This window comes from Schistocerca cancellata, chromosome 3 (assembly GCF_023864275.1).
Source record: "Schistocerca cancellata isolate TAMUIC-IGC-003103 chromosome 3, iqSchCanc2.1, whole genome shotgun sequence".
Classification (NCBI taxonomy): Eukaryota; Metazoa; Arthropoda; class Insecta; order Orthoptera; family Acrididae; genus Schistocerca; species Schistocerca cancellata.
In genome coordinates, this window is record NC_064628.1 from 936,591,942 (window position 1) to 936,664,030 (window position 72,089).

A 72,089-nucleotide genomic window follows, 5' to 3' on the forward strand; every position below is an offset into this window, starting at 1 on the left:
CAGTGTCATTTTCATCCAGCTCAATGTTTATGGTGTTGTATCTCCTGGACTATATGCTGTACAGAGATATAATTTTGCAGGTAAATCCAGTGGTATATGTGCCTACTATCTGGAAAATGTGTTGTGAATACAGTTAGTAATAAAGAAGTAATGAATTAAAAACTCATAGATAATGCGGCATTTTCTCACGTATCTCAGTGTTTGTCTCCTGAACTAGGTGTCTTACAATGACATGTCTTTGTAGGTACATTCAGCGGAAGATATGGATACTGAATACAGTAAATGTTATGAATAGAATAAGTAGCAACGAAGTAATAAATTTAAGTGTCTTGCATGATGCGATAGATTTTCATCCATTCAGTGTTTGTGATGTTGTATCCCCTGAACTAAGTATCCTGCAATGATGTAATTTTTTTGGTATATTCAGTGGCATAAGTGAATACTGTCTGCAAAATGACAGAAATGCAGCCAGTAGTAAAGAAGTACTAAATCAAAATGTCACATAGCAGTATGTGAATATGAACTTCCTATCTCTAGTCTGTCATGGTGGTTCTCCTCCCCCCATCCCCACCCCCCACCTCACGAATGGTACATATGTCCATTTTAATAATTTCTATAGATGTATAGGTATGGATGCAACATAGCAAATTCTGTTGATGGTGGTTGATCATCTGCGTAATAATTTGACAAATAAATTCATACTCATTTAAAGCAAACTGGGGAAAGGATGGAGTAATTTTTATCAGGTTTACTTTTAAATAACACTATGTATTCAGACCATTAGAATGATAACTATTAACATTTTAGTGCCCAACCCACAAAGAAGGGTGTGAAAGTCCATAGTTTTGTGCTTACAATACTTAAGCTGAGTGGTGAGTCACCAAATGCTTATTTTACATTTTTTTTTACTCACAGTTTTGTGAAGTGCAACAAAAGCTAATCAACATAATTCTGTTTATATATCAAAATAAAATGTTAACAGTATTCTTCATAAGGAAAAGAAATGATTGAAAGCCCTCTGTACTCCGACTTCATATAAATCCTTTCATTTGATGAACTACATATTACCTTAGTCAGTCAGGATAAGGAAAGCAATTGCTGGATACTGAAATTTCCATAAAAATCTCAGTACTCAGGATTGTTGCAGTTTGTAGTGATTGCTATCTCCAGGACAAATGCATATCATGTATCAAATTACATTCGTTAATTTTGGTTTCTAAATATCATATTCTCGCTAATATGGCATATGATACTTGCATTGCATGCCCCCTCTAATGGTAAAAACAGTACAGGTAATTTGAGTTGTCTCTGTCAGGTCTTACTCTGGGAAGTGCTTCACCTTCCACAATATGCAGTATAAAAAAAGGAAAAAATGGTGTTAGTATTAGATAAACAGTTTAAATATTCTGTAAATTAGTAATAACATTATTGAACAATGTAATAAAGAAGTTGATGAATTGCCACCCACATGTATTCACCAACATCAATGTATTGATGTTAAATCACTAGGCAAGGTATGCATGCACTATCTGTCTGTTGCAGACAGGTTTATCACCATTTCACATGAAGGCTGGTGTTCCTAAAGTGTACAATGACAGATTACTTTAAACATTCTTGTCCAAACAGCTAAGTGTGCTGTAGCTTTCCTTCAGTTTTTGTCCAGCTAATTAGATTAGCATTCTAAATTTGCAAATTATAAAGGCTTCCTGGTCTGAAACTACATACTCAAATTCCCTGGCAGAGACGACATCCTTTCACACATTGTGTCTCATATTACAAGAGTATTATAAATTTACCATTTGATATTTAAGTACTTACACACTAAACAAAACAGATAAAAATCTTTTTTAATTTGTGTGCTAGTTCACAGCAAAAATGAACACTTGATTTTTAAAACTCAAACAAATAATGTTAGCCTAGAGGTTCCAGAATAAATAGATTTTAACTGAAGCTGCAAAGGTATCATCTGTTGTTTCCCACCTGAGTTAGCAACCAAGGAATACCAGAAAGTACACAAAATTATGACATTAAACACACAATGTCTTGATGGGAAAGGTCCTTCCTGGCTCAGCTGTCCCTTTCAACTCCACAGCCTTAAGCAATTGTACTGCAATGTGGTAGATTCAGGGTTTGGCCGTGGAAGGAATTAGACAATTTGTTAGAGCCTCTACAACATGTACACCACCAACTGCCCCCATTTTCGAAAATCTATCTTGCCATCACAACTTTTAACATGTCACACAAGACTACACTAATAATAATAACAACAATTGTAAAATACTGTAGTATAATAGTAATTTGTTTACATCAGTGAGTACATCACTTTACAGTAACTGCCAAGAAATTCCATTTCAGAGACTACAATATTTGAAAAGTGTCCATACAAAAATTTGAGGAGTTCATTAGTCACACAATTGATTTAAAGACTACAATACCAACAAACTCACAATTTTGTCCAACATCAAAATTTTTACAATATAAAAACAAAATGCCTTTTCACCATTGTCATTAACACACTTAACACTAAGATTATGAACATATGATATCAAAACATGATTATGCTAGCAAGTAAATGAGGGGGAATGCTCTGTCTTTCAGTCTTCTTATTTTTGGATTCATAACAAAGCTAGGGATGTTTCCCTTTTTGTCCTTACTTACTGAACTTTCTGTGGTTTCCCCACTCTACCATGGATTCTCATACCATCTTGGATTTGTTGGCAGCAGGTATGGTCACAGCCTTTGACGGAGCACTTTCACATGGCTGGAATGATCTTTGCAAACAGTCATGATGTAAGCCTATCCATGTGGGCAAGAAACTGAACAGTAGCTTGTAATTTTCTAGAACTTCTTGCTATTACTCTGTTCCCCAAAAGTTAGCCAAGAAATCTGGAAATTCAAATACGTAGAAATATTCATACTTCATTTTTTTATCCTTTTATTTTTATTTGTTTATTTTTTGCGACTATCTTGACCTCTCCCCTTCCCTCTCTTTCCCCATGGATCTGCATATGGTTAGTAAGGACAAACACAAAAGTGGGTCAGAGGAGGTGCTTGAATTTAATTATTTAAATTAAATAACCATCACTGTTGCATATACTACAGTACTGAAATTGAAAGAGTTGGTGACACACTGCAGAAATTATCCTATGAAGTACAATCTTAATTTTGACAATATCATATCTCATACCTTATGCTGGGAATGCATAGTATTTAAGAACAATCTCCACCAAAGTTTTTAGTCAATTATGAGCATAAATATCTCAGTTCTGTTATTTCATCACAGGGTGAGATGTTAACTGTGACCATAATCTACTGCGTATGAGTGGCAAATTACAACGAAAGAAATTACTGAAAGGTGGGAAATTAAGGTGATGTGATTTAGGTAAGTTAGAAGAACCAGAGGTTGTCGAAAGCTTCAAAGAGAACATTAGGCAATGATTAACTGGAACAGGGGGAAAGAATACAATAAAAGACTGATAGATAGTGTTGAGAGATGAAATAGTGAAGGCAGCAGTGGAACAATAGGTAAAAAGAGGAGGTCCAATAAAAATCCCAGGGTAGCACACAAGATATTGAATTTAACTGAAAAAGGAGAAAGTATAGAAAATGAAACAGAGGATGCAGGCATAAAGAGAATACAGCCATCTAAAAAAGATGACTGACAGAAAATGAAAAGTGGCAAAGCAGGAATGGCTACACAAGAAATGAAAATCTGTAGAACCGTGTATGACTATGTGAAAAATAAATGCCACACATTGGTAGAAAAAAAAATGAGAAGCAGCTTTATGAATATCAGGAACCCAGTTGGCAAGCCAATACTAAGCAAAATAAGGGAAGGCTGACAGGTTGAAGGTCTACAGAAGGGAAACAAACTTGAAAACAACATTATGGAATGGAGAGAGAAATCATATGGAGATCAGAAGAAAGATATGATATTGCTAGAAGAATCTGAAATGGCACTGAAAGAGAAAAGTCAGAACAAGGTTCCTGAGTAGACAACATTATCTCAAAATTATTGAGATCCCCGTGTGAAATACCATGATAAAAAATGTTCCAACTGGTATGCAAGATACACAAAACATGTGAAATACCTTTATACTTCTATATGAGTGTAATAATTCCATTTCCAAAACAGGTAGATGCTGACATGGGTGAATATTATTGAACCACTGGTTGAATAAGTGATGGTCACAAAATACACATACTGTTTGTACAGGAATGGGAAAACGTGTAGAAGCTGATCTCAGGAAAAATCAGTTTAGGTTTCACAGAAATGTAAGAATGTGCAAGGCATTATGGACCCTTCAAATTATGTTAGAAAATGGATGAAGAATCATGTACCTATTTTTATAGCATTTTTAGGTTCAAGGAAAACTTTTAATAATGCTGACAGAAATTCAAAAGACAGCAATGATAAAATACTGGTGGTCAAATATTGCTTACAACTTATACAAAAATCAGACTGTTATAAAATCAAAGAATATGTAGTAGTAGTTGTTGAGAAGCAACAGATACATTGTTGTAGCCTATCCGTCATGTTATTCGATTTGTACATTAACATAGCTGTAAGGGAACCAAGGAGAAACTTGGAAATGGAATTAAAGTTCAGGGAGAAGAAATAAAAACTCTTAAGTTTGCCGAAAACATTGTAATTCTGTCAGAGACAGCTAATGACTTGGAAGTTCAGTCAGATGGAATGGCTAGTATCTTGAAAAGTGGTTATAAGATGAATATCAAGAAAAGGATGTTGTTGTTGTTGTTGTCTTCAGTCCTGAGACTGGTTTGATGCAGCTCTCCATGCTACTCTATCCTGTGCAAGCTTCTTCATCTCCCAGTACCTACTGCAACCTACAGCCTTCTGAATCTGCTTAGTGTATTCATCTCTTGGTCTCCCCCTACGATTTTTACCCTCCACGCTGCCTTCCAATACTAAATTGGTGATCCCTTGATGCCTCAGAACATGTCCTACCAACCGATCCCTTCTTCTGGTCAAGTTGTGCCACAAACTTCTCTTCTCCCCAATCCTATTCAATACTTCCTCATTAGTTATGTGATCTACCCATCTAATCTTCAGCATTCTTCTGTAGCACCACATTTCAAAAGCTTCTATTCTCTTCTTGTCCAAACTATTTACCGTCCATGTTTCACTTCCATACATGGCTACACTCCATACAAATACTTTCAGAAATGACTTCCTGACACTTAAATCTATACTCGATGTTAACAAATTTCTCTTCTTCAGAAACGCTTTCCTTGCCATTGCCAGTCTACATTTTATATCCTCTCTACTTCGACCATCATCAGTTATTTTGCTCCCCAAATAGCAAAACTCCTTTACTACTTTAAGTGTCTCATTTCCTAATCTAATACCCTCAGCATCACCCGACTTAATTCGACTACATTCCATTATCCTCGTTTTGCTTTTGTTGATGTTCATCTTATATCCTCCCTTCAAGACATCATCTATTCCGTTCAACTGCTCTTCCAAGTCCTTTGCTGTCTCTGACAGAATTAAAATGTCATCGGCGAACCTCAAAGTTTTTATTTCTTCTCCATGGATTTTAATACCTACTCCGAATTTTTCTTTTGTTTCCTTTACTGCTTGCTCAAGAAAAGGATAATAGAATGTAATTGAATTAAATCACCCAGTACCAAGAGAATTAGAATAGAAAATGAGACACAGACCACAGTAGATGAGTTTTGGTATTTGGACAGCAAATTAACTGACATTGCCCAAACTAAAGGGAATATAAAATGAAGACTGGCAATCACAAGAAGAGTATTTCTTAAAAACAGAAATTTGTTAACATTAAACCTAAATTCAGATATTATGATCTCTTTTATGACTGTATTGTGTGGAGTGTAGCCTTGTGTGGAAATGGAAAGTGGGTGACAAAACAGTTCAAAAAAGAAGAAAATAGAAGCATTTGAAATGTAATCGTCTAGAAAAATGCTGACAGTTAGATGAGCCACTCAGTTGACTGACGAAAAGAGACTAAATCCAGCTGGAAGAAAGAAATTTATGGTACAACTTGTCTGAAAGAAAGAATTGGTTGATGGGATACAGCCTGAGGTGGCAGTGAATAATTTGGTAGTAGAGGGTGTGGTGTCACCGCCAGACACCACACTTGCTAGGTGGTAGCCTTTAAATCAGTCACGGTCCGTTAGTATAAGTTGGACCCACATGTCGCCACTATCAGTGATTGCAGACCGAGCGCCGCCACACAGCAGGTCTAGAGACACTTCCTAGCACTCGCCCCAGTTGTACAGCCGACTTTGCTAGCGATGGTTCACTGACAAATTACGCTCTCATTTGCCGAGACAATAGTTAGCATAGCCTTCAGCTACGTCATTTGCTATGACCTAGCAAGGCGCCATTATCAGTTACTATTGATGCTGTAACACATGTACCGTCAAGAGCGATGTTCACCAATTATGGATTAAAGTTAAGTATTCCAGAAGCTACGTATGTTTTTTACTAGTCTCATTCCGTGTCCTGTTCCAGACCTCACGCCAGCCTGTGTGAGCTTAAACGCGTGCCTTTCGGCTTCCTCCTAATGGATTGGCTATCTTGCCAATCCACAACAGAGGGAAGTTGTTGTTGTTGTGGTCCTCAGTCCTGAGACTGGTTTGATGCAGCTCTCCATGCTACTCTATCTTGTGCAAGCTTCTTCATCTCCCAGTACCTACGGCAACCTATACATCCTTTTGAATCTGCTTAGTGTATTCATCTCTTGGTCCCCTCTCTAATATTTTTACCCTTACGCAGCACCTAAACTGGTGATCCCTTGATGCCTCAGAACATGTCCTACCAACCGATCCCTTCTTCTAGTCAAATTGTGCCACCAACTCCTCTTCTCCCCAATCCTATTCAATACCTCCTCATTAGTTATGTGGTCTAACCATCTAATCTTCAGCATTCTTCTGTAGCACCACATTTTGAAAGCTTCTATTCTCTTTTTGTCTAAACTATTTATCGTCCACGTTTCACTTCCATACATGGCTACACTCCATACAAATACTTTCAGAAACGACTTTCTGACACTTAAATCTATACTCGATGTTAACAAATTTCTCTTCAGAAATGCTTTCCTTGCCATTGGCAGTCTAGATTTTATATCTTCTCTACTTTTTACCATCATCAGTTATTTTGCTCCTCAAATAGCAAAACTCCTTTACTACTTTAAGTGTCTCATTTCCTAATCTAATTCTCTCAGCATCACCCAACATAATTCGACTACATTCCATTATCCTCGTTTTGCTTTGGTTGATGTTCATCTTATATCCTCCTTTCAAGACACTGTCCACTCCATTCAACTGCTCTTCCAAGTCCTTTGCTGTCTCCGACAGAATTACAATGTCATCGGCAAACCTCAAAGTTTTTATTTCTTCTCCATGGATTTTAATACCTACTCCAAATTTTTCTTTTGTTTCCTTTACTGCTTGCTCAATATACAGATTGAATAACATCGGGGAGAGGCTACAACCCTGTCTCACTCCCTTCCCAACCACTGCTTCCCTTTCATGTCTCTCGACTCTTACAACTGCCATTTGGTTTCTGTACAAATTGTAAATAGCCTTTCACTTCCTGTATTTTACCCCTGCCACCTTCAGAATTTGAAAGAGAGTACTCCAGTCAACATTGTCAAACGCTTTCTCCAAGTCTACAAATGCCAAAAACGTAGGTTTGCCTTTCCTTAATCTATCTTCTAAGATAAGTCGTAGAGTCAGTATTGCCTCACATGTTCCAGTATTTCTACGGAATCCAAACTGATCTTCCCTGAGGTTGGCTTCTACCAGTTTTTCCATTTGTCTGTAAAGAATTCATGTTAGTATTTTGCAGCTGTGACTTATTAAACTGATAGTTCAGTAATTTTCACATATGTCAACACCTGCTTTCTTTGGGATTGCAATTATTATATTCTTCTTGAAGTCTGAGGGTATTTCGCCTGAACCATACATTTTTCTCACCAGATGGTAGAGTTTTGTCAGGACTGGCTCTCCCAAGGCTGTCAGTAGTTCTAATGGAATGTTCTCTACCCCTGGGGCCTTGTTTCGACTTAGATGTTTCAGTGCTCTGTCGAACTCTTCACGCTGTATCATATCTCCCAATTCATCATCATCTACATCCTCTTCCATTTCCATAACATTGTCCTCAAGTACATCACCCTTGTATACACCCTCTATATACTCCTTCCACCTTTCTGCTTTCCCTTCTTTGCTCCATACTGGGTTTCCATCTGAGCTCTTGATATTCATACAAGTGATTCTTTTTTCTCCAAAGGTCTCTTTTATTTTCCTGTAGACAGTGTCTATCTTACCCCTAGTGAGATAAGCCTCTACATGCTTAAATTTGTCCTCTGGCCATCCCTGCTTAGCCATTTTGCACTTCTTGTCAATCTCATTTTTGAGACGTTTGTATTCCTTTTTGCCTGTTTCGTTTACTGCATTTTTATATTTTCTCCTTTCATCAATTAAATTCAATATTTCTTCTGTTACCCAAGGATTCCTACTAGCCCTCGTCTTTTTACCTACTTGATCCCCTGCTGCCTTCACTACTTCATCCCTCAAAGCTACCCATTCTTCTGCTGTATTTCTTTCCCCCATTTCTGTTAATTGTTCCCTTATGCTCTCCATGAAACTCAGTACAACCTCTGGTTCTTTCAGTTTATCCAGGTCCCATCTCCTTAAATTCCCACCTTTTTGCAGTTTTTTCAGTTTTAATCCACAGTTCATAACCAATAGATTGTGGTCAGAGTCCACATCTGCTGCTGGAAATGTCTTACAATTTAAAACCTGGTTCCTAAACCTCTATCTTACCATTATATGATCTATCTGATACCTTCTAGTATCTCTAGGCTTCTTTCATGTATACAACCTTCTTTCATGATTCTTGAACCAAGTGTTAGCTATGAATAAGTTATGCTCTGTGCAAAATTCTACCAGGTGGCTCCCTCTTTCATTTCCTATCCCCAATCCATATTCACCTTCTACATTTCCTTCTCTCCCTTTTCCTACTATTGAATTCCAGTCACCCGTGACTATTAAATTTTCATCTCCTTTCACTATCTGAATAATTTCTTTTATCTCATCGTACATTTCATCAATTTCTTCATCATCTGCAGAGCTAGTTGGCATATAAACTTGTACTACTGTAGTAGGTGTGGGCTTCATGTCTATCTTGGCCACAATAATGTGTTCACTATGCTGTTTGTAGTAGCTTTCCTGTACTCCTATTTTTTATTCATTATTAAACCTACTCCTGCATTACCCCTATTTGATTTTGTAATTATAACCCTGTATTCATCTTGTTCCTCCTGCCACCGAACTTCACTAATTCCCACTATATCTAACTTTAACATATCCATTTCCCTTTTGAAATTTTCTAACCTACCTGCCCGATTAAGGGATCTGACATTCCACGCTCCGATCCGTAGAACGCCAGTTTTCTTTCTCCTGATAATGACGTCCTCTTTAGTAGTCCCCGCCTGGAGATCCAAATGGGGGACTATTTTACCTCCGGAATATTTTACCCGAGAGGACGCCATCATCATTTAACCGTACAGTAAATCTGCATGCCCTCGGGAGAAATTAAGACTGTAGGTTCCCCTTGATTTCAGCCATTCGCAGTACCAGCACAGCAAGGCCGTTTTGGTTAGTGTTACAAGGCCAGATCAGTCAATCATCCAGACTGTTCCCCCTGCAACGACTGAAAAGGCTGCTGCCCCCTCTTCAGGAACCACACGTTTGTCTGACCTCTCAACAGATACCCCTCCATTATGGTTGCACCTACGGTACAGCTATCTGTATCGCTGAGGCACGCAAGCCTCTCCAACAACGGCAAGGTCCATGGTTCATGGGGGGGAGGAAGTGGAGAGTAAAAGTCGTAGAGGGAGACCAAGAGATAAATACAGTGGCAGATTCAGAAGCATGTAGGTTGCAGTAGTTACGCAGAGATGAAGAGGCTTGCACAAAATCGACTAGTGTGGAAAGCTGCATCAGATCAGTCTTTAGACAGAAGACCACAACAACAACAACAAAAGCAACAAATACTATTGACCATGGCTCCTTAATAGTATCTTTCCCCATGACTTCATTTCCAATGCAGACAATGTTTCCATGAGAGGTGATAGGAATGATGTTGTCCTCTGTTTTCCAGCTCCTTATATTAAAGGGCTCACCTGTGTGATTTTAGCATGTGGCATCAAGAGGCCAAAGTCCAAGGCAGCAGTAGTGTTGTTTTTGTGTTGGAGATGTGTTCAGAGTGTAATGCATTGAAAAAGTACTGAATTAAATTGGTTTATGTTAGTGTGTGGAAAGTCTTTATACAGTCGTGTAAACGACAGCATACAGTATGCTAAGGGATAAGAGATGCATTAAAAGCAATATAAATGAAATCAAATTTTGTTAAGCAGTATTTTGTGCAGGGTGGGAAAGAAGCTAACACAATATCGCTGATTAGGTTTGCATATTCAAGTTGTTGTGACAACAAAGTGCTTTGCATTGAATTCCTTCTGCTCAATTAAACAAGCTGTGCATGGTCCCTCCCTCCACCCCCCCCCCCCCCTCCACAATTCAAAAGTGTTACAATGCCATACATGTTAGGCTTACCTCAGCTTCTGAAATCAAGTGAGTCATTAATGAATACTTCTTACTTTTACTGTATTAACAATTGGAGAATTTATTTCTGGTCGATATTATAACCATGCAGTAACTGTAATACTTGCCTACTGAACACACAGTTGGTTGATAGACATGTTTCAATGAGTGTAAGGTTGCACACCTTCAGTAAGGGCACATGCAATGGAAAAAAGGCTGATATAACAAACTGGTCACATGAGTTTCCATAGTCAGTCAAATATAAGACAGCAGTCTCTGTTTCATTGTTATTATCAGACCCACTTCTACAAATGGACTTCATAGCTATGCTCGGTGTAATTAGTGCTGTAGATCACGAATTTGTAGTTTCCGCCACCTCTTGCCCATCTTTGATTATCAAAAACATGTTATATGGAAAAGTCATGCTTGGGTATTATTCTTGTACTCTGGAATGATTTCCTCATCATTTTTGTTTATGGTTCAGTGGAGAATTCATTGAGAACTGTCACTGCTAGGTTAATGGATTAATTGAACTTTAACATTGTTGCTACAGATTTTTTTTTTATTTTCAATAAACAGTGTTATATCCACAGATTAACACCCATGTGCGAACAAAAAATTTTTATTAGGTGGAGCAAGGCCACCGCTTAATTTTACAGAAAGATAAACTTACTTTGAAAACAACAGGCTTCTTCTCCTACCAAAATTTATAACAAGCCAAAGAATACGCCACCTTATTGAAATGAAATATTAGCAACTGAACTGAATTTATGTTCATTTGTCGGGTTTTCTCTCGATGCTTTCTGGCGGATGCCGAGGAAGTAGACGGGTGCAGAGTCTGGGGTCGATGGCTGGCGTAGCGAAGACGGCGCATGTGGACATTCCAACTGCATCGAAGAACCTTCTGGGCGGCTGTCCATGGCGGGTCGAAAGACACCTGTTTCCCTTTCTTCCGGCTATTTAACATGGCGGCACCAGTCTTCCTCCGCCGATTCCAGAGTGATGATTGGTGGCCGTTGGTGATCCCTGATTGGTGGATGGTGATATCATAGTGTGACCATCTGCGCCAGAAAAAGGCTCGTGTGCAGGTGTAGTTCGCGGCTGATTGAATGTTTGGCAGGAACACCTCTAGCACTGGCTGGCGGAACGCGCTGGCACTAAGTTGCAGGCGCCGCTTAACTCTGCCGTGGTAGCCGACCGTTGCCAATTTATGTCACATGAATGTTTTCTAATCGATATGCAATGGTTACCTTTTTCATAAAATACAAATGTAGAAAGAAGAACACGTAGGATGTAGTACAAATATACAGAATGTACAACATATGCAGATAAATATTAAATAGTGAGGGAAAAAATCACCAGCTTGATTGCACTACATCATACACAGAAAACACACTATGTACATCACTTATTACATGACATAGTCTTTAATATACCACATAGTAAACATACCTCCACAACAGAAATATCCTTACACAAAACACATTCTTCACATGGCTTTATGTGTTTATGTCTCGGCATACTGTTTGGTAATACGTAGCCACCATTCTAGGCTTCTCAATATTCCCAAACACCATATGGCAACCAAAATTTAAGAAGAGTTTCCTTTATGTTATTCAGTCAGTAAGGCACCTTGTAGATCAAACTTCTGTCAGGATTTACAGAACCCTTCTGTAGAGCTTGGATAATGTATCTTTATTACTGTACTGCACATTTTCCAGGATACATTAAGAGCTTATTTATGGGAGAAATTGTTTCTATGCTTGTCATATATCAGTCTACAATGACACAAAAGAATTTTTAGCCATAGATTTTCTTTAGAAATTAGTTGTAGAGCCTGAGATTAATTTTGTCAATGGGAGCTATATTGGTATTTAACTGCATATACATTGTCTGTCAGTTATAAGCCGGTTATTCTTAGTGAAATATTTTACTGTATTTTCTATGCTGTGACAGTTTTGCTCCTAGTTCTTCTACACACAGTATTACTACTTGCTACAATGGATATGTCATCAGCATACATAATTATTTCATCTACTGACAATTTTTTGTCACTTATATATAAAATGAATAGTAATAGCTCCAGCACTGACCCATGCAACACACTGTACTTCACTTCTTGGTAACAACTGTGTTACCTATTTTACATTCTATTGCAACACACTACATTTTGTGTTCAAGAAATGATTATGTTACATCTGATCACTGTTCTGAATATAGAAGTTTCTCTTATAGGATATTGTGAGATACACAGCAAAAGCTTTGGTTAGATCAAGAAAGAGCCCATAGACTTCATTTCTTTCATTTTTGTATGTATGCTACAATATCTGCTATTCCTGTCATCGCTGACCCACCCCTCATAAATCCATGCTGCCTCTTGTGCAATATGCTGTTTCTCTCAATAAAATTTATTACACTTTTATGACTGTCTCCATTACTTTGGATAAAAACAGTATCAATAAAATTTTTCAGGGTATGCCAATATATAAAATTCTCCGACATTTCAATCACTGTTGCAAATGTCAGTGAATTTCATATGTTGACAGCATGGTCGCATATCCTGAAAAATTTTATCGACGATGCAAACAGACAGGGAAGCCTACTGTTACAGATGTAACAGTCATGTCCTGCAAGGTAAGAGATACTTTTCATGACATCTCTTATACTACAGAACTATATGTTGTTTAAACATGCTGGAAACAATCCTTTTGTCAGTGAGAGATTTGTTAATAATGTCAGTGGCCATACCACATACAGGGCAAAGTATGTAAGTATCCTGGTAGATATACCATCTAATGCTTCTGAGTTCTTGGTTTTGAGCGTGCATTACTATTTCTACTTCTGTTTTGCTTGTTCGAAGCAAGAATAGACTGTTACATGCTACTGATGTTATGTTTGTACAATTTTTCTGTGTGGACTTACTGTAACATAAAGTGGTTTAAAATATTGCTAACTTCACATGTGTTGTGGTCCTTCCTTTTCTATTTCTGTATTTTCAGTTGCTGTGCCATTTGAACCCTCTTTTTCAGCATTTGTATGTGACAGAACAGTCATATCAGTATTTAATGTACAGGAGACAGCTAGAGGTCATACATGATGGTTTGCCTTAAAAGTGGACTGGTTTTGTAACAGACAAGCTGTGCATCCCTTAAGGTCAAATGCTACACTGTCAAGTCGTTACATTTCCTCTGTCCATTCCTGCTACCTAGTCACCTGCTCACTCCTCAGTCAGGCCGTGTCAGACAGTGCATCCATATCCCATGGAAAAAGTGCTTAGTATTTTGAAAGAGCAACAGATTAACGTGAAATTTTTAGTGAAACTTGAAAAGTCTGTCAATGAGGCCCAACCTTTATTGAAACAAGAATATGGTGATGAATGTCTTTGAAGCCCTCAAAGAGTAGTTTAAGTGGTTCAAAGGAGGACGAAAAGAGATTGAAGCTGAGTCATGTCCAGAATGATCCTCAGTGTCAATAACAGACAAAACAATGAATACATTGGATATTTAATGCTAACAGCCCATTGGTTGAGAATTTGTGTGGTTGCTGATGATATTGTAGGAATTGACAAAGAAACAGTTTGGCAGATTTTACATTTTTACATGAGGAAAGTTTGTTCAAAAACTATGCCCATTATCTGACTCTTGTCAAGTTAGTTTTGGCTAAGCATGACATCCTTCTGTTGGAATATCCAGTCTACTCACTAGATATTGCTCCACTTGACTTTTTTCTGTTCCGAAGAGTAAATTGTGTATTAAAAGAAACGTCACTTGATACAGTTGAAGTCATGAAAGAAGTAGTGAGGGAGACTATGCATATATGCTTTCAGAAATTAACTTCAAACACTGCTTTGAGCTGTGGAAAATTCACATGGAGATGTGGAAGGATCGTGGAGGGGAGTCTTTTGAAGGGAACAGTGTAAAAGTTGTGAAGAAGTAAAAATGATGTATATTATATCCCCGATCTGGCAATTTTTTTTTAGGAAAACCTCATATTATTTAACCTATTTTGACCAGTTCTGCTCATCAAATATAAGAGTATTCAAATATTCATTGCACTTTTGCCACTTCACTTCATAGTAGAGCTTCATCAGCAGAATAAATGTCTGATGATTTCTTGCATCTCATGAGTGAAACTGGTAAAAATTAATCAAATAACTTGTGAGATGTGGCTGATTTCTGTAAATTAATTACTACGGTTGCTGTGGTCCCTGCAGCTGATGCCTGAATTTGCTAGTGATATTTGTTGGTCTGCTTCATTTTTGTGGAAACTTACATTTTGCTTCCTTTATTTTTCTTACTAAGCTTTCTTTGTGTTCTTGTGAATCTTAGAACTAAATTGTGCTTTATATATCTAGCACTGCTCATACACTGATTTTATTCTTCCCTGGCCTTCACAATCTCCTTTGTGACCTTTTATGTCAGTCCTGTGATTTATTTTTCTGTGTTTCTTTGGGCATGAAATAGATCAGAACAGAGCAGAATGAATTCCACTTCCCATCTATATTCTTAGCCCTATACACATATTTCCAGCCTCTTATTTAAGCAGCCCATTCAACATGCTTAAATCCAGCTATTTTGTTTGATGAAGTTCTATAACTACCCATCTCATTTATCTCATGACCTGATAATTCAAACAATTGTCCATAATGTCAGACATGACTGTATTTAGAGATAATTTAAAAATGATCTGGTCGTCTTCTTATTTACACCGACTTAACAGGTGGATCAGTAATCAAGTGTTTACTGCACGTACTATTATTGGACTGTAATTCAAGGATAGAATTGTGCCAGGAAATGTTTTTACTGTAGTCATCTCTAGAAAATTTTGTTCCTGGATTAAATTAAAACAAGGGAGGTTTAAATAACAACGTTTTATTGGTTATAGCAACAACAGGGAACAGAAGCAGCCAACTCTTAAGAAGGAGGTTATTCAGGTTCTACTGATTGACTCAAGTATACAGGGTGAGTCACCTAACATTACCGTTGGATATATTTCGTAAACCACATCAAATACTGACGAATTGATTCCACAGATCGAATGTGAGGAGAGGGGTTAGTGTAATTGGTTACTACAAACCATAAAAAAATGCACGGAAGTATGTTTTTTAACACAAACCTACGTTTTTTTAAATGGAACCCCGTTAGTTTTGTTAGCACATCTGAACATATAAACAAATACATAATCAGTACCGTCTGTTGCATTGTAAAATGTTAATTACATCCGGAGATATTGTAACCTAAAGTTGACGCTTGAGTACCACTCCTCCACTGTTCGATCGTGTGTATCGGAGAGCACCGAATTACGTAGGGATCCAAAGGGAACGGTGATGGTCCTTAGGTATAGAAGAGACTGGAACAGCACATTACGTCCACATGCTAACACCTTTTTATTGGTCTTTTTCACTGACGCACATGTACATTACCATGAGGGGTGAGGTACACGTACACACGTGGTTTCCGTTTTCAATTACGGTGTGGAATAGAGAGTGTCCCGACATGTCAGGCCAATAGATGTTCAATGTGGTGGCCATCATTTGCTGCACACAATTGCAATCTCTGGCGTAATGAATGTCGTACACGCCGCAGTACATCTGGTGTAATGTCGCCACAGGCTGCCACAATATGTTGTTTCATATCCTCTGGGGTTGTAGGCACATCACGGTACACATTCCCCTTTAACGTACCCCACAGAAAGAAGTCCAGAGGCGTAAGATCAGGAGAACGGGCTGGCCAATTTATGCGTTCTCCACGTCCTATGAAAACCCTGTCGAACATCCTGTCAAGGGTCAGCCTAGCGTTAATTGCGGAATGTGCAGGTGCACCATCATGCTGATACCACATACGTCGACGCGTTTCCAGTGGGAGATTTTTGAGCAACATTGGCAGATCATTCTGTAGAAACGCGATGTATGTTAAGGCTGTTTGGGCCCCTGCAATAAAGTGAGGACAATGTTTCAAGCGTCAACTTTAGGTTACAATATCTCCGGATGTAATTAACATTTTACAATGCAACAAACGACACTGATTACGTATTTGTTTATATGTTCAGATGTGCTAACAAAACTAACGTGGTTCCATTTTAAAAAACCTAGGTTTGCGTTAAAAAACATACTTCCGTGCATTTTTGTATGGTTTGTATTAAACAATTACACTAGCCCCTCTCCTCACCTTCGGTCTGTGGAATTGGTTCGTCAGTATTTGATGTGGTTTACGAAATATATCCAGCGGTGACGTTAGGTGACTCACCCTGTATATGTAACTAAATTTGGTAGAATCTTGTACTGATGTTAAACTTCTGGACAGTGTGCCATTTAACCATCTATAGTGAAAACTTATGAATACCAACTTTAAAAGCATTTTTACTCCATAATACATTGTAAAAACTAAAAAATTTAAAGATTGTATGACAATTTTACTTTAATTTGAGAAAATTGAGTAGATGAATTTTACAGTACAGTCTGTAGCATTACCAAAACATATTCGTCATTATTTTATGTGTAAGTACATGAAAAATTAACTTAGCCACCCTTGTTCAAATGAACACATGCATTTATTCTAATGATCTCAATGCTGATGAGAGTAATGAAATATAAATTTCCTCTGTTACTTTAAATTTCAATTCAGATAATTCTACAGCCGGTCTGGATGTGTGCAATACACAGGCTTCCTGTTCTGGGGAAACTGATGAAGTGCTCAGATTCTGTGACTCGTTTTACGCATAGTTAAGATATCTCTTTTTGGCTAATGCATTCTGTTACAAGAAATTTGTCACTTTATCACATGATGGCTGAAGTCAATCAGTGCATGACAATAGAAAATCCAGGGTGGAATGTAATAATACTATGAAAAGGAAAGGTGCTACACACCATAAAGCAGACACTGAGTCACAGATATGCAAAACAAAAAGGCTGTCACAAATCAAGCTTTCGGTCAATAAGGCCTTCGTCAGCAATAGACAGCGAACACACACACACACACACACACACACACACACACACGAGACTGCAGTTTTTGTGTGTGTGTGTGTGTGTGTGTGTGTGTGTGTGTGTGTGTGGTCTATTGTTGACAAAGGCCTTACTGACCAAAATGTTTATTTGTTACAGTCTTTTTGCTGTGCCCATCTGCGACTCAGCATCTCCTCTATATATTGAATAGCAACTTTACTTTTCATAATATTGTTACAGTGGATGACAATATATTCATTCTCATTTCCCTAAAATGTATAATAATAATCCAAGTTCCTGCATGGAACGGTACGTAAAATAAGGGAAAGGCAACCACTCAGCTGTATTAGAATGATGTGTGGAGCACAGAAACATATAACAGAAAACAGCATTGACACTAGCTTTCGAGCAACAACTCTTCTTCTAAATTAAGTATACACACTCACACACACAACCACTCAGACTCCAAATGCACATTCTTCTGGTCAGAGCTTAAGTGGGGATAGTGGGCAAGAGGTAGATCTTCCTACAGGTGGCTCTGTAGCCTTACATTGAGGTGAAAAGAGTAAAGAGGGTAGAGCAAAAAGAGATGTAGGAAGAGGGAGAAAATGTAGGGATGAAAAGAGGGAAAGGTGATGATTAGAGGCAGAAAGGGAACAGAGGTGGGAGAAGGGTTCAAAATGGAGAGAGAGGGGAGGGGGAGAGAGAGAGAGAGAGAGAGAGAGAGAGAGAGAGAGAGAGAGAGAGAGAATATGTGTGTGGGGAGGGGGGTAGAAAAGTAGTGGGAAAAGATAGTGAACTATCTGTAGAGAGAAGTAGTGGTGTGGACAGAAGAGAGAAGGGAAAAAGTAAGGTGAGGCAATGGGAACAGGTTAACGGAGGTTTAGGCCAGGAGGATTGTGAAAGCACGGGATATGCTGGAGAGACAGTTCCCATCTGTGTAGTTCAGAGACACTTGTGAAGCAAGGTAGTATCTAAATGGCCCACATAATGAAGCAGCTGTTGAAGCCATTTGTGCAGCACATTCAGCAACTTCGACGACCTTTCATTGTGCCCTGAAATGAGGGATATACTACGCGATATCCTACCAGCATCATGCATCAAAGTGTTTCATTTCCCTCCAGACTTGCAGAATATCCTCTTGTCCATCCCTATTCAAGACCTACTCCCAACCCTTTGTGCCAGGGGTCGTTCATTACCTTGTGGTTGGCACAGGTGCAAGACCTTTCCTACACACCCACCAACCATCTCTTACTACAGTCCAGTCACAGATATTTCCTACACAATAAAAGCGAGGCCATGTTATATATCAGCTTTGCTGCCATTATTGTACAGCATTCTATGTGGGTGTGACAAGTAAATAGCTATCTACTTGCATGAATGGGCACTGCCACACTGTGGCAAACTGCCATGACCATGCAGTTGCTGAACACACTGCTCACCACAACATGAATGACTTAAACAGCTATTCACTATGTGGGCCGTTTAGACACTCACTTCCACCAAAAGTTTCTCTGAACCACACAGGTAAGAGCTGTCTCTCCAGCCCATCAGGCACTCTCATAATCCTTCTGGCCTAAGCCTACACTGACATGTTTTCCATTGCATCACTTAATCATTTCCCTTCTAACTTCCCTCCCTCCCCCTCTCTCTCTCCCCCCTTTCTCCCTCCCTCCCATTTTGAAACCTTCTCCTTCCTCTAGCCCATCCCCTTCTGCCTCTTCATTGTCATCTTTCCCTCTTCACCCCCTCCTTCCCTCCCCCCCTCCCTCAGCCTACAACTCTTTTTGCTCCACATTCTGTACCCTTTTCGTCTTGTCCTCTGACCGTAGTCATCCATCCGAAGATCTGCCTCTTTCCAACCATTCCCTCCTTGCATCCTTCCCTATCTCCACTCCACCTCCATCAGCTCAGGTGACTGTTTGCAATAATCGAGTATTAATAATCAGCCTTGCTGTGACCACAGTAGTGTGCATTTGGTTGTCTGTATTGTTCTGTGTGTGAATGTGTGTACTTGTGCTAAAAAAAAGCACTGATACTCAGAAGCGCGTGTAATGTTTTCTGTTACGTGTTTCTGTGCTCCATGCATTCATTGATCCACCTTTCTCTTATTTTATGTATTGCTCCCTAAAATGCAATACTTACACAAACAGTTTTGTTTCATTTGTTCATTGGTTAACAGGAAATAAAGTGTCATGTTTCAGTTGGACTGGCATGCTGACAAACTGGGAAAGAAAGATGATTATACTAAATGTGAAATGTGGTTTGTCTCCTAAATGATGACAACCGATTAATGAATAATCTTGTATTATTTTCTCATTTTAGGGTTGATCCATCAGTAATGTTAACTGACCTTTGACCATGTACCTATTAATTTTATATCTACCAGTCCACAAAACTCTTCATGTAAACCTAATAAGTAATATATTAATACAAATTGATCCCGAGTAGAGATCTGGGGATACCATAATAGCTTCACTCACCTAGCCACTGGTTAACTGTTTACATTCTTTTTCTGTTTATGTCTAGCTGTCTCATTGTTATTTAAACTTTAATACTAACATGTAACTATAAGTATGGTAAGGAAAGTTCTATCTTCCTTACATATAATTACGTCTGTTTTATGTATGGAAGAGAGGGGGTGAATGTCGGTATCTTATATTTCCCCATTACTACAGAAAAATTTGAATGATGTTTCAGTGACCCTTCAGTTCCACAGTAACATAAGTAATAACAAAAAGTCATCATGTAACCGACCTAATTCAATTTAAACACAATCTAATATTATTAATAAGTTCACTTTTTTCCACAAGTTTTCATCTGATTGGATTCAGAGAAATTTAGACCTAAGAGGCTGAATCATTAAGCTTTAGAAATTATGTTAATACTACAAATTTCAGTTTACTAATAAATTGTACACATAAAAGCAGAGCTGTCATCAACCTGAATGTTGTTTAGAAACCACAGTGCTTTACTAGACATCATCCTGCTACAGAAGGTGTGCTGTTATTTCCCCAACCTCTGAACTGATGTACCCATCCAGTTTAAAGGGGACCTGCAGTTTATTCTGCTGCAGTGTTCCCCTTGAAATATTTGTGAAATCAGATTCAAATTTATAGTTTAAAATAAAGCTCTGATTTGCTGCACCTATAATTAAATTTTCTTTTTAATGTACAAGAGCAGGTTGATTGACTTCATTACTGCTGCAGTAGTGCTTCTGCTGAAATCTGAGAAATTTCAACAAACTTTCTACAAATGAAAATGAAGTAACTCTTCACATAATAACTTTATAATCTCAAATACAAAATTGCTTTTCGCATTGGGAAGATTACATAACAGAGAATATAGCTTGTGTACACCTCTTAAGATCTGAAATTTGATGCTGCCAATAGACGAGTAAAATTTTTGATAATTCCTTAAACATCTTCTGTTCAGCCCTGACGTCACTCAAAATTGTCAAGCCACACGCATTGGCCCATTGTACTACTCCACCCTGGGACTCCAACTCACAAAGGTACCAAAACTTGTGGTAATATTGCGAATGCTGTCTCATCTGGAATACATGTGACATCCATCCATATAGGCATCACATGCTCAACAGATGACATAACCTCCAAACAGCTTCCTATTTTTAACCTTTAAATTATTATATGGTTTAACAATTGTGACAATCATTTGGCGACTAGGCCCAAAACATAAATATAACAGGGTGTATTGTTTGTCCGCTAAGACGTGGACCCTGCCGGCGTTCGGGTGTTGTCGGTCGAGGTCGCAGTTGCCATGGCTGCCAATCTAAGGGCCCTTCTGCCTCCATGAAAGATGGTCGAGAAAGTTATAGGCCTATAATATCTTAGCTGAATCAAGAATTTTCGACTTTTAACTTTTTGGACCCTGACCAACAAACTTCGAACGGCGCGAGCTGAAATCTTAAAAATTTCTCCCACCTCCAGAACATAAATATAACAGGGTGTATTGCTTGTCAAGACGTGGACCCTGCCGCCGTTCGGGTGTAATCGGTTGAGGTCGCAGTTGCCATGGCTGCCAATCTTTGCGAAGTAACAGTGAGTGTCACTGAAGTACACTAGTGTGTTTGACAGTACAATGTGTGATTACATTTGGATATGAAGTCTCTACTGTGTATTATTATGGAACATTGTTGCTGCCACGCGTCGTTTTCAACGTCGAAGACGCGCGAAATTGCAGACCATTCAAGAAGCCTTGCTCCACAGAGTCCTAGAATTCTCCGCGGCAGCACGCGGATCCACGTCGTAGCGGACAAGAATAATATGGCATTAAGCATGGTAAGGGCTCTATCCACACAGGGAAAATTACGCTTCCCAGAGACTGGGGTGCTCTGCAACCGAGCGACCCCGCATGTGTAATTAGGTAAGGGCATTCAGAAGCAAGTACTGCGGTAGCGGCGTCACGGAGACGCCGCGACTCGACGTGCTGGTCGCCGGGTCGGTTTCTCAGTTTTATTCATGCAATTAAGTTGCGCAATGTGCGAACAAATCTATCAGATAAGTTCATTATCAGTAATTAAAATTTTAACATAAAACAAATACACCCTACTTACTATGCTTTAAGATTTATTTTAGTAAAAATCTAATTAAGCACGAATGTGAACGTCTGTGTAATGTGCTTTCACGAAATCATTTTATTCTGTGTCGTAATTTATGCCATAGCTACTAATCAAATGGGCGTATAGAGCACGCATGACTAAAAGTTGGCAGCCTTTCGAGCCGATACGTCGCTTTGTCCATGGCACTCTTGACCTTTCAATATTTATCTGCCCGCACCCTTGTTAGAACATTGTTCAAAAATGGCTCTGAGCACTATGGGACTTAACTACTGTGGTCATCAGTCCCCTAGAACTTAGAACTACTTAAACCTAACTAACCTAAGGACATCACACACATCCATGCCCGAGGCAGGATTCGAACCTGCGGCCACGCGGTTCCAGACTGTAGCGCCTATAACCGCACGGCCACACCGGCCAGCTTTAGAACATGGTTGACGCTATACAGTAGAGGGAAGCTCCCACAGAGGGCAAATTTGAACTCCCAATGCAGAACGGAGGTGTATATGTTTGACCTGTAAATCTGTCTGTCTGCCCCAACATACACTCCTGGAAATGGAAAAAAGAACACATTGACACCGGTGTGTCAGACCCACCATACTTCCTCCGGACACTGCGAGAGAGCTGTACAAGCAATGATCACACGCACGCACAGCGGACACACCAGGAACCGCGGTGTTGGCCGTCGAATGGCGCTAGCTGCGCAGCATTCGTGCACCGCCGCCGTCAGTGTCAGCCAGTTTGCCGTGGCATACGGAGCTCCATCGCAGTCTTTAACACTGGTTGCATGCCGCGACAGTGTGGACGTGAACCGTATGTGCAGTTGACGGACTTTGAGCGAGGGCGTATAGTGGGCATGCGGGAGGCCGGGTGGACGTACTGCCGAATTGCTCAACACGTGGGGCGTGAGGTCTCCACAGTACATCGATGTTGTCGCCAGTGGTCGGCGGAAGGTGCACGTGCCCGTCGACCTGGGACCGGACCGCAGCGACGCACGGATGCACGCCAAGACCGTAGGATCCTACGCAGTGCCGTAGGGGACCGCACCGCCACTTCCCAGCAAATTAGGGACACTGTTGCTCCTGAGGTATCGGCGAGGACCATTCGCAACCGTCTCCATGAAGCTGGGCTACAGTCCCGCACACCGTTAAGCCGCCTTCCGCTCACGCCCCAACATCGTGCAGCCCGCCTCCAGTGGTGTCGCGACAGGCGTGAATGGAGGGACGAATGGAGACGTGTCGTCTTCAGCGGTGAGAGTCGCTTCTGCCTTGGTGCCAATGATGGTCGTATGCGTGTTTGGCGCCGTGCAGGTGAGCGCCACAATCAGGACTGCATACGACCGAGGCACACAGGGCCAACACCCGGCATCATGGTGTGGGCAGCGATCTCCTACACTGGCCGTACACCACTGGTGATCGTCGAGGGGACACTGAATAGTGCACGGTACATCCAAACCGTCATCGAACCCATCGTTCTACCATTCCTAGACCGGCAAGGGAACTTGCTGTTCCAACAGGACAATGCACGTCCGCATGTATCCCGTGCCACCCAACGTGTTCTAGAAGGTGTAAGTCAACTACCCTGGCCAGCAAGATCTCCGGATCTGTCCCCCATTGAGCATGTTTGGGACTGGATGAAGCGTCGTCTCACGCTGTCTGCACGTGCAGCACGAACGCTGGTCCAACTGAGGCGCCAGGTGGAAATGGCATGGCAAGCCGTTCCACAGGACTACATCCAGCATCTCTACGATCGTCTCCATGGGAGAATAGCAGCCTGCATTGCTGCGAAAGGTGGATATACACTGTACTAGTGCCGACATTGTGCATGCTCTGTTGCCTGTGTCTATGTGCCTGTGGTTCTGTCAGTGTGATCATGTGATGTATCTGACCCCAGGAATGTGTCAATAAAGTTTCCCCTTCCTGGGACAATGAATTCACGGTGTTCTTATTTCAATTTCCAGGAGTATTTCTTGTGTATCATTCTATTTGTAGATAACCTTTACACTGATCTTTAATTAATATTTTTTTTCATATGAATACACACATACATTGTTCGATTTTGTGTAAATACAAGTGGAAAAAATTCAAAATATTGGTACAATGTGACTTGAGACTTTCCTCAGTGTTATTAGAAGTTGCTCATCAGCGCTCACACGTTCCCTCAAGTTTGTGTCAGTATAATGAATGCAAGGAGTTATCATTCGTCTTAGTTCTAGGTAAGTCTCCTTTCTCATCCTGTAGAACATGAGGAGTTTCGAATCTGATTCCTGCTGTTCTGTAGCAGCTTGTAGCCCACAATTTGTATTATTCTCAATGTGAGGATGAACCCACAACTTTCTCAGTTCTCCCCGTCTGTATCGGGGATGATAATAATAGCCGGCCGATGTGGCCGAGCAGTTCTAGGCGCTTCAGTCCAGAACCGCGCTGCTGCTACGGTCGCAGGTTCGAATCCTGCCTCTGGCATGAATGTGTGTGATGTCCTTCGGTTAGTTAGGTTTAAGTAGTTCTAAGTCTAGGGGACTGATGACCTCAGATGTCAAGTCCCATAGTGCTTGGAGCCATTTGAATTTTATAATACTAATACTGTATTATAACTAGACATTGTACTACTTGGGGCCACGATACGCATAGAAGCGCGCTACATACGCCGTTTGCCCGCAGCCAGTGAGACTGATTTAATTTTCTGTTCACTCCGCAAGTGACTTGGCATTACAGGAGACTCGTGTTGTGCCTTGTGTGAATGTGATCGTGTACTCGAGTCGTCCAGTCTCCCAGTCTTTTGATTGTCAGATAGCTAGACCTGATTTGAGTACCCCCGTGTGAATGTGGCCTAAGTCAACTGTTTGTGTAGGGAATTCCCGTAAGCGAATGATTCTTAATCATAGATCCCGATAAAGTGTTGAACCAGTTGTACACTGAATTTCGTAAAAAAATTGTGGATCTTGGTCTTGGATGGTTTTGTGGATCACGTTAGTGATCCGCTCGTTATCAGAGTCGCAAATAACAGCTCCATTGGTGCCCTGTGTAGCCGTATCCATCGGTTTCAGATATCTAGGGTGTTACAAGATTACCGGATGTCTTTAATGACCTTAAGTACTGCCTTCAGTGGCTTCGCTTTCTTTACCTGTTCTTTTTCTGGACTGACATGTTTCCACTCGGCAGTTAAAGTGCGTACTTCCGAAGTTTTACCATATTTTAATGCAATGTCTTAAAATCATCTAGCAGTTGCTGTTTTGTTGTTTCTCTGTCGGTGTTCGTTTCTACAAATCATCTGCAGGTGTTCACATAACTATGATTTAGCTGGGACGGCTGGCCCGCCCGCCAGCGCAAGTGTGCCGGTAACATTTGTGCGCTTGTGAGATTTTTTCGGTCTTATAGGCAGCATTACAGCACAACTTGTCTTATGATCATCTTACTTGAGTGTATTCGAGAGGGCGTGCTTTAAGCTCCACATAAACGACAGGCCAATGAGGGAACAACAAACGCGGAAGTTAGTGCATAGTATTCGACTCGAACACTTACGGGTAACCAAGCATTAGGGCTGTTTGTTTAGTTTGCAAAGTTTTTGTTGAAGTGAACTAAAAACATGGATAAAAAATGAAACCCTGCGGTGCGTTTAAGCACAAACACCGTCAGCGAAAAGGAGAGTAAACTAACAAAAACTGACAAATTTTTTACACAGGCCTCCGGCCCAAACATTTGTCTTGATTGTGACTCAGATAATGTGATATCTGTTGAGTAGCCTATTGAAGACGTCCGACAATAATTACAGTTGAAAATACCGCCACGACATCTGCATAGCATACGAAACAGAGAAAGAGCCGTCGATCAGTACACTCTTCGAAAAGGTAAATAAAACTTCCTGTGACAAGAAATTTCACGAACAACACGCTAAGTGATAAAGGAAAAACGGCCATTCTTGATATGGGACCGTTACAGCTTTCAGGAACATTTCTTAAAGATTACCAACAAAGCAACAGATGTTTTTCAACATCATACTATTTTTCAATTTCTAACTAGGGACCAGTTAATCGTTTTTGTCTGTGTTATTCAACAATTCAAGATGCTGCCTATTGTCAACCTTGCTGGTTGCTTCGCAAAGGAGTAATGCATGGTATACGTGTAATCGGGACTGGAATCACTTGATAGAAACAATTAAAGAACACAGTTTCTCGAATGGCCATACGGAAGTGCGCTCTGTGTACAAAATCTGTAAAAAGAATAATACTATAAAAAGGAAGTTGAAAATTAAATTCGTAAAGAAAAGCCGCTTTAGAAAATGGTACTTACAAGGTTATTCGGTATCATACTTACTCAAGCGAAAAATTCATTTGCTTTCAGAGGACATCGGGTGAACTTCAAGTCAGGAGGAAGCATACCACGGCAATTTCCTGGCCGTTTTAGAACTTATGATAACATTTTGTGGCAAGTTTTGGATGTGCCCAAAGGTAATCATCTTTTCTAATACATTTGTTTAGCGTTGTATGCCCAAATTTTCACTTCTAATAATTTTTTTAGCATTTTGTTTATTACATTCGAAATCATTTTTAAAATCACGCCTTTTCGTTTTTATGAACTACAAGGTATTTGAGTCCAACAATTAAAAGTGAAATGATTAAGGGTTTACACAACTTCGTTGAAAATAAGCTACTAGAACAAATTAGAGTATCACAGTTTTTCAGCATCATAATGGACACTACACACGATGTATAGAAAGTAAATCGGCGAAGCACTGTTCCGAAATTGCAGGAGTAACCAGCTCGGAAAATGGACAACTGATGGATATAGAACTAAAAAAAATTATTTCTGTGCTTTTATGCAATGATCAAAATGGCGCAGCAAATGTAGTCACACAGGTGACTGAATTATTTTTTATTGACAAAAATATTGATTTAAATAAGTGTGTGGCTCAAGATTATGGTTGGGCCAATTTGATGTGTGGTGTGTATAATGGTGTACAAAACCAGATTTAGAATGTTCAGCCAAACGCGGAGTGCTTACACTGTGCCATTCACAATTTGAATTTAGTGTTAAATGATGCCGTTGCCAATTCTGTGGACGTACAGATTTTTTTTGCAACAATGGTATTTTATAGCAGTGATTTCGATTATTAAAGTGCAAACCCAGAGAAACTGCAAAAAATGACACAGATCCCAGTTTTCACGAAAAAAAGGCTAAAGAAAATTAAAAACATTTCGATGAACTAGCTACTGACCACCGATTTCGAAACAACGAAGAACTATTCAAAGTTACTATTTTCGAAAATGTGCCAGACACAATAATAGCTCAGATGTATACATGTTTTACTGGCATGAGTGCATTTTGTCAAATATTTAATTTCTTAACATCATGATTTTTGCTCACTGTAGACGAAGCAACTTTATTGCAAAAAAAATGTAGTAAATATTTTGATATAATGGGCACTGATTTTTCACTTCAATTTATTAATAATTATCAGCGTGTTCTACCTAAATTGACTCTAATGTGGACTCTTCGCCAAGGAAATCTTGACTAAACATGCAATGCTATAATGTGACATAAGGAAGTGTTCACCGCAATTTTATTATATTACTCATTACCTGCCACTTCTACAAAAGCCGAAAGACTTTCAGTAAAATAGAAATAATCAAAACTTATTTAAGGAATAGTATGGGCCAAGCTTAGCTCCGACATTTGGCACTCATAGTAGTAGAAAACAAGGCCGCATTAAGTCTAAATTTAACGGCACTTATCGATAATTTTGCAAAAACTAAAGCCACAGAAAAAAATTGTAAAATAAAATTGTCTACTTCGTTTTATTCTCCACGTATATTATTTACTGTAATCTACTACACCTACGAAAACATGGCCTCTGAATCCGAGTTTACCGACAATTACCGATCGGAAATCGTAGCTCTAAATGAGATCTGACTGATCGGTATGGCGCACTGAATTTAGCAAGAGTTAGGAGCAGACACCGACAGCAGCCCGCCTCCCTGCACCTCTTTGCCTCCACGAACGCGTATGTCCTGCCGTAACTGTTCCTAGAGTGCTTCGCCATGTTTTCTTGACTGAGTAATACTTCTTCATTGTTTATTTATCATTAGCTTCTGCTTCCGTCTGCACTTCTTTCACCTAGTATCGCTCGACACAATGATACCACGGGATCCTTTTATCGTTATGAAAGTATCCTGTGCCCTACCCAGTTCGAACTATATCCAAATCCAGCCAGTAGTTTTTGTGTGGAAGCACAACAAACGTACTTAGGAAGTACGATTAAAGACTATCTGCTGCGTTACTCATAATAATTTACTTAGCAGTAAGTAGGTTTGCGTTATTATGCCATGAAGTGGGCGGCAAGGAACTGATGATGATGATGATGTAGTTTTGCATATGAAAAGTATTTACTTTAGTTTAAATAGAGCCCCCAATTTTATTTTTGCCCCGGGGCCCTTGGTTACATAGGTACACTATTGGCTTCAGACAATGTACATCTTTGAAACGAGCAAGGCACGTTTCAGTGGGAATGTCCACATACTGAAGCAAACTTCCCAGCATACTGTCTAGCTTTACTTACGTCGTATTTCCCATGTCATCTACTTCCTCTGTCCTTTCCATAATATTGTCTGTAAAATAAATAAATCACTGTACAATTTGAGGATACTTCACGACAGTGTACCTGTTATAGCGTTCGTACAATCGTGAGAGAACTTCCACGTAGTTAGGCTCTTTCATAGTTCCACTTCATAATGTTGCAGCATGTCAGTGCCGATATGAAGCTCACGTACGTTATGTTACTAGATGATACAGGCTACACCTTCCCGCCTACTTGTCATGATTGTTATGTTTATACCACAACACTTGACATATTACGCATTCTTTAGTACATCTTTGGAATCGTCATCCCTGCCCCATTTGTGCTCTACATGGGCTGTCAAAATCGTCGAATTGACTATTCCCGAGTGTGGTCTGTACAATAATGAAGCCTTCCACCAGCAAACAAGAAACCTGCCGAAATAACGCTTGAGTTTCCATGTAAACAGTATGAAATAAAGAGATAATTTGTCCCCTTGCCTCGTCGTTAGATCGGTAAAAGTGAAAATAGTCGACTTAATTACTATCATGAGAACACCCTTTAAATACCATGTTTTAATTACGATATGACCGGGTCTGCGCGAACGCAGTCCCGACTACCAAAAATTATGCACCCGAGTTACCCACATTAGGGGTAATCGCAGGGGTCAGCCCAACCGAAGTGCAATGGAAGAGCCTCGTCCTGGAGGAACCGCCTTCATGATCACGGTATCCCCTGTGCCAGGTAAGTATGCTTTGCAGTTGGAAAACGCTGAACTTTATGTCATAAAGGACACATTACACGAATCGAGCGCGTCTAACTGTACATATTATCCGTGGCCCCACCTGCAATAGGCAAGAGCCGATAACGTTACAGAAATAGTTTTGAGTTTCCACAAAGCTGTTCCATATCATCTGGGATGGGATAACTGCTATTTCCATTTGATACAATAGACCCCACCTGTTCGGTCGAATTGGACCGACTAGTTCCGTTCTGTGGCAGCAGATGGCTCCCAAATGAAGGCAAGCAGAGAGAGAGAGAGAGAGAGAGAGAGTGTATGTGTGAGAGATCGCACTCAGTGTTCCCAGCGCCGTGGGCCTAGAACCTAACTTACTAACTAAATTGAGCTGGATGGTGTTAGGACACTAGGACAGCATCGTAAGGGAAACTATTCCGCAGGATGAGATATGTGATTATTCGCAAATTACCACATTCTGTCCATAGAAGTAAAGTAGCGAAGATAATGTCTCTGAGTACGATCGGTAACATTCTTTCGTTATCCACACTTACAGAGTGTTAGTGTTGTGATTGATTTTCTGCGGCTTCTGAAATCGCTCGTGTCACTGAAAACGGTTTTTACTGCAGTGAATTTTAATGAGATTTGTTCCCAGTCAATAGTGTACGCTGCATTTTGGAAAAAGAAAAAAAAAAAACTCATTTCCTTTGCGTACTAGTTGAACAGGCGTTCCCACGTTATCTGCAAAATTACATTTTCTGTAGGGATTGTACGGCAATGTAGCAGAAGTCAATGAATACAATATTACCCGTATATACGCAAAATGAAACGAAAAATACACAATGCTGTGAACAATATAAACACAAGATAAAAATATTATACACATTGGTATACAGATTACATCATATATAATACATCAAACAATGGAAAATCCAGGTTGGAATAATGACAATATTATGAAAATCATAGATTGCTATTGTGTGTGAAGGCTTTGCTTCTGTCTTGTGAGACGATTGTGAATATCACAGTTAGTTTGGAAGCGATTTTTGTTGTTGATTACAATATCGTCAGTTAGATGTACTGACTTGTGAGTTTCAAAATCCCAAGTGTCTTGAGCAGGTGCCTACAGCATCTCCTATTTGAAACACCACAGATCAATTTCACAGCTCGTTTTCGTATTTTACAAATGTTTTCAACTTTTTGCAGAATTTCCCCAGAATATTGTGTATCATACGACATCAGAGAGTGAAAATACACAAAATACGAAAAAATTGTTTCCCCATAAAGATAGGGCAAAATACCTTAGTTCCTCTAGAATTTCTTTTGTGAGACTGAATATTGCCCCTCTGTGGATGAACCATTTTTGTGTTAGGTGTTCATATAGCCTGTTGTATACTTACCTGGCGGAAGAACTGGCAGCAGAGAGATTTGCAGATACATATTACTTGTTTCTCATCACATTTGTGTATTGGCGCACTCTAGCATGTTTTAATCTATTAGAAAATGCTATAGTTATCATAGAATGGTTATCAGTGAAATGGTAGTAGAGTATTTCAATGAAAGCTATCTAAATGTAAGTGCTTCAAAGACGGCAATAAAGGAATTTAACACGAGGAAACAAAATTTGGTATGTCATTATTCAAAGGAAATGACATTATAAAAAAAAAGGAAAAATGGAAAAGTCTTCGGAATCATACAATCCAGGACAAACTCTAATGGGACATGCATACAGCCGTCTAAAGACTGTATTTACTTTAAGCATGGCTATCAAATATTATAAGGATATGTGTATGGTAAAAACTGCTTGTCATGTGCTATTATAATCAAATTTAAACTATGTTGTAGAAATATGGGGTGCAACAACTCAAGCCAATCTAAGCACATATATATATATATATATATATATATATATATATATATATATATATATATATATATATATATATATATATATATATAAAATTTAAAAAAAAAAAAAACAATTATTTGTGGCAGGTGGAGACACACAGAACATTATATTGCTAATGAAAACAATAAATCCAAATTTCATCTGTGACCTGCACCAGCATGATAAAACACAAAAATTCAGATACCATGTAAACAGTCAGAGAACAACTTGATATGAAAAAAATGCTCATGATGAACTGAAGCTAGCCACCCCACCAAGTTTCACAGCCCTCCCTACTAACAAATTAAAAGACCAGCTAAAAAGAATTCTAGTTGAAAACATATTTTATCCCTTAGATGAGTACTTTGTCTTTATGAAAAGTGTTTTGTAATTGTGTCTAGCTCATAGTTTTAAGTAACTCACAGCTGAACTATGTTGATAACACCAATGTTCGTAACTTTTTTTTTTTTAATATCATCAAATGTAAAACACATCAAAATGTTAAATTCATAGTTTGTAACTTATAAACTCATATATTCAGAAGAATAACCTCTATGATATCTTAAAACTGTATTATTTCTAGGGACTGTATTTTATTATCTGATGTTGAATAAACATTATTATTACTATTACATAATAGCATAATAATTTACTTATGAAGTCACTGCATGATTTTAGTGCCCTGGTTGATATTCATTGTACCCAGAAGAGCTGGTGCTTTTTAGGGATCTGATGTATTTATAATTTTATTTGGTGTTGTGGGTTTGAAGTGCAGTGTCACCATCACTGGTGTATGTTCTGTAAGATTAAGTAGTTTTATAGCTTCTGAGGGAGACAATGTTTTGTGTTCCCTTGTTCTCAACTACAGACAGGAAAAATTTATTGAAATCTGAGGCTGCTCTTTAGATTATTGTGATCTGTCCGATTTTCTATGAACTTTGCCACACCAGATTCTTCTATTTTTTTCTGTTTGTTACTGATTTTATTACAGTTTTTGTTTTAGTGTTTGACCTGTTAATTTCCTATGTGTACCGTATTTACCCGAATCTAAGCCGCACTCGAATCTAAGCCGCACCTGAAAAATGAGACTCGAAACAAAGGAAAAAAGATTTCCCGAATCTAAGCCGCACCTGAAGTTTGAGACTCGAAATTCAAGGGGAGATAAAAGTTTTAGGCCGCACCTCCAAATCGAAACAAAGTTGGTCCATTGTAATATGAGACACAATTTAGGTCGAATGAATGACGATACAGCTACAGTAGTTTGGTTCGAGTCGTAAGCTTTACCAGGTAGCCATTGCTATGCGTCAGGCGCTCCGTCCGTATTTATACGGGTACCCTTCCTTTTTCACGTGCTTCGTCTGGTTTGAATCAATTGCTTATTTTGTTTGATCTGATAAGTGCCGTTTTCTCTGTTATAGGTGTTTACGTCACTCTAAGATGAAAATGCATCACTGTAATGTGTCATGCATTGTTTGTCGTATTCTGATAGTGCGTGTTTACGGCCTGTCACCGTTCGCGGCATGGCTTGCTTTTGTGCGCGCTACCGCCGCTTACAACTAAAAAGAGGCGAATCGTCTCATTAGCGAAGCAATGTCAAGAGACTGCTATTTGTTGTTACTTACACTGCTGCTTTCTTTGAGAATGATCAACAAGAACCAAATAATAGGCTGCGTATGACAGAACATGTTCTGAACGAGAGTGAGGCGAAAATTTTTCTCCGTTTGAAAATCTTTGCGGCCGCTTCTTTAGTACATCAAATTAGATTAGATTAGATTAGATTTACTTTCATTCCAATTGATCCATAGTGAGGAGGTCCTCCAGGATGTGGAACATGTCAGAAATTCTGCACAGAAATTAGAGTCATCTTAGATTTAAAAATCTAGTCAGTTGCCGTGGTTCATTTCTGACTGTATCACTATTAGGCTAAGAATAATACAAATATAAACAGACACGATAAGTGTATTCTTCCGCGTTTGCTGTTGTCTCACTCTAGTTTCGTAGTTTATTAGGCAGACAGGGTGTAAATGAGATAGCAACAAACACGGAAGAACACATGGCAAAATGTTTATATTTGTATTATTCTTATGGTGAATGGTGAAGAGAATACTGCTTGTGATTCACATTTCATCAGGTTACTATTAGCAACCATCTCTTCTCACAGGTAGGAAAAAATTCAGAACGTAGAGTTGGCCATATTGAAAAACATCCCAAACAGTCTTGCCAGTCGGATTTTCATAGTACATTGAAATTCTAATACATTCGAAGATGAACAATACGGAATTTGTATTTACTTTGTTGGATAATGTATGAAAATGCAGTGGTCGAAACTCGGGGCGGAGAAAAAAAAGCTCGTCTTCCACCTTTTTTTTTATTTATTTACTGACGCAGAGGTTTTGGCGCCAGTATTCATCTTTGTGCCTACAAAGCATGTCTGTGTAGCGCTACATATATTCGACGGCAGAAGTTAGTTGTGGCGGCACCTACCAACATTTTTCAGAACTTCCGCTTGCTTTGCACTTGATTCTAAGCCGCAGGCGGTTTTTTGGATTACAAAAACTGGAAAAAAAGTGCGGCTTAGATTCGAGTAAATACGGTAATCTATGTTTTTGGACTTCGTGAGCACACAGTTTAAGATTCTACAATACTCTTAATAGTGTATCTTCATTGCTTTGTGCATTCTATTCCTCTGTTCTTTTACCTGGCACGATATTCTAATCCCAGATTTCTGCCTATTTACATCTGATTTGTCTTCGGGAGAACCAGGCTTCAAAAAGTTTAAGAATATGGTTTACAATGAGTTAAAATTTTCTAAACGTATTTGTGGATTAAACAATGGAAAATACAGGATGGAATGTAACAATATTAGAGAAAAAAAGTTGCTACAAAACACACACACACACACACACACACACACACACACACACACACACAGTCTCGGGCAATCATTAACTTGGGTGTGTACATAAACTGCTTTTCTGTTGCTGAGTTTAGGACTTCTTGAACATCACGATCAGATAGGCCTTTTACTATGGCATGTATTTTTACATCATAATATTGTAAAGGGTCGAGGAAAACCTTGCTGATCACAGCCTTGCTACAGTCATCTACCCTTGTTGTGAATGAGATCGTTGGGTCAAGTTAAAGCAAGACATGTATGTTCCTAACTGTCTATAGGTACTGTTGGCTAATAGAAGTCAAAGTTAAAATCCCACATAAAACTCTTTTACTGTTGATCTTGTAAAGTTTTTTTTATGCAGTTTCTAACTGAGCAAGAAACTTTGGGATATTTCCTACCAGTGTCCAGTAGACAGTTGTATTTCTGATGGAATGCTTTTCACTTTGGAATATTTCCTACTGGTGTCCAGTAAATAGTTGTAATTCTGATGGACTGCTTTTCTAGTTCCAGTTTGATTCCACGGCATTATAATCTTGGTCAATGCTGTACTGATTACATATAAAGCCTGAGACCTAAGAGTGTTTTGAATAAAAACTGCAAACCCTTTTTCTTAAGTTGGTTATACAATACTTAGATCTAATTTTGTAATTTTCTAAATGTATCTACTCAATTTCTGCAGCTCCTGGTTGATGCTCTGTTAAGCAAGCAAGGTGTCTACTGATTTTTTGAGGATCAAATTCATGGTGGTTTTCATAACTTTTTCATTACCTCTTTATATATATATTCATAACTTCTCAAAAATATATGTGGTACAATGACAGAAGCACTTTTTCATGAACCTGAACTCTTCAAGATGAAAACTGAAATAATAATTCTTGTATCACTTAAACTGTATGTCAGCATGACTAATGTGATTATGTATGACTTGTAGTATACAATTTGTCAAATGCTATAAAAATTAAACTCTCACACAGAATGGGCATGACTATTTTCAGACATCAATTAAAATACAAATTGTTTTAACGTAGTAATGTAGTGTAAACTTACAGTATTCCTTTACACAGTATAATAATTTTGAAGGCACAAACTTTATGTCAAATGTTCTTCTCTTAAGATTGGCCACTTCATTTTCATCAAATTTCTTCTTTTTTAAAGCTTCTACTTTTTTTGATGAAGCTTTCTTCACAACTAGTATCATCAGTTTTATAATGTCCGCATTCAGTTGTTTTTCAGTATTAAGTAAACCACTGAAAAGCTGTCCAGCATTGTAAACACTTCTTTCTGCAAAAGCTGTACCATGTTCTCAGTTTTCAACTAAAACTTCCTTACTAACTTCCAGCAGGGAGCAGCATGGGTCAACAACTTCTGTTAATCTATAGAACGAAAAACCAGTCAAAGTTGCAAATATTTTAATGACAACTTTCAGGCCGAGACCCATTTTCAAGTCAACCTACAGGACATTAAAAAACAAATTTATAGTCATGCATAATAGAGTTATCACCAAATTCCTAAGCATATTGTATCAAACTTATATAAAAAAGTCGACAATGGTATTTCTGAAGATGTAAAAAATGTGCACTGTACATTAACTGGCAGTTTACTCTTTCCTCTGTCAAGTCCAGCTTTTTTATCTATCTGGCTACCACTTGCAACTCCCTTTCCCATTTCATAAAAATACACTGCATATTTTACAGTATGTGGGTGGTTTCTTGCATCACTATTATACCCCTTTGCTGAACACTGAGGAGTACAGCTCGTTTTAAGTAGCCACTATTGTCCGTGGTGCCTATAGGCTGCTGCTGGTTGGATAATAAAGTTTCTATGTTTGTTGTGCCTTTACACTGCTTATGTGGTGTAGTGTGTATGGCATATTATGAAATTTGGTTACTTGTTTATTAGTGGTGAAGACCACGTAAAGTATTGCAAAAAGTTGCTTGGGTTCCTTTCTGTTAGGATATATTATCTATACGATTACTCTTTAGAAACGTATGGTTTCTCTGTTAAACAGGGCAGTTATTACTTATTAGATCATAAAGAAATGGCATGTAATTGTTTCTGGTCCAGTTTTAAGTAATTTTCTCATATTACCAATCATATATTTACATTCATGTTGTGCTGTCTACTTAACCACCTCCTTTTTTGGCTCCTTCATCTTCGTGCTCTTCGCCCTTCGTGTTTCCCAACCCTCCATCTTCCTCCCCCTCTGACCACACTCCCACCCTACACACCCATGGATATAGTTATGCTGTCTTCCTCTGGATGGCAAGTACATTGTTGGTGCCTTGAAAAAAAGATAATTTCTGGTTTAATGTTTGGCTTTACGAGAGACATATTATGAAAAAGTTGTAGAGACATATTATGAAAAAGTTGTTTTATCTGCACGGAATTTGTGTGATAAAAGAATTTATGCTTGTAAATGGTCGGAAGTGATGAGGATTTTCTATCTCATTTTGTTTTCTTTTTATGCTAATGTTGCTGTTCTTTTGTAGATATTTTTATGTGCCTACATGGCCGTAGATGGTGCTGTTTTGCTTTACTGTTTGGTGGTTTTAAATAGTTGACAGTTTTTGGTAATAGATTTAAAAAGTAATAATTTTATTGTTGGCTTGCACAGTTTCACATTCAATATTTTTTACGCTCCAGCGTGGCATATAATTTTGTAATACGTGCTGTAGGTGGTGCTGCTGTCAGTGAGTATTTGACTCTATTCAGTAAAGATTTTAAAAAAGTTGTGAACTTGCACAGCTATTATATGAATTGTATTCTTGATGGTTGGAGAACACTTTAATAAATACGAGGGTCGGTCAAAAAGTAATGCCTCCCATTTTTTTTCTACTTAAAGAAATTAAGTTAAGTGAAAAATTTGAATTTGGCGCCATTCCTCAAACCTTCTTCTGCAATCCACTGCAGTAGTAACTTTCTGTGTCAACAGGTGGCAGCACAGCAGAAGTTTGTAAGATGGCCGACATCGATGTTCGTTTGAGACAGCGTTGTGTGATTGAATTCTTGAATGCAGAAGGTGAAACGCCCATACGCATTCATGAAAGACTGAAGAAGGTGTATGGTGTTGTGACAGTGGATGTCAGCACTGTTAGACGATGGGTTCGTCGTTGTAAGGAAGCTGAAGGGCAAACACCGTTGACTGACGAAAAGCGGAGCGGCAGGCCGGTGAGTGCAGTGACTCCACACAACATTCAGCTAGTTGATGACATCATTCGTGGTGACCGTCGGGTGACTGCAGATGAAGTGTGTCGCATTATTTCTCTTAGTAAAGGCAGTGTGATCACGATTATTAAACAATTCGGGTACTCAAAAGTTTGTGCACGGTGGGTTCCAAGAATGTTAACCGATCAGAATAAAGAGGCAAGGAAAACAATAGCCTCCCAACACTTGCAGCGCTTCCGTTTGGAGGGAGATGAGTTTCTGAAAAAAATTGTGACCGGGGACGAAACATGGGTGCATTTTTTTGAACCCGAATCAAAGAGGCAGTCAATGGAGTGGCGTCACACAAGCTCGCCGAGGAAGAAAAAATTCAAAACTGTGCGATCGGCAGGGAAAGTTATGGCAACAGTTTTCTGGGATACAGAGGGTGTGATTCTGGTTGATTTTTTGGAGCAGGGATGCACAATAAATTCTGTTCAATACGTCACAACCCTCAACAAACTTAAAGCACGTCTTCAGCGAGTTCGCCCAACAAAATCAATGGCAGATGTTCTTCTTTTGCATGACAATGCAAGACCACACACCAGTCGTCACACCTCTGACGAGATTGTCAAAATTGGATGGGAAGTTTTGCCTCATCCCCCATACAGCCCTGACCTGGCACCATCAGACTTCCATCTGTTCGGGCCACTAAAAGAAGCTCATCGTGGGATTCATTTTGAAGATGAGGAGGCCGTCAAAACATCCGTGCGTCAATGGCTTAGGAAGCAGAGCTGTGATTTTTACCGTGCTGGGATACATGCCCTTGTTCAAAGATGGACCAAAACTGTAGAGATGGGCGGAGATTACATTGAAAAATGACAAAATGATCCTCAATGTTGTGGTTTTCAACCTATGTAATTGCATTTAAATTTCCTGACAATTAAACGTAGAAAAAAAAATAGGAGGCATTACTTTTTGACTGACCCTCGTAAAAACGTTTTCCATATCATGACAGGGCACCCCCTTCCCGAGGTTTCCTTATGACAGAGGAAGGAGTGAACTGACAGTTATCTGTATGCACTGTAAATACATTTTTTTTTTACATCTTTCGAAATATCAGTATCACTTTGGTTGAGTAGGTTTTGTATCTTTGGCATATGCTTAAAGAACTGTGTAATAACTGTAGTGCATGAATATAAATTTTGTTTTCCATACTATATGTTGCCTTAAAAATGGGTCTCGACCCAAAAGTAGTCATCGAATGAAAAATAAAATATTTGCAACTTGGACTTTTTTTTATCAGAAAAGCCCCTTTCAACTGCTGCATTTGCATGAAACATGCATACCAGCTTCTGCATGAACTTTATGATATCCGGGTTCACACTTCACAGTTAATTCATGAGAAAGCGCTCAGGCTTGTCCATCTTAGAACCCTCTCTTATATACACAAACTGTTTATGGTCCACAAAACGGAGTTCTGCATAAAGACTTTTCTGAGCAATTTTTAGATACAGACTCTGCAAATCACTCATGCCTAAAATAAGGATATCCTTTGTAGTTTTTGCTAGAAGTGGTCCTGACTTGTTGATGTTCGTTGCCTACAGTGCAGCATACTATTAACAGGTGTTGACAACGTTGTCTGCTTTGTCACTGAACTGTGCTGTCACTATCCGTGATTTTTTGCTCTATTTCCATTGTTTCTCATCATTTAGCATGTCAATATAAAAACACTTGATCTCAATTTTTTATAGCACAAAGTATTTAACTGACAATTCCATCCATTGTGCACATTGCTGCTTCAGTGGAAGCTCAAAGCACAAGTTCGTGTTGCTTGCGTTGTGTACTTACAGTAAACGTATATGGAGTGGGTCCATCTGTCCCTCCCTCCCCATCCCCCACCCCACCCCACCCCACCCCAGCACTATACCTCTTCCCGCAGCAAGCACTGTGTGCTCTACCTGCTCCCACCCCCCTCAACAGATGTCAAGTTATAGTCTATAAAAGGTATTAATATAGCTCGAGAAATGCTTTGGCTAGCGAGAAATTAATTTTACTCTGATTGTCCTTCACACCTTTAAAATGAGATTAAAATTACAATAGTTTTAGATTAAAAACCTTCAAGGAAATTTCCAGACATGGGAGAGGACAGAATTCAGAATTAAAGAAACACCTGTTCTAACTGAAATTCCTCCCGCAACACATGAGATGGCAGCACTGTCATGGGCAAGGCTTCAATTCATACATCATTTCCACGAGGTGCATACACCACATATATCTCAATGAAGCCACATCTCCAAATTTTTCCATCCACACCAGGCATTCAAAATTGCAAACTGCAGTTGCAGAAGCTCTGCGAACATGACTTGCACAGATGGACACACAAGTCCACTGCAGATAACAAAAGACCATAAAGAGTTCATGTATGTGGATACAACACTTTTAGGGATAGCACTAATTTGCTACTTCTCTGACTGATACATAGAACAAAATTCATGACCACCCACTCCACTTTCATTACCACTTGTTCATTTTCATGACTTTCATGATCTGTAGACATCATGGCAAAGTACATCAACAGCTGTTTCATCTAAACCTGCTGTATCTCGAATTGAAAGCAGCAGCTCTTCCTTTTTGTTTAGCGGACTACTTATATTCTGATGGAATATTTTCATGCAATGATGATTATCACAATTCTTACTTGTAATTTTGGTTTGGGATTAGATAGATGCTTTCTTGTTTCTAAAGCTACTGTTGATAATAGCTGTAATAAGCTTTTTTGCTGCTCTATTTAAATGCATGTCATGGCGTGTGTGAGGTAATACTTATTTTCCTTGGTCAAGGTCTTGTGCTTGTAAAATCACACTACAATTTAGTGTAGGCCTACATAATGGGCCTCAGTATTTGAGTTGGCTTAATTAGAGCAATTTTTGAAAATCTGAAGCGATTTGCCAGTGATAAATACTTGCATGCTGTTGTGTGTTCACTTTTATTTGTCATCTGTCATCAGATACTCAGCATCAGCCAGCCAGTGAAGATGAAGGTGGTTGTTAAATAAAGCTGAGAGAGTAGTGCAACAGGTTTTGATGACATAACTTCAATGTAAATATTGTTAGAATTCTCTCATTACTGGGATTTGAATTCTAGGTTATGTATTATTTAAATCACTCTAAAGAAAACAGAATAAGTCAAATTTAAAGTAAATGCATTTTTTTACTCCATAATTTCTTATCTGATCAGTAACATTATTATAATCAATTATTATTGGTTTTTCCGTCTTACATGTACCACAGTTAATTAAAGAGAATTTTACACCAATTGCATTTTGCTTTTATTTCTAAAGGATCTTCTATGGTCTTTAGTGTTTCTGCCTCTTCTTCACATATTCTGCAAACCACTGCTTTTCCCTTCTGTGCTGAGTGTTAAGACACGAAACTGCAGAAGAAATGACAATTCAGTGAACATAAAGTGCAAAAAGGTAAAAAGCTGCCCATTGTATACGTACAATGTTGTTTCTTTCGATTTCAACCTTTGCTGACAGAGAAGGAAAAAGCTGTGGTTTGCAGAGAGGCAGAAACACTCATGACCACAGAAGATGCATTGTAAATAAAAGTGAAACACAGCTGGTGTAAAATACTCTTTAATTGCAATAAGCTTAAGATGGAACAATCATCAATAATTGACTTAAACAGCAGCTTCGGAAGATGATCCCACAAACGTTACTATATTTTGAACTTATCTTAATGAGAAATGCTAACCAGTAGACAAAATAAATTTAATTTGAAATACGTATCCGTTTTTGACAAAGTAGTTAGTAAGGCTATGAAAGTACATTGCACATTATTTTATTTACTCATTAATTCATCTATAGACAATTTATCACCAGTTTCACTTTTGCAATGTACACTATGCAGTCACTAACCTTCACTACCTTACACTCAGGCAGCCTCACTTTGTTGTGCCATGTTCATCCAAGGCATCTGGAACAAACAGGAAAAGAGCAAACAGCAGCAGTATAATTCTTATTTAATGAGAAAGTACATACATTGTACGACGCCGTACTGAAAACTAATGCCTCCAATTTTTTTTTATTTTGTTCTCAATATCGGTTGAGGTATTATGTGTCATGCATATTACTCAATTGACTTTCCCACTTTGCTGGTGCAAGCTGCAACTCTCTGCTGCTAGAGTGTTCCAAATTGTGTAGTGTGTTACATGGAAGAGTCTAACGTAACTATGTTGATGTTTGAGAAACCCTCAGAAAACAAAGCACGAATTCAAAGAGTTCGTCGACACATGGGGCACCCTCTTCTTCAACACGACAATGACAGACAACACACAAGTGCTGCAACTGTCCAATGCTTTGGGTTTCCTGTCATCGACATCCTGCATACAGTCTCAACTTAGCCCCATCTAATTTTCATGTTCCCAAAATTTAAGGTACACCTTATATTATTTCACTTTGATACTGAGGAAGTGTTGCAACTAGAGGTGAGATCGTGGCTCCAGCATTAAAGTCAAACATTCTACAGTGATATGATGTCGAGAATCCTGGTTTATAGACACAGAGATGTCTTAATAATTTCTTGTTTAAAGGAGATTCTCTATACTGTTTAACTTCTAGGTATTCTTTTAGGTTATATAGAGAAGAAGAGACACAGTAACTTCTTAATTTATTTTTGAATACGTATGTCTTTTCAATGCATTTTATTCTGAATGGAAATTTACTGAATAATATGGCCAAAACAGTTATGAGACCTCCTTCAGTTAATTTGAGCCACTCCCTGTGTAGATAGTAATCATCCCTATTTCTTGTATTGTAATCGCATGTGTGTCTGTTCAACTGACCAGTATCGTTTGCTTTCAGGTACATAATTATTGCAGATACATGTAAGGGACAGTAATGATATTAAGTTCTCTGAATTTATTTTTGCAAAGTTGTCTTGTGGTCACATTTTCAATGCCCCCAAACAGCCTTCTTGTGGAGCTTAACTGAACCTATGTATATGGGTATGTGCTACAGTTTCCCAGACTATAGTGAAGCGGGGCACTACATTGTTAACAATGTATGTGTATTTATCGTCCCAGACATTGTTCTCATTAAGAATATGCTATACTCCATTCACCGAAACAAGAGACATACCGTAAACACGGCAAGGCGCGTGACCACAGTGCTGCCGTCAGGGGGGCAGGGGCGACAGAAATTAAAAAATGAAAGTCATGTTTTTTATAATTTGGCACCTAGACATGATAAAGTGATCCGAGAACTACCTTCTGGCATCTTTTTTTACATTACATTAAAATTTATTGTCACTGAAAAAGAGAAATATTTAAGCTTTCAAGAAAGGTTGTTTTTTCGCGTTACTCTATATTTATCATGCCAGATCTCCTAAACGTGGCGCACAGCAAAATAATTTTATAATTGCCTTCAGTATTATATGTTGATGACGTCTGCAAATTTTCTGCCCAATAGAGTCAGTAATAGTGAAGTAATAAATTAAAATCACATGTCTGATGCAGAACTTTTACCAAATCATCATCCGAAATATAGTAAGTGACAAACTTTTCCCCTTTAATTTTTTTTGTGGGGATGTAAGCAAGAAAAGTTTCAGAAAGGTTTGAATTAAATTTTGTAGTTTGTTCGAAGGTGATGGGTGCAACCGTTTGTCCTTTATGAGCAATGCACTGTGCAGATCACAGGCGCAGTGCTCGGTCAGTGTGGCCGCCTCAGTTGCAGGTGAGCTCGTTAGTGGGTGTTGTACAGCAGCGATTTCAGGATATCTTAAGTTCATCTGTAAAGATGCTTGAAAGACTAGTTGTTGATTATTAAAGTAAGTATATGTGTTTTTAGTCGCGCTGAGCATTCACTGTTTATGTGCGCATCAATAGCATCTCATGGTTTCTTATTTTATATATTCACTTATTTCATTAGCATCACATACGGCTGTCCTCATTATGTCATCCACGGATTCAGTGAGCGAGGTCGACCTGTCAGTTCTGAGTCCACCAAAGATCCGAGCAAAGAAGAAATCATTAAGTTCTTCTGAGAAGCACATGGTGCTTAATGTGTATAAAATGGAACTGTTACATCCAGAGCAGTCGATGAGTGACGTTGTTTCGAAAACAGCTGCAGCTACAGGTGTTGGACGTTCTTCACTGTATCGTGTGATCAGTGAGTACAAGGCCACACTCTTTGAAGTCTCCCAAGAAAGGAAAATTACGACAGAAACTTTCTGAAAGTGTTGATGACTTTGACAGAAATGTGATACGAAGAAAAGTACATGAATTATTTTTCGTAACGAATTGCGAACAATAGACAAAGTGCTTACAGTCGTGAACGAAGATGCACATCTGGGCAATTTTCGGAGAACTATATTTTATAAGTTATTGAGAGAAATGAATTTCAAATATGTCCGGCGTGGGCGCGACAGCATGCTAATAGACAGGGATGACATCATTTTATGGAGGCAGCGTTATCTTTGAACCATTGAATGGTTGAGAGATGAAGCCAGACCCATTTACTATTTGGATGAGATGTGGGTGAACGCAGGAGATACCCGAAGTTACGTCTGGGTAGATGACACTATAAATTCCTCAAAACAACCATTTCTGTTCGGATTATCCACCAGAAGCAAGGGCCCATCAGGTAAAGGGAAACGTCTGATTATCGCACACATTGGCAGCAAAGCAGGGTTCGTTGAAGGATGTTTGTTGACTTTCGAATCCAAGAAAAGTGGAGGTTATCATGAGGAGATTTGCGCCGAAACCTTCAAGAAGTGGTTTCAAGATGTTCTTCCTCGGCTTCAGGAAAATGCAGTTATTGTTCTTGATAACGCTCTGTACCATTCTCGGAGAAAAGAAAAAGTTACCAATGCGAATTCCAATAAGCACGAAATATCAGAGTGGCTAAAATCTAAAAACATCGATTTCGAAGACGGTATGTTGAAGAAAGAACTTTTAAATATAGTTAAAAATCACAGAATAGTGCACAACGAATACGCAATAGGTGAAATGGTGAAGAATGCAGGGAAAACTGTTCTCAGAATTCCTCCGTACCACTGTGAATTAAACGCCATCGACTTAGTGTGGCCCAGAATCAAAGGCTATGTTGCAGCGAAAAACAAAACATACAAAACGCCGGAAGTTGAAGTACTGCTAGAAAAAGCAGTAAGAACAGTGACTGCAGAGGATTGGAACAAGTGCGTCTTCCATGTCTTAGAAAAAGTGGAAACTCAAAATGTGGAAATTAGACTGAGGAATGGCTGCGTCTCTGGTTCAAATTACCAGAACCAGGCTGAAAGATACTACCTTCAAACTCCTTTCCAGATGATGGTGTGATGAACAGTAAACATCTTAAATGGTTCAAATGGCTCTGAGCACTATGGGACTTAACTTCTGAGGTCATCAGTCCCCTAGAACTTAGAACTACTTAAACCTAACTAACCTAAGGACATCACACACATCCATGCCCACGGCAAAATTCGAACCTGCGACCGTAGCGGTCGCGCGGTTCCAGACTGTAGTGCCTAGAACCGCTTGGCCACTCCGGCCAGCACATCTTAAATAATGCAGGAAAAACTTCAAAATGGATTTAGATGAGCATTCACACTACTGGTATATTTGTAGAAGTGAAGTGCACATTTATTGGAAACTTCACTTTCCACAAAGTAAACATTATTCTCTAAAGACATTCTTAATTACATTGGCAATGACATACTTAATTACACTGGCAATTATTCAAAATGACATGAGCATCTCTTAACAGCTGCAATATTTCCTTGCATATCTTCTCACCATGTCACAGTCTAAAAATTACTCTTACCACAAATGATGGAACAGTTCTAACTTCTTGTAAATCTTGACCATCCTTGTACAATTAAGTGTCCAAACTGTCAATAATCTTCTTCAGACTTTGATATAGCTGCAAACTGTCTTTATACAAATTCGAATCTCCTCTTTCTTGAAGTCTTGAAAGTCTTCATCAAATTAACTCTGCTTCTTTTCGCATTTGTCAACCTGCCTCTCTTCCTTCTTGATCCACCTCCACCATCTTTGAATAATTTATAAGGTCAATTGCCTTGACTAACAGCTCACTAACACTTACCATGACAACTTTACTCAGTCTCTGATAACACTCGTCTTTACATCGGGAATTTCTGAAAGTAACATCACTTCATCCCCTTCTCATTGCAATACAGTTTAAACATTACTTCGAAAGTACTACTTCTTGACCACATCACATAACTGTACCCACACTAACGAATTTCCATTATCTTCACTATCAACTCTCATCTCCTACCTTGTTCACAATATACAGACATGAACACTGACCTTACAGGTATCGTATTTGACTACATGTATCATACAATTTACATAGCATAAATTTAAAAGAAAAGAATTCATTTATAGTTGATGTTTGTATGAACAAAAATCAGCAAATAAATACGTAATAACTTTAACAGAGACTACTGTCAAATTTACACACAGAATTTACATGAGACAGGAATCTTCATAACACTATGACAACTATCTTTTACTGTATTAATATTTAGATCCCCCAAAACAGGCACTTCCAGTCCATTGGAGAAACTTTACGTGTGGACTAGGTGATTGGTACAGACCTAATATCAAAATCTTACCTGACTAAAACTTTATTTGCATAGTTGCTGCTTTAAAAACATTCCTGAACTATTTTCAACGGCCCATGGAGTAATTTCCTTCACCTCACTGCTTACATACACTGCAATTTCCCCTCTTTTGTTATAATAATAATAATAATAATAATAATAATAATAATAATAATGTAAATGTTGTGTGGCTAGGGCCATTTGCCAGGTGCAAGTCTTTCTATTTGACACCACTTCGGCGACTTGCGCATCGATGGGGATGAAATGATGATGATTAGGACTACACAACACCCTGAGCGGAGAAAATCTCTGACCCAGCTGGGAATCGAACCAGGGCCCTTAGGACTGACATTCTGTCGCGCTGACCACTCTGCTACTGGGGGCAGACAAGCCCTACAGAAATGAGTTTATCTTTTATAGTTCTCTAAATTGCAAACAGTTATTTTATTCTCTCTCAGATCATGCTCTGACATAAAAAAACTTGTGGTACCTCAGTTAGTATTACTATCTTATCTAATTTCTTGACACATACTAAACATATTGGTGCAAAATTTTTGTTTTTTTTAATGTTGGAACTATCAATGTCATCAATATTAACTGTGTTAGCTTTACCTTCATCTGTGAATGTGTTGATTCTATTCATGTAGATGAAAGTGACTTACCGATCTTCTGAACATGTCAAAACGTATTTAAGGTGAAAAAGTTAGGTACCTTGATCTGTGGAATCTAACTTTGAATATACACTGGAATAATAAAAAAAAGGTACTCCCTTTTAGAAGTTTCCAGATCACACATTGTTGCAACAGTGCATATGGAGTACATGGCAGTTGATCATATGGATGACAAACACTGCCTTATGCCACACCTGCTCAACCTGTTCACATAGTTCCGTAAGAGCTGTTGGTTGACAAGTCACACGAGGCACTTCTCTTTCTATCATATCCGACACATGCTTGATTGCAGACAAGCCTGGAAATTGTGCTCACCAGGGAAGTTACTGCATGTCTTGTGAAGCACACTGAGTTTCATGGGCAGTGTGTAAGCAAGCATTATCATATCGGAAGACCACATAACCTTCCTGTTGCAAGGACAGCAAAAGAATGGATTCTGCACCTACTGAGATCTTGTCAACATCCCCTCCAGAAACATCAAAGGTAAAAGAGATTTTACCTTATCACAACCAAGCCCATAAAGCCTGGGGGGGGGGGGGTCAGTGTGTCTGCAGCCTGAATCTACATTCATTCCTGAAGACCACGGAGCACCATTACACCTTCAAATGATCCTCTTGAAGGCACCAGTCGAGCTGCGCACATGGATGGTGTGGTATGAGTGGAAGACGAGCTAGAAGTGTGGATGCCAATAGTCCCATTGGTTATAACAGGTTCGCAACAGTTTGTGCTGACAAATCTGGGATCACAAGCCCTCTTAACTGTGCTTTGGTAGCTTTATGAACTGCCACTGCTGCCCTTACAATGTGGAGGAGGAGGAGGAGATTAGTGTTTAACGTCCCGTGGACAACAAAATCATTAGAGATGGAGCAGAAGCTCGGATTAGGGGAAGATCAGAAGGAAATCGGCCATGCCTTTCAAAGGAACTATCCCAACCACACAGTGTGTTTTGTGTGGTGGTAGTGGTGGTGGTGGTGGTGGTGGTAGTAGTAGTACTTCATTCTTACATCCAAGTTGGTGCTTACTAATATCCAGGGTGTCCAGTGATTCACAAAAACAAAATTCACCCAAGTTTTCCAGAGATGTTTTCCTACTTACTGTGTCATCCCTGAATTATTTTGATTGATTTTGTGACAAAATCTAAAAAAATTGTTTATATATAGGAATATAGTATAAGACATCGCATTTAATTTGAGTACCAGCAAAATATGAATGCATTTTCATATGCCTCCACTTCATTGCTGGTTTTTATGGCCTTATATGATTGCACTGCAAAACCAAACCTACTTATTTTAGGTGTTTTGGTACATGGTCTGTCTAATGACACTGGCTGAAACCACTTTTCAAAAAATACTTTTCTATAAAAGTAGGCTAAAACTAACCATTTTAGCAACTTCAGAGAAATCATCAACTTTGATCTCAATTTAGAAACTACTGGAAAACCATACAAGAATAAAATTTTATGTTTTAAGACTTGTTTTGCTAAGTTATTACAGGCAAAGTTTCGAGTTTATAACTCACTTACTTCTTGAGATATAAAAAGCCAAACTTCACCTTCTTCTCAAGTGGCTATTCTTTTGACTCACATTGCTTCACATTACCTATGTGAAAATGGTTCATGAAATCTATCTATCTATTAGTATTATTATTATTTCACGTAAGAGAGGGAAAAAAATGTACAAGACGGCCTAGTTTTGTTTAGTTCAAGAAAATACTGCCCAAGATACATCTAGCCGTTACCAAAAACTCAAGGAAACATTGTTGAGAGCTCAGCTAATGTGTCAAATGAACGAGTAATTTATGCGAGTATTGAACTGGTGACCGTAAAACTCTACCAGTGTTTATTCAAAATGTGTGAATGTTCTCACAAAATTCCATCAAAATGTGATGGTCATGGGGGAACCTCTAGAGCACTTGGTTTGGAATAACCCATATGCAAACCTATCACACACTAATATCCCAGGATCAAAATAAATGGATTTTAATAGGCCACAAACTCCTCCAAAAATCTTTGTCATTACATTGTGTTAACACAAAGCAATAGAGTGCCGACACTGTAAACTGGCAGTCTCTGTTAGTGTAAACAAACTACAGTTATGCCTGTCAGAAGAGAGCAGCAGCAGTGCATTCAGTAACAACTACCCCACTTACTTGCTGACGTTGGCAGTGTCGTAAATGAGGTAGTTCAGGTCCGACCTCTACTGGTATTTGACACAAGCACAGTTCAATACAAATAACAACTAAAACTGTCACATTAAAGAGCCCACATTATACTTACATTTGAACAGACGTAAATGTGAACTCCACCAAACACTCTTTGCACCTCCTTGCTTGCCACATTGTGTCACAAACACACAAAACAATGGCACAAATACATGGAAACACGGTCAGGCTGCAGCGACAACAAATCTCCATTGTGTCAGCTGGCCACAACAACCAGGCTGCACTGGACTTGCTGGTCATTTCTGGGAGGACAGTATTTGTACATCAGAAACTCAAGTGTAGTGTCATTACGATATATGTATCTGTATCGACAACGGCACAAGCCATGTATTGATTTCTGTGATCATTCAAGGCACTAAAATGTGGCAGGCATTTTTGCATACAAATTAAAGGAGCAGCTCGTATCTTCAGCGAGTATAGTCACTGCAATTTTGAAAGCGACTGCTGTCTTTTCTTCTTTGACAGTGAGAAATTTCCAATTTTAAAGAAAGGGCTTAAGAATATGGTTGGTGATTAGAAATTAAAAAAAGAACATTTTGGGGAAATTTCTCAGAACAAACGATATCATTACTGCCCTTTTTACAAGACATGGTTTGCGAAGAGCTAGATTCCTTTGACATATAATGTATATAACAATGTTGGCTACAGCTAAAGGGGTTGACGTTTCTTTTAGCCATGAATGGATTAGAACTACACAATGTAGAAAACCAGCCACAATGACACATTGTCAAAGACATTCTGACTGGGCTAACCTTTAGATTAGATTAGATTCAGTTTTTGTTCCATAGATCCAAAATTGAGATGATTCTTGTGGGTGTGGAACACGTCAGAAAGTATAACGTAAAAAAATATAGAACATATGAATACAATACTCACTTCCCTGATCATCTGTCAGGAGACTGTCGAAATATGTGAGTACATTACATTACACTGGAAATACTAATATTTACAGAATTAATTCAGTGTCAGAATGAAACATAGTTATACACTTTTAATTAATGTGATGTTGACTGTTGTGACCAAGTGCTGTAAAAACTGAAATCTAACAAATGTTTTTACTTAAGCTGGTCTAACAGTCCCTGTTAAAATAATCATCTATACAGTAGAAGGAATTGCCTATCAAAAAGTCTTTCAACCTCTGAACTGTGTTTTATCTGAAACTGTTTTTTAATGTTTGCTGGCAATGTATTGAAAATGTGTGTTCCTGAATATTGGACCACTTTTTGGACCAAGGTAAATGATTTTAGGTCTTTATGTAGATTGTTCTTATTCCTAGCATTGATACATGTATTGAGCTACTGGTGGGAAACAAGACATATTATTTGGAACAAATATCATTGATAAATAAACATAATGAGAAGCAGTGATTAGAATATCCAGTTCCATGGACAGGTTTCTGCATGATGATCTTGAATTTACACCACAAATTAGTTGTATTATATGCTTTTGCACTCTCAAACTTCTGCTCAGTTTGACGAGTTACCCCGTATACGAACCCATATAACACAATAAAATGAAAATAAGCAAAGTATGCAAGTTTTTTTTTTTATATTTATATCTCTTATGCCTGACATCACTGCAAATACAGGGTTGTTTAGGCAGTTCAGAAATTCTGTGGTATGTCCTTCCCAACTGAATTTATTATCAAGTTGTAATCCCAAAAATTTAACACTGTCAACCTCTTCAGTCTGCATGTCTTTATATGTTATGCATACGCTGGACGGAGATCTCTTACAGGTTCTGAACTCCATATATTGGGTCTTTTCAAAAATGAATTAGCTTTAAGCCATTTATTAATGTAAGTGAAAAGTTGATTAGCAATCATTTCTAGATCTGTACTTGACTTGTTATTTACTGCAATGTTTGCATCATCTTCAAACAAAAACCTTAGCTTCTGGCAATGTTACTGACGAGAGGTCATTAATGTAAAGAAAAAGCGACAGACCCTCGAGGAACACCATACCTAATTAATTCCCAATCGGATGAAGACTTACTGCTTGCTCTACAGGTATTTTGCAATGAAACCCCTTTGTTTCCTGTTAGTTAAGTAAGATTTGAACCATTTCGCAGCACTGCTGGTGACACCATGATATTCTTATTTACTTAAGAGTATACTGTGATTCACACAGTCAAAGGCTTTTAGCAGGTCAAAGTAAACGCAAGCAGCCTCTAATTTTTTAACTAATAGATTAAGTGCATGCTCGCTGTATGGGTAAATACCCTTCTCTATGTCAGAACCCTAAAGCAACCCAAATGCTGACTTGGACAATATATTACTTGCAGTTAAGATTTTTAAGGAGATGCCCCAACACAATCTCTTCAAATATTTTTGAAAAAGGCAGCAAAAGTGAAATTGGTTGATAGTTTGACAGTATCTCTTTATCATCCTTCTTGTAAAGAGGCTTAAATTCAGCATATTTTAGCCAGTCTGGAAATGTTCCCCTGGTTAGAGATTGACTACACAAATAACTTAAGATAGAACTCAACTCACATGAGCACTCTTTGATTAACTACGCTGATACGTTAGCGTAACCACTAGAATACTTTGATTTTAATGATTTTCTGGTAGATGTTACTTTTTTGGGAGACGTGAGTGTCATTTCCATTTTACTGAAGTTAGTGTAAATACTGGTCTTGGATATTCCATTATGCTGTTTACTTAACCTGATAATCCCAAGCTGTCAGTAACAGAAACAAAGCACTTGTTTAACAGGTTTGGAACACTACATACGCTTGTCACCAATGTCTCATTATTTCTAGAGCTATTTGTTCCTGTTCCTTTTTGGCCCTGCCGTGTCTTTCTTCACTATATCCCATATAGTTTTTATTTTGTTGCCTGATATAATTATCTTTTTCTTGTAAGAAAGCTGCTTGGACTTTTGGATTTCTTGCTTCAATATTTTGCAGTATTCTTTGTAATGCATTACAATGATAATATCAGAGCTGTTCCTAGGTAGCAAATACAGTCTCCTTTTTGTTCTACATGATATCTTTATTCCTGGTGTAATCCATGGCTTTATTAATCTCTACATTTCATCCAGATCAAATAACAAACTAGCAAGTGAAAAGTTTTTCAGTGATGAAGTCCCCTATTTTCTGAGACAGGCAAAAGGCGACATTATCATCGCAGGAGACTATAATTGGATTTTAAGGGTGATACATTCAAAAGGCACAACACCCTTTTTCGGTACCCTGCAAAGTACAATTGGAGGTCGATCATGACACATGTAACTGAGCTACTAACCATTACACACATTCATAAGTATATCTCAACTGTAGTAGTATTGATGTTTGATATAATCTGTATCACAATGGGAAGAACTCTGCAAGACTATAACATAATCCCTGTCAGCTTTTCCTACCATCCTGCTGTAATTGTTGATGCAAAAGGTCTATCTTGTCCCAAAATAACTGACAACAGATACTGGAAATTAAATTGTAACCTGAACCACATAACAAGGATAAAGATGTGGAGATCGATGTTCATTACAGTACAAATTGTGGGTTAACTGGAAATGCTTCTTTTGTAATGTGATTCAGCATTGGGGGAACCTTCTATAACCTGGTATTCACAAACTATTTACAAACGTTGCCTACATGTCTAATGAAACATGGAGAAATAACAGTGAGTACTACTATCTTGTCACTTATGAAGTGCAAGCAAAAGCAGACAATGGGGAAGATACAGCAAGTGATTCCAAAAGAAAATTTTACAACTGCAGGAAAGTGAGTGAGAAGGGACCATTATCACCTGTGAGGATTATACGCATCTACAGATGAGATGTGGAGTATTTCTGACCTCACAAGAGAAAGAAAAAGGTGAAAACAGAGATATACACTGAGGACACAAAAGCCATGGGATACCTCTTAATACTGTGTGGACCTCCTTTTCCCCAGCATATAGTGCAGCAACTCAATGTGACATGGACTCAGTAAGTAATTGGAAGTTTCCTGCAGAAAAATTGAGCCATGCCACCTATGTAGCTGTTTACAATTGTGAAAGTGTTGCCGGTACAAGAATGCTCAATGAGATTCATGTTGGGCGATCTGGGTGGCCAAATCATTCTCTCGAATTGTTCAGAACATTCTTAAAACCAATCATGAAGAATTCTGGCATGTGACATCGCACACTGTCATGGGAAAATGGACACCCATGAATGGCTGAAAATGGTCAAGTGGCCGAACATAACCATTCCCACTCAACGATCAGTTCAGTTGGATCAGAGGACCCACTCCATTACATGTAAACACAGCTCACACCATTATGGAGCCACCAGCAGCTTGCACAGTGCCTTGTTGAAAACTTGGGTCCATGGCTTCATGGGGTCTGCACCACACTTTAACCCTACCATCAGCTCTTACCTACTGAAATTGGAACTCATCTGCCCAAACCACAGTTTTCCAGGCATCTAGGCTTCAATCAGTATTGTTACGAGCACAGGAGAGGCACTGCAAGTGGTGTCCTGCTGTTGGTAAAGGAACTCGTGTCAGTAGTCTGCTACCGTAGCCCTTTAACACCAGATTTTGGCGCACTGTCTTAACAAATACGTTTGTCCTACTTCCCACATTGATTTCTGTGGTCATTTCACACATTTGCTTGTCTGTTAGGACTGACAACTCTAGGCAACGACATTGCTCTCAGTTATTGAGTGAAGGCATTGGCCACAGTGCTGTCTGTGGTGAGATATAATGCCTGAAATTTGGTATTCTCAGCACACTCTTGACATTGTGAATCTCGGAATATTGAATTTCCTGATTTCTGAAATGAAATGTTCTGTGCATCTCTTACTACCATTCCACATTCAAAGTCTGTTAATTCCTGTCGTGAGGCCACAGTCACATCGGAAACCTCTCCACATGAAAAACCTAAGTACAAGTGACAGCTCCACCAATGCACTGCCCTTTTATACCTTGTGTATGCGATACTGCCATCTGTATAGGTGCAAATCACTATACCACGACTTTTGTCAGCTCAGTGTATAAGTAACATTATGGAAATGAATATGCTATGCAGGAGGGGACCCAAGAACATCTGCAAACACTATAGTGCAAAATCATCTGAAGCTCCAAAAACAGCATAAATGCTACAAACTTGTACATCACATCTAATATCTGATGAAGAAATTGAAGATGATTCAAAAAATTTTCCCAGGAAGTAGTGAGACAAACAAAGATATGGACACATATACTCTGAAAGAAACCTGGAATTATCATATTCGTATCCAAGAAACCGATCTCATGAAGAATAATGGATTTTGGGATGATAATGCTGTCATGTGCAGACTTGAAATTAATTTCTTATATTGTAGTGGTAAAATTACAGCAAATCATTCCAGACATGCCTGGGTCAGAACAGACTTGTAGAGTATCTAACAAAAGTATTATAAATTAAATTTGCTCCTTAAGAGATAAGACTTTCTCAAGGGGGCATCAGGAACAAACATAAGGGCTAACGAACACAGATTATAGAAAGCCTTCGATGTAGTCAGCACTTAATGAGTACACTACAGAATTTAAAGTTCCCAAGAGCAACAACAGATTTACTGTTACCGAACCAATATCAAAGTTTTGTTTCATCATCTTTCGGGCGTGCACTCGGGACAGCGAGAATCACAATATCAAAGTATTTCCAAGGTACAAATCAATGGATATATCATGGAAGTACTCCCAATCAAAGATTCCGTCCAACAGGGTCTCCCTTATCAATGACATTCTTCATCACCTCATTGCTTCAATACCAGGATTACAAATTGGTGTACAATGATTCACCATGAAATCCTACACTGATGATGGAAATGGAAATGCCATGTGGCTAGAGCCTCCCATTGGGTAGACTGTTCGCATGATGTAAGGCTTTCGAGTTGACGCCACTTTGGCGACTTGTGTGTCAATGGGGATGAAATAATGATGATAAGAACAACACAGCACTCAGTCTTCAGCTGAGAAAATCTCCAATGGAGCTGGAGATCGAACACACGCCGTTAGGCATGACATTCTGTGGCACTGACCACTCAGCTACCAGGAGTGGACTACACTGATGATGTTATCATTATAATTACAAAACCCCAAGACACCACAAATGTATCAGAAAGAATGCACAATTATAAACAAGCAGCATTGGCAGCAATAAACAACAGAAGAACACAGCTCTCCAGACTAAATGGAAATCTTCATCCCATGCCACATCCCTTCACAAAATATGTTAAAATGGAAGAGCTAGGAGTGAAATTTAGGAAAAACTCAAATGAGTTAATTGACATCCATTCCACAGGAATGGTAGAAAGAGTAAGATAGACCCTGACAGTGAATAGTACTGTTTTACACCCTTTTGAACAATATAAATGAGTGTAACAACATTATGCCAAGCACGCTCTGTCCTCCAACGACAGAAGCACGATCTGCACTCCAACAACAGCTAGTGAGCTAGGACCTCTCTGGGGAATATTGGAATTCTTACTCTAGACTTGTACGAGACCAATTGGATGGACACTGTTGTGGAACAACTAGCATTGTTATAGCTTCCACTACAGAAATTTAATGTATGTTGACGAGATTTCAATTTCAGTTGACATCAAAGGATAGGAAAGTTTATAAATGTTATTGAAGACTATATTTATAATTTCAAGCTACATTTGTGACATTAATTCAGTATACACCAATATATATATACACACACACACACACACACACCCCTCTTGCCCGATATCACTATGCTTTATTATCGGTAGTTTGTGGACTGTAGGGATAGGTGTAGTAGTATGAACCTGCATCATGGTTATTGCTGTGTTCTGCGAAATTATTACTTCATTGATTTTCATTTTTCATACAATACAACAGTTATCTACATCCTCAAATTACAGCACTACATTAGCACATTTCTTGCAGCCCATAAATGTATGAACTATTCAGTAAACATTTCAATTAAGCCAAAGCAGTAACATTGTCTGTCTAAGGAATTTCATATACTTAGTCAAAAACATGCTGGCGTTGGGTAAGAAGTTATGGGCTATGTATCCATTCATTGCTTAGTTCTTTAATTCAAACTATTCAGTATTCTGGGGATCGGTGAGATGTATGCAGTGCTAATGCATGTATGCTAATGGATTTTTTTTCCTCTTACTAAATACATTGCATTTCTGTGTGTAAATACACTCATGTTCAGAAAAAAAGGCCTGAACAACTAGAGATAGTACATTCATGTTCAAAGGACATATACATTAGTATGTTCAGCAGAAATGATTAGCATTTGAACCATGTCGGCCCCGGGTTCGAGGACAACATCGATATTGCCACGCAAAACCATCTAATCCTAAAATGTGCCTGTGGCTCTCATCACTATGAACAGAAGATAATGGATGAGTGTGACTTAAGCAGACATGTAGGATGCCTGGATACGTGTGAACTGTACCTCAAATCAGTGTGTTTGAAAGAGACCACACTACTGGCATGAGAGAATGTGATGCGTCCACCCGGAAAATTGCTGCTCGTGTAGGAAGAGTTTCGGCACTGCAACTCACGAGGCCGTAGAACACAAGGTGGGTCATATTGCATCACCCAGACTGCCCCGGAGATGAACACTTCATCCGAATGGCATTTTAGGACAGATCTGTGTCGTCCTCAGCTCTAGTGGAACAGTGTAACACATTGTACACAATCAGGAGTGACAGTCCATTGCCGTTTATTATGGCATGGTTAAGTGTGTGTGTCATCCACTTCTCTGCCTACCTTTAACAAATGTGCAGAAATAAGCTTGATGGCAAAGTTGTATGGAATAATGTTAGAGACAGGAATGGCATCAGATAGGGTTTTCTGATTTATTTATTTATTTATTTATTATTTGTCCCGTGGATCAAATCAGTACAATGGCTTGTACAACTGATATGGGATAAGTCAATACAAATATACAGTTTACAGGAGTCTAAAATAGTAAACAAGAATACAGAGGAAAGATTATTTTACATTACCTACAAAATTATGTTACTTAAAGTTACAGCTTTACAGAGAATTGTTACATGATGTGACAAAACTGACTTAACAACATTCAGCTTTGATACTTTATCATGCACTAAGACAATTTTGATTCCAAATATTCCTGGATGGTATAAAAGCATTCTTTTATTAAAAGAGATTTCACTGTCTGTTTGAATTTATTTATTTCTTGGATTACTTGGAAGATGATTATATAATTTTATAATTTTATTCCCATGCACTTGACACCATCACTGTACAGTTTTGTTGAGTGGGGAAGTATTCTTAGAGAGGTTTTTGATCTTGTGTCACAATCGTGGTAGTCCATATTTTTGCTAATTTTGTTGATACTTTTTTTGGTAAAGAATAATAATTCTAGTATGTATTGGCAAGGGAGGGGCAAAATATTTAGTATCTTAAATAATGGTTTACTAGTGTCTCTTTGTTTTTTGAACATAATTGTTCTGACTACCTTCTTTTGCAGTTTGAATATCTTAATTGATTCAGAATTTTGGCCCCAGAAGATGATTCCGTAGTTAAGTACGGAGTGAAAGAGTGCATGGTACATTGTGGTTAGGGTACTTGTGTTAGTGACGTTCCTTATTGATCTAATCATGAAGCATGCTTTACTAAGTTTTGTGCTGGTAATGTCAATGTGCCTTTTCCATGTGAGCGTATCAGTAATAATGACCCCCAAAAATTTTATTTCATTTTCAAGTTTAACATTATTTTTTTCCAGTGATATAGTTGGTAGTAATGGATTTCTGTTTTGGGCAGTGTGAAAGGTTATTCCAATTGTCTTTTTTGCATTAATCAGCAGCCTATTACTTTGAAGCCATCGACTTATTTGATCTGTGGTTCTATCTATATTAGATTGGAGAATTTGTTCAGGCGCAGATATGAGTATAGAGGTGTCGTCAGCAAATAAAAGGGTTTTTGTGTTTGGTAGGCTGTGAGGAAGGTCATTTATGTAAAGCAAAAACAGCAAAGGGCCCAGGACGGAGCCTTGGGGAACGCCTTGCTTTATGGTATGTATGGAGGAATGTACAGTGCTAGCTGTACCTGAGAGCTTAGTTTCATTTAATTCGACATACTGCTGTCGATCTTCCAGATAGCTTTTAAACCAGTCATAGGCATTTCCTCTTATTCCATAGGAATGCATCTTTTGCAGAAGTATACTATGATTAACCATGTCGAATGCCTTTGTTAGATCTAGGAAGATACCTATGGCTGGGAGTTTTTTGTCCACAAGCTCCAGTGCATGATCTAGAAATTCTTGTATTGCATCTGTTGTAGCTTTCTTACTTTGGAAGCTGAACTGAGCAGGTGACAGGATATTTTCTTTGTCTAGAAAGGACATGATTCTGGTGGCCATTATATATTCAAATACTTTACTAAAAGTTGAAAGCAGTGCAATGGGTCGATAATTACTGGGATCCTCTTTGCTTCCCTTTTTGTGGACAGGTATAATTTTTGCAATTTTGAGCATACCAGGAAATGTACCATTCAGGAATGAGAAGTTTATTATGTGAGCGAGGGGTTTACTGATAGAGTTACTGCAATTATGAAGGAGGAAGCATGGGATTTGATCTTGTCCAGCAGATGATTTTTTTTTAAATTTTGTTATGAAGTGTCTTTTCTATTTCAATTTCAGATGTAGGCCTTAGAAATAGAGTCTCAGAGCATAAGTTTGGTTCTAGTTGTAAGGGACAGCTATTTTTAAGATGGTTAGCCAGGTTTTCTACTGTTTCTGTAAAGTAGTTTCTGCTGTTTCTTTCCCACTGGAGACTAATTTTCCATTTATTTTTAAGCTAATATCACTTTGTAGCTGTTTTCCTCTATTAGTATTCATATAAATAAGTTGCCACATGCTTTTGCTCTTATTTGATGACAATTTGAGGTAGTTATCATTCTGTAGCTTTTTGGCTGCATTTACTATGTTCTTTAATATCTTTTTATATCGAGTAAAGTATGACTTAAATGCTTCACTACTGCCTAGTTTGGATTTGCTCATGTAAAAAAGTTCTCTTTTTCTTTGTGATGATCTAATGATTCCTGGGGTGATCCAGCTGGAGAGTTTTCTATCTTTGGTGATACATTTTGTTTGTAAGGGAAAGTGGCAATTAAAATAATAACAGAAAATATCCAAGAATGCTTCATATTTGCTGTCTACTGTTTGAGCCTCGTATACATTTTGCCAGTTTTCATTTTGTATATCAAAGAGGAAAGTATGCATGTGGGTTTTATTGAAGTTTCTCCTCTGTACAGTGATTTTATTGTGTTCGTGACTTATTTTGCAACCAGACCTGCATAATTAATGCATTGTGGTCTGAAAATCCTAGTTTGACGGAGGATACAGTACAATTTATATTGCTTGCTACTTGATCCAGACAAGTGGTACTGTGATTTGTTATCCTAGTTGGAGTGTTAACCATTAGGTCTAGGTTGTAGCTGTTCATAAAATTTTTAATGCTTAGATGGCTGGAGTTTTCTGAGAGAAAATCTATATTATAGTCACCACATATTAGAACACTATATGATTTTCTTTTACTTACATTTTCTATTACTGGTGCTAGATTTTTGTAGAAAGTCCCTATGTTACCAGAGGGTGACCTGTAAAGTGCTATTATATAAACATTTAGATCTGTAAGCTCTACACCTGACAGTTCTATATCTTTTTCAATACTATACAAATTGCAAATGAATCCAGGTTCTCTCTGTTTGAATATGATAGCCCCATTTTGGTTCATCACAGACAGGGGGAGTATCATGACAGTGATTGAGTTCACACAATACATACGGCAGCAAATCAAGGCTTTGTTGGAGGGTGTTACTGGGTGCAACTACAAATCACAGCTGGTGTGTGTCCAGGGCACTTTGACCAGTATGACATCCTGCAACCTGTAGCCATACCCTTTCTGCACAACACCACAGATGTTTTTTTTTTTTTTTTTTTTGTTTTTCCCCCAGCAAGACAATGCACGATATGTTGCTGCATGAACATGTACCTCCTTGGTGGCACAGGACTTCAGCCTTTTGCCCTGGCCTGCCAGATCATCAGACTTGCTGTCAATCGAAAATGTGTGTGTTATGGTGAAACGCCGGTTGCAGTGCTGTGACCCAATGACAACCACCACAAATGAACAATGGAACCAGGTGAATGCAGCATAGATCACTATACCACAGGATGCCGTCACAGGGCCCATGGAGGACCCGTGCCTACTAGGCTATAGAACACATGCTGAACCAAAGGTGACTGAAATGCTAATCATTTCTGCAGAACATACTAATATACATATCCTGTGAATATGAACGTCCTATCTCCAGTCATTCAAGGTGTTCTTTTTATCTGAATATGAGTGTATTTCAAATTAGAATATCAAAGTCTTTCAAACCAATAGCAAATCTAGATTTTTGCCAATCACTTAGTAGTCAGTTATCATAAACAGGCAGTATAGAGCACAAGAAAATTAAACATCATTCAAAGGCTTGAATGTGTAAACATACTGTATCTATCCAAAATATGTTAATGTTGGGCAAATCATACCCATTAATAGAAAATGTATCACATAAATCAAAAAGTAATTGGCTAGTTGGTTTGGAAAGATATGTTGTTTCGCGTGGACAGGTCATCTGACGAAACCAGTTAACAATGGCGCTCTTAACAGATTGTGGGGCAAAATGTTCAGCCCTTGAAGTGAAAAATCTCATATTCTTCTATTACCAGAAAGTTGGTCGGACTTACTAAAGTGTGAGTGAGCTATTGTGAAGTCTTGCAAACCGCAACATATGTTTTAGAGAAGACTCCCAATGTAAGATTCTACATACCATAGAAAATAATCAAAACCATTAGGAAAAAAGCTCGATGTCCACCAGAAAATCTGATGAAAACGGAAGACTTAAAGTGGAAGACATACAGGTTTATAAATTATTTAATTCCTACAGCTTCATGATCTCACAGAATGAAACTGACTATTCATCAGTACAACCAGTACTGTGGAATGGCTGACACTGCCATACACCAAACAGTACGTTGCTCCAAAATTACAGACCCGTGGAAATCTATAAAATTTAAATCAATGACTATCAGCAAAACAAACAGCAATAAAATAATGTACATGGATTTCAAGACATTTCCAGCAGCATCCAAGACAAGAACACTTGTGTGAATCATATTTTATTTTATAAACTACATCTTCAACGATGGAGAGAGTCTATAAATGACTTCAAACAGCTCTTGATGAACAAAAGACAAGAAAATCTCAATCATAAATGGATTAGTGAGAATTTTTATCATTTGTACATCTTATTTAAAGGCTTTATTTAAAGTCAATGTAAAGGTTTTGTTGTTGCCTGTTGCTAAAGAAGTTCAATATTTTGATAGCACCCTGAGAAAAAAAAAAGAGTAAATGAAATAATGATGTATGATGGTAAAGGTCCTTATTGAAACCAACTGATGATCTGACTTATTTATTTTCTTCTTAATGCCACCAAGATGCACCACATTAAACTTGATGAGAACAACCTAAAGAGTGTGTGTCCTGTTGAATTTTGACATGTCTGACATTCAAACAAAACACATTGTCACGGGATGTCTGTTTTTTTTTGCCAAAAACATAAGTAAAGGGAGCCAAACATTAATACAAATATTCCTTACTGTGGCCTTGTAAACACCAGTATACTGTTTAACATGACGAATTTTGACTTCCTTTTGTCACGGGATGTCTGTTTTTTTTGCCAAAAACATAAGTAAAGGGAGCCAAACATTAATACAAATATTCCTTACTGTGGCCTTGTAAACACCAGTATACTGTTTAACATGACGAATTTTGACTTCCTTTTGAAAGTAGTTAAAAGAAAAATATTGATAACTACTGATATGTTGAAAATAACACAACATGTACAGGGCAAACCACGCAAATGCCTCTGCCCTCAAGCAAGTTGGTACCCTGCCTTTTCTAGAGTATGTATGAAAAAATGGCAAAATTACCTCGGTTTTCTGGATCAAAAAATAAGTTTTCCAGGGTGCTGGGCACTCTGATATTCCACACTAGATTAAAATGTTGTTATCTTCAGGACAGATCACGAGTTGCAGTGCATGACAATTCCTCCTCAAACTACTGAAGCATGACTCTGTCCTTATGGGCCATGAGCTGTTTTGTTGGAATGGAGCCCTTACCCTGCCACTTAAGAAACGTCTGTGCTGTAAGGAGATTGATGTTTAAAATTGGATGTGGACCAGGACTATAACCTCCACCTTGGATATCACAGAGAATTACTGCACTGAAAAATCTTGCGTTCGGAGTGGAAGACATGAACCATTAAGTGAGCTGTTTGTTAGCAGGAAAATTATTGGCTTTAAGAATACAATTACTGCTGTCCTCAGTTTTGAAAGTCCTACAGCAAACCCTCAAGTCCTTGCGATGTTCAAGTTAAGGTACCTACAGAATAGTGCTATCGTTAATGGCTTGGGAATATTGCAGGTATTACAGTTATTCTCTGGATATACTGCACACCCTATCTTGTGGACTGGTGTGGGTAAACTAATATCATTAGACAGAGATGGAGGACACATGCATTAACTGTCTGCTCTCATTTTTTGTGCAGTTTATTGTCTGTTCTGTTTAACAGAGTGGTTAGATCACAAGATATCTGTGTTGCCTGATCATGTATGGAAGCCCAACAATTTATTGTGAACTGATTGTTTCACCATCACTTACCAGTTTTGACAGGCAGTACTGGCACCAGCTCACCAATATCCAGCAAGTGTCCTCATTCCTGTTGCAAATGCTTGTCGCCACTTGGTCACCATTAAGTTGACCTCTTTCAAACTGTGGACTGTTTGTTGTTGTTGTTGTTGTTGTTGTGGTCTTCAGTCCTGACACTGGTTTGATGCAGCTCTCCATGCTACTCTATCTTGTGCAAGCTTCTTCATCTCCCAGTACCTACCGCAGCCTTCATCTTCTTCCTTCTGAATCTGCTTAGTGTATTCATCTCTTGGTCTCCCTCTGCGATTTTTACCATCCATGCTGCCCTCCAATACTAAATTGATGATCCCTCAATGTCTCAGGACATGTCCTACCAACCAATCCCTTCTTCTAGTCAAGTTGTGCCACAAGCTTCTCTTCTCCCCAATTCTATTCAATACCTCCTCATTAGTTATGTGATCTACCACTCTAATCTTCAGCATTCTTCTGTAGCACCCCATTTCGAAAGCTTCTATTCTCTTCTTGTCTAAACTATTTATCGTCCACATTTCACTTCCATACATGGCTACACTCCATACAAATACTTTCAGAAACTTCCTGACTCTTAAATATATACTCAATGTTAACAAATTTTTCTTCTTCAGAAACGCTTTCCTTGCCGTTGCCAGTCTACATTTTATATCCTCTCTACTTCAACTATCATCAGTTGTTTTGCTCCCCAAATAGCAAAACTCCTTTACTACTTTGTGTCTCATTTCCTAATCTAATTCCCTCAGCGTCACCCGACTTAAATTCAACTACATTCCATTATCCTCGTTTTGCTTTTGTTGATGTTCATCTTATACCCCCCTTTCAAGACACTGTCCATTCCGTTCAACTGCTCCACCAGGTCCTTTGCTGTCTCTTGACAGAATTACAATGCCATCGGCAAACCTCGAAGTTTTTATTTCTTCTCCATGGATTTTAATTCCTACTCCAAATTTTTCTTTTGTTTCCTTTACTGCTTGCGCAATATACAGATTGAATAACATTGGGGATAGGCTGCAACCCTGTCTCACTCCCTTCCCAACCACTGCTTCCCTTTCATACCCCTCAACTCTTATAACTGCCATCAGGTTTCTGTACAAATTGTAAATGGCCTTATGCTCCCTGTATTTTATCCCTGCCACCTTCAGAATTTGAAAGAGTATTCCAATCAACATTGTCAAACGCTTTCTCTAAGTCTACAAATGCTAGAAACGTAGGTTTGCCTGGACTGTTGGAACTAGCAAAGTGAATTAACAATTCTGAAAACTAAATAGCAGGAATTAGACATGCCATATTTTTAACATTCATGATTACACAGAATATTGTACAACTGTGCATTATCAAGGTAACACTACAGAGCACACAAAACATTCCTGAAATCTGTTCTTGTATAAACTTTTGTTAGTGGATCCTATATCCATGATCCATTACAAAAATCACGCTTTATGTCAACATGTTTCGTTCCGGTACTAGCGACATTATTTTTGGCTATGTTTCTATCTCCCTCATTGTTACAGACAATTTAAGTTGGTTCCATAATGATACATGACTATATCTCACTTATTAGAGTCTGGGTTCACAACGCTTCTTGTATAGGGGGTCTTAACAACAACCAGTACTGGTAATGGAATCTCTGTTCTTTAACTCCCTTCCCCAGTCTCTGTTACTATAGCCCTCAAGTTTTCCCCTTTTTACAATATATTAATTTATAGTATGTGGTTCCCTTTAGATATCTGAATATCCCTTTAACAGCTTTCCAATGTTTCTCTCTCGGGCTTTGCAGTATATGCTTATAAAATTTGTAGTGAAGTTTGTCACAAATACTTAAGGTTCCCTACTGCCTTAAAATATGGCATATTTTCTTGTTCATTGGCCACTGTCTTGGCTCCTGGTTCCATTGGCGTACTAATGCGTTTAGACACACTCATACCAATTCTTTTCAAACTTTTCTCTTTGTATGATGATTGATCTATACAGAATTCTTTTGTCGTTTTATATTTAAATAGTTGTATACCCAAGTACTGCTTTTTACTTCTCCAGTCACGCATTTTAAACTTTGTTTGGTGTTGCCTCTTAAAATTGTTCATCTGTTTTTCATTTCAAGTTAGAATGATGAAATCATTCACCCATATAGCCATTATTATGATCTCATCCTAATTTGATTTATGATAGAAAAAGGATTAGCTTTAGGTTTTTTAAAACCCACCCTTATCAAGGTTTCATAGACACACCTGTTCCAGCAATTTCAACACAGTTTCAATACACACACTTTTCTTCAATCGCCACGTCTTTCCTTTTTCTACACAAGTTTTGCCAGCTTCTTCTGGTGGGATCAGATATATTTCTTGATCCAGTTTTCATCTAAGTAAGCTTTCTTCAGAACCTTTTGATGAATTACTAAATAATCTTTTATAGCTGGGGTTAAAAGCCCTTCCTCTTCTAGAATTTCATCTTCATAGAATGTACCTGTATGTTCTTTATCATCTTCATCTCCTTCTTCATCTTCTCCAGTTTCTGTTACGTAGTAGTATTTCTTAAAATTGGTGATGCTAATAGAGTGGTTGTTCTCTCTTGATGACTATTATTTCATATTTATAATTGTCAACGAATAAAACATATTTGGTGGTCAGTATCTTATTTGTAGGTTTTCTGACTAGAGTATCCTTTTGAGTCTTCGCATTAGCCTACAAAAATATATTTCTTAGGCTTTGGGTCACAATTTTTCCCCTCAATCATTTCATCATATGTACCATAACCTCACATCCAAAAACCTTAAACATGCTTAGGTTAGGATTTTTTCTTGTCTACATTTTGTAGAGGGTTCAATTTTTTACTGCTTGGGTAGGTGATCGACTGGTCAAATACAAGATTGTGACACCACATCTGTCAAAAAATATTTATGTAATCCAGCATCAGGTAGCATACCTATTGCCTTTCCAACAATACTTTCTGATTCTTCTTTTACAATTATATTATGGTCAACTTTTCCAGAAAACTGACATTTTAACTTGGACCCACCCATTGTACATATACTTATAATTAAGAGATGTTTTCTTTTGAATAATATGCACTGCTGCTCCAAACCTATTACCCATTTTTCCAAAATAATAACAAAAGGAGAGTGCCTTAACTTGATTACCAATTCTCCTTTCTAGGCCATTTGCACCATACCTTTTTTCTTATGTACATGCCCTTTCATAGCATTGGGATTATGATGTGATACATATTCTTACAGTTACAGTACTTGGCTAGTAGCTTACTTTTCTTCTTAGAATGTTCTTTTCACATCTTGCAGGATCTTCACTTTTACGCTGGCTCCTGTAATCAGTATGCTTGACATGTCTATGCCCATAATTGTAGGTGCTTATTTCTCGGGCAGTCCTGCTATCAGTTAGGTGCCTATCTGTTCATTGGTCATCTTGAACACAATGTTCATTAGTTGATTTGATTTAGATATTACCCCGCTGGTGTACTCGTCCACATTCTTGTACTTATCCAATTAAGTGGTTATAATACCACAGCCCGCATCTCGTGGTCGTGCGGTAGCGTTCTCGCTTCCCACGCCCGGGTTCCCGGGTTCGATTCCCGGTGGGTTCAGGGATTTTCTCTGCCTCGTGATGGCTGGGTGTTATGTGCTGTCCTTAGGTTAGTTAGGTTTAAGTAGTTCTAAGTTCTAGGGGACTTATGACCACAGCAGTTGAGTCCCATAGTGCTCAGAGCCATTTGAACCATTTCAGCCTATAATACCACAGAGTGATAAAACTTTTCTTGTAAGGCTTCTATCTTCAAATGCTTGTCATAAATTCTTTTGTGATCACAGCTTTCTCTGTGTGCTGTTTATGTAGTTCAATGGATCAACCAACTATATCAACTTTAATCTTGTCTTCTGGTCCTTTTTGTGTTAATTCTACTCTGCGGCTTCAGTGTACCACTCACCATGTCCCACAGATCATTCAAGTGTAAGTATGCTTCCACACCACAGCAAAGTTCCATGATCATAGTCTTCATGAACTACGAGTTTCTCTGTTTGCAGAAATTGTGTCACACTCATTTGTCAGAATTACCTTTGTTGGTAATAAAGACAACTTTGAAAATATAAATGTAATATCTGGGTTCAGTAAAGCAGCAGTTCTCCCTTTCTGTCCCGATAAAGTCATTTCACAAATTCCTGAAGCAACGGATAACAATGTACATGGCACCAGCTCATCAGAAGTTTCTTCGGCGGCAGCCTAGGAAGTGCAATTGAAACAGGTTTGCTCTAATGAAACAAAAGGAAAGCTGCTCCAAGCAAAGTGCTTAGCATTAACTCCAGAAAAAGGAATTGTTATCAGTCACTTCAATGAAAATTACTGTGATGAGGCTGCAAGTAGGGAGTCCTTGTTTTTAAACAACCTACGAAATTCTGATTTTGGCACCACTCCTCTAGTGATAGGAAAACAAATACGAGCAAGTAAAAAAGTCAGTATATGATGAAAATGATGTGACAAATGATTAAAAATAAAAAAATTACATTGATACCAATTAATTGAAAATAATAATAATTAGTCATTTTGATAAAGATTTTACAATAAAATTATCATCCAACAGGCTTTGAAGCCACAACCTTCTCTATCAAAGACTAACTTTACCACTGTACTGTGGAAGACATTTGGGATATGTTGTTACATTTATTTACCTATAAAAATGAAATGAGATGACCATGTGGCATTGTTAGCCAAGAGGCCACATCCAGGGAAGTTTGGTCGCCAGGTGAAAGTGTTATTTCAGGTAACGCCACATTGAGTGTCGGTGATGATGAAATGATGATTAGGTCAACACAACACTCACTCCCCGGCTGGAGAAACTCTCCAACTTAAGTCAGGAATCGAACCCAGGTTGGCTGCATGATAAGGCAGATCTCCAAACTGTGTTCCTGGAAAATGGATATTCATTTAAGTAGATACAGATAGAAAGCTCTACAAATTATGCAGCAAGGAAGAGGATGAGGTCTTCATGGCAATAGTGTACCTGCCATACAGGGTGTTACAAAAAGGTACAGCCAAACTTTCAGGAAACATTCCTCACACACAAATAAAGAAAAGATGTTATGTGGACACGTGTCTGGAAACGCTTAATTTCCATGTTAGAGCTCATTTTAGTTTCGTCAGTATGTACTGTACTTCCTCGATTCACCGCCAGTTGGCCCAATTGAAGGAAGGTAATGTTGACTTCGGTGCTTGTGTTGACATGTGAGTCATTGCTCTACAGTACTAGCGTCAAGCACATCAGTACGTAGCATCAACAGGTTAGTGTTCATCATGAACGTGGTTTTGCAGTCAGTGCAATGTTTACAAATGCGGAGTTGGCAGATGCCCATTTGATGTATGGATTAGCACGGGGCTATTGCCCGTGGTGCGGTACGTTTGTATCGAGACAGATTTCCAGAATGAAGGTGTCCTGACAGGAAGATGTTCGAAGCAATTGATCACCATCTTAGGGAGCACGGAACATTCCAGCCTATGACTCGCGAATGGGGAAGACCTAGAATGACGAGGACAGATAACCCTAATGTCAGCATCAGAGAAGTTGCTGCTGTACAAGGTAACGTTGACCACGTCACTGTATCGAGAGTGCTATGGGAGAACCAGTTGTTTCCGTACCATGTACAGCGTGTGCAGGCACTATCAGCAACTGATTGGCCTCCACAGGTACACATCTGCGAATGGTTCATCCAACAATGTGTCAATCCTCATTTCAGTGCAAATGTTCTCTTTACGGATGAGGCTTCATTCCAACGTGATCAAATTGTAAATTTTCACAATCAACATGTGTGGGCTGACGAGAATCCGCACGCAATTGCGCAATCACGTCATCAACACAGATTTTCTGTGAACGTTTGGGCAGGCATTGTTGGTGATGTCTTTATTGGGCCCCATGTTCTCCCACCTATGCTCAATGGAGCACGTTATCATTATTTCATACAGGATACTCTACCTGTGCTGCTAGAACATGTGCCTTTACAAGTACGACACAACATGTGGTTCATGCACGATGGAGCTCCTGCACATTTCAAAAAAATGGCTCTGAGTACTATGCGACTTAACTTCTAAGGTCATCAGTCGCCTAGAACTTAGAACTAATTAAACCTAACTAACCTAAGGACATCACACACACATCCATGCCCGAGGCAGGATTCGAATCTGCGACCGTAGCGGTCGCGCGGTTCCAGACTGTAGCGCCTTTAACCGCTTGGCCACCACGGCCGGCCTGCACATTTCAGTCGAAGTGTTCGTACGCTTCTCAACAACAGATTCGGTGACTCATGGATTGGTAGAGGCGGACCAATTCCATGGCCTCCACGCTCTCCTGACCTCAACCCTCTTGACTTTCATTTATGGGGGCATTTGAAAGCTCTTGTCAACGCAACCCCGGTGCCAAATGTAGAGACTCTTCGTGCTCGTATTGTGGATGGCTGTGATACAATACGCCATTCTCCAGGGCTGCATCAGCGCATCAGGGATTCCATGTGATGGAGGGTGGATGCATGTATCCTCGCTAACGGAGGACATTTTGAACATTTCCGGTCACAAAGTGTTTGAAGTCACGCTGGTACGTTCTGTTGCTGTATTCCATAATTAATGTGATTTGAAGAGAAGTAATAAAATGAGCTCTAACGTGGAAAGTAAGCGTTTCTGGACACATGTCCACATAACATATTTTCTTTCTTTGTGTGTGAGGAATGTTTCCTGAAAGTTTGGCCGTACCTTTTTGTAACACCCTGTATATTGGAAACATTTCTGCAAAAATAGGCAGAGTATTAAGAAAACATAAGGTTAAAGTGATCTTTCATCATTCACAAGATAGTTCCTTATGGTGTCATTAGAGAGGCTTTCAATACTACCAATAACTAACCTGAACCTTTCTTTTTTTTCATAAAAAAATTTCTCTCTCATGAAATCATTTTCTTTAAATTCATGCTAATCTTTATCCTTCTTTTCCTTGTCCATTTCTTCACTATCATTTGATTTGTGCTATTCTAGATCACTGTTAGATGTTCTGGGCAGGGAAGAAGAAAGTTCTTTATGGTAATGTTTATTTTGTCTTTCCAGAAAATGACAATGCAACTGAGGTAAAAAGAGCCCAAACCATTTAAAAAGTTGTTCCAGAATGTAGAGAGCAAGGTAAATTTATTTTTGAAGGGATAGCTGATTATGGCATTGAGTAAATACTTTTCACATAGATTATGACATACAATAACTAAAGATTAATATTTTTTTGTCAAATTTTGTGAATGCAAATGTTTTACAGCAAAAATCTCTTTAATGTGCTTCTAAAAATTTGTTTAGCCTAGAAACTGTAAAATTTTGTTGCAAATACAGCAATTTATTTTTTAACCCTAAACTACTATAGACAGTCTCTCAGACCACTACTAATTTTTATGTTGAGATATTTCTCACACCCCTGCAAAGCCGAATGTACTCTTCTGTGTACCTCCCTATTGGCTGACAAGCCACACATGCCAGCATTGTTGCTGCTCTTTGTTTCGTAATTATTATCCTTGAGAGATCTCACAGACATACCATAGTGTTTGCTTGCTGCATTTTTGTTGCATGCTGCTGTGTCTCCCTGGAGGGGAAAGCTGGGCCTTCTATGCAACGTGTGTCATGTGAGGCAGATGTGGATATTCAAGATCTCCCCATTGAATCTTCGGATGAAGACTTTGATAACCTTACTTCTTCGGTAAGAATAGATGTTTTCGATGGAGAAAAATCAGCCACCAGCTAACATAAGAACAAGGCACCACATCATCTTGGAGCTTCCTGGACTATGACAGATGGCAAAAAGTCTTGGAGAAAACCCTGCTGTTTTGGAGGTATGGAAACTGTTCTTTACACCAGACATTCTAGACGAAAGCATTTGATGGACAAATTTGAAAATAATTAAGCTTAGAGCGCAGTATGCTAACGATTGCTTATCCCATCCACAAGATGTTGATGCCATTGAATTGAAGACTCTGATTGGTTTATTAACGTACTCAGCCACTTTCAAGTCAGGGAAAGAGTCTACTTACAGCTTGTTTGCAACTGATGGAACAGGCAGAGATGTTTTCAGATACACTGTTAGCAAAGAAAGATTTCTGTTTTTATTGTCTGCACTACGATTTGACAATCCAGATGATCGGGTGGAAAGAAAGAAAATAGCCACATCAGCAGCAGTTTCACAAATCTTTTTGCATTTCATCAAAAACAGTCAACTTTGCTACTCTGTAGGTGCAACGATGAAATGCTTGTTCCTTTTTGTGGAAGGTGTGGGTTTAGAATGTACATGCCAAACAAACCGTCAAAGTATGGCCTGAAAGTTCATTGTTTGACTGACACTTGTACAAATTACTTGTACAATGCATATATTTATTCTGGAAAAGGCAACGACGGTCACACCCTTGCCAGCCATGAAAAAGGTCACAGCGTTCCCAGAGGCTGTTCTTCGATTGGTGAAACCCGTTGAAAACACAAGGAGAAATGTTACAGGTGACAACTGGTACTCATCAGTAGAAATAGTCAATGAACTTTCAAAAAAAGGTCTCACATACATTGGTATGCTGAAAAAGAACAAAAAGGAGATGCCACAGATCTTCTTACCTAACAAGAAACGCGCTGTGAAGACATCTGTTTACGGTTTTACAGAAGACATGTCTGGTTTCCTTCGTGCTCAAGAAGTCCAAAGCTGCAATACTGATCTCTTCTATGCACCATTCAGTAGAAAATTATCCTGAATCAGAAAAACTTGAGATCATCCTGTTTTATAACACAACAAAAGGTGGTGTGGACTGTCTCAACCAAAGGTGTGCAGCTTATTCATCAAGTCGCCAGACAAGAAAATGGCCTTTGGCATATGAAGCGTAGAATTTATATTGGTCACTTGCCACGAGAGTTGAGTGACACCATCAGAAGAATACTTCACTTACAAGATGAGCCTCAGACACTGAAAGAAGAATTCAAAAATCAAAAAAACGTGTGCCTTTTGCCCTCCTTGTCTGAAGAGGAAAACAAGATATCCATGTCAACAGTGTGGTGTTCCGATTTGTTTGGAGTGATGCAGGTAGGTCTGCAAGAAGTGTTTGCACGTGGAAATTAACTAAAGGACGATTCAGTGGCACACGAGAACACATATTTAGTTTTTATTTGTAATTTTAGAAGTAAAATGTGGCAAAGTTTCTTCGTTCATAGACTTATGGACTGAAATATTCACTCTACATTGCAAAGATGAGTCGTAAACTGAAAGTTGACTTCGCACACAATTTATCGTAAGTCAAGTTGGATTTTTCCACCTAGTTATATAATCCCTCTGATGAAAATCTGTGTGTGAGTAGAGAGCTAACTATTTGCTGTTATTTTCGTAACTCATAAAATAAAAATATACTCCAAATTTCACTTTGTTTTAATTGTAGAAGTGTTTAAAATACTGCAGTGATTAAAAAAAATCAAATTTCTACAAAGACGACCTCTAAGAAGTGTAATGACAGGAAGTCAAGAAACTACATATATTCAGCAAAAT

The 72,089-nt window shown here is 38.6% G+C and overlaps 1 protein-coding gene and 1 non-coding gene across 2 annotated transcripts; one reads left to right on the top strand and one right to left on the bottom strand.

Moving 5' to 3' along the window:
* Positions 1 to 29,262: 29,262 nt before the first annotated feature.
* LOC126178478 (U1 spliceosomal RNA) lies at positions 29,263 to 29,425 on the bottom strand. The gene has a single exon (XR_007536375.1). It is a non-coding gene; the product is annotated as a U1 spliceosomal RNA (small nuclear RNA).
* Positions 29,426 to 43,868: 14,443 nt separating this feature from the next.
* On the top strand, positions 43,869 to 44,672 carry LOC126176659 (uncharacterized). Its single transcript, XM_049923817.1, has one exon. It carries the CDS (start codon positions 43,869 to 43,871, stop codon positions 44,670 to 44,672), a length of 804 nt encoding a protein of 267 aa, XP_049779774.1.
* The last annotated feature ends 27,417 nt before the right edge of the window (positions 44,673 to 72,089 follow it).

Bases quoted from the DNA above. Each gene is read 5' to 3' on its own strand.
- LOC126176659 (XM_049923817.1), top strand. From the start codon at position 43,869: ATGTGGGTGAACGCAGGAGATACCCGAAGTTACGTCTGGGTAGATGAC.